A 72,089-nucleotide genomic window follows, 5' to 3' on the forward strand; every position below is an offset into this window, starting at 1 on the left:
TACATGATTGTCACTAGTAAATACAAAAACAACTGTCTGTAAATAACTTGACAGCCACTTAAAAGGGCAAAACCTTTTTTAAACAATGTCATAAGACATAAATAAGGAGGTAGGGAGAAATGCAAGTCATGATGTACAGTCATTACCAAAATAAATACAAAGTCTATTTATTTTATATTATATGTATGTCTCTTATTTATTTGAACCACCCTTATTAAAATATCAGTAACATTAGTAAAATTAGTAGATCACATATTTGATTATGCAGCAACTTCCATCTATTGTGCCTATGTACACTAATACTCTTTATAAAGGCACATGTGGCAAATAATAACAATAATAATAATAATAATAATAATAATAATAATATCAAAAAACTGTATATTTCAAGATTTACATTACAAGAAAATATAAAATAATAAAAACATTTGGACATTTGTATGCTGTTCATGTCCACCACTAGCTTATGGGGGGGGGGGAAATAAGTTATGCAATGTAAAGTACTAAATTATTTGAATAAATTCATGTATATAAAGAGTAAAAGAGGCATAAAGCTGTAACAAGCTACTGGCAGTAGTACAGTGAACACTTCTAAAAAAAAAAAAAAAAAAAAAAAAATAGTAGCAGCTAGTATCACATTCCAGATCACTTAATTATTTTTGTTAATTTCCTAATAATTGTGTGTTACTAAACATAAAACAAACTAAATGTTAGAACAAACCCTCTAATTCTAAACAGAACACCCTGAACACCCTAATTATAAACAGAACAACTTGCAAATATTACCAACTTCATTTTTGACAGGCAACCAATAATTAAGATATGAACATCAAACGTTAACAATATGAGATTAACAATATGAGTCACTACTGTAAAACACTGTAAGTGAGAATGATCAACTGAAACCGAACATTTTGTAATGCCAGGAAAAGAACTTCATTTTAAAATGATCCTTGAAAAAAGGATCCTTTAATGCCAAAAGTGTCTTTCCATGCTCAGTTGAGAGAGACAAAGTTGGCAGGAAAAATGCCGACCTGTCCTCTCAGCTCTCCCTCCCACCAGTCGTACTGAGAGTCCGTCTTTGTGGTGACAGTGATGCGATCACCGACAGCAAAGCTCAGATCACCGGGCTGCTGCCCACTGAACTCATGCATTGCCGTCACTACAAGCGCACCACCTGATGCTTCATCTGTGGAGGGGGGCGGGGGGTGGGAGAGAGATAGGCAGGTCAATGGGCATGAACATATGCATATTCATTTATCCGGTAAATATCACTTCAATTCAGTTTTATTTCTACATCACTTTTAAGAAAACAATGCTGATTTGTGGAAATCTAGATTCAGATCCAGATTTTTAGTAAGAAAATCAATTTTACTATGGAATCATTTTTGTCAATGTTAGAGACTTTTAGCACAAAATCATATCAACTTTAAAGTAATTATAAGGCATTTTTATTCTATTTTGAAATAACAGCATGAAAATCAATCCATCTAAATATAAAGTTCTTTTTGGCGAGCTGGGTTGAAAAAAACCATACGCTATTTTTTTTTATATAGTACAGTATATAATGTTTAAAAACATGTTTGTCAAACTGTTACAATTGCTTGGATTATATTTAGACACACTCCTGCATCAAAAGAGTTCTAGGTACAGTATGTCCTATAATTGTACGATTTAAGCCTACGCACACTAGAGGGCAGTGCAACATGACATTTTACAGTCCTTTTCAAATGTATATTAGAAGAGGTAATTATTTTACTGCTATATACTGAAGACATTTCTAATTTATTTTAGCTTTCTAAATATAAACAAGCCTGTGAATCTGATTATATTATTTGCTTTGCACAAAAGGTCAGTTTTTTTCATGCCTGATTGCCTCTTTTAATGCATCTGCTTAGACAACACACTGATGGATTTTGATCCAAAACGTATCAAAGTTTTGCAACTTGTGGAGTCCACGCCAGCCTAAATGCATAATTATTAAAAAAATATATCCAAGTAAATATTTCAGAAATTCTTATTTTTACTCAAATTGCTGTCCGTAGCATAAATTTTAATGAAAAAATGCATTAAATTAGAAAATAATGCAAAATAGAAGTATTTTTATCATTGTTTTCAGGCTTTTGAACTCCACTGTAGACATTGCACCCTTGGAACCCACACATTTCAAGTTTCAAAAACAAATGAAAAAAAATTAAAATGTTCTTGTCACTCAGGTGTACACTGTTATATTACCTGATTAGAGCATTAGAAGCTCTGAAAGTCTCTACTCGATTTCTCCCTGGTTTAACCTGTGAAGACTTTGCCACGATGAATAAAGAAAAATAAAGACCAAAGAGCTGTCTATGGGAAAAAGCAAGCCACTTTTTAAGCCAATAAATAAGGCCACCGTACAATCAAAGCCACTTGTACAAGCACTGGGCATAACCAATACCCAAATACTAATAATCACATATCAAACAGGCTGTCCAAGAAAAGCAGCAGTTAAAAAAAAAAAAAAAAAAAAAAAAACATTGTAAGAGCTGTGATAAACCCCAAACAAGTCAGAGACATCAACAACGTCCACAAGGCATGGATAAAGGCATCACTAACCACCATTGAAAAAAGACTTCCACAAGGAAATACTGAAGGAAAAGACCTGATCTGAAGATGAAGGTGGTGAGGTGAAGGTATGCTCTGGAAAGCAGAGGAATGGAGGTTAGCCGCAGTAAGATACAGTAAGTTAGCCTTTGCATTATATGTGTGTAAATGAGAGGAACCCAAGAGGATCGGTGAGGATACAGGGAGCAGAGGTAAAGAAGGTGCAGGACTTTAAGTACTTAGGGTCAACGGTCCAGACCAACGGAGAGTGTGGAAAGGAGGTGAAGAGGCAGGTACAGGCAGGTTGGAATGGGTGGAGATAAGTTTCAGGTGTGTTGTGCGATAAAAGAGTATCAACGAGAATGAAAGGAAAGGTGTACAGGACAGTGGTGAGACCAGCAATACTCTACGGCTTAGAGACAGTGGCACTAAAGAAAAGACAGGAGGTAGAGTTGGAGGTAGCAGAGCTGAAGATTTTGAGGTTCTCCTAGGGAGTGACAAGGATGAATAGGTCTACAGGAAGACCAAAGAGGAGATTTATGGATGCAGTGAGAGAGGACATAAAGTTAGTTGGTGTGAGAGAAGAGGATGCAGAGGATAGGGTTAGATGGAGGCAGATGATTCGCTGTGGCGACCCCTGAACGGGAACAGCCGAAAGACAAAGAAGAATCTAAAAATTTCTAGAATCTAGAGTTGTTTTTTTATGAAAATTATTCATAAGAGTTTGACCCTAAACAGGTAAGATTATACGGCAAGTTTATAAAAAGGTTAATATATAAGTTCAATAAGATTATACGGCAACTTGCTAAACGACAAGTTTCATTATAAAATGCTTCTAGATAAATGTTTGAATAAAACATCCATCTGAGTTCAAGCAAGGGGAACTATTTTCCCCTAAAAGAAGACATTTATCCAGACTCTATTTTGTTCTGGCACGTAGGTGGTGGAATGAACTTCCTCTAGATGTCTATCCAGCTGAGTCTTTGACAACCTTTAAATGACGACTCAAGAGGTATTTGTTTCTTCAGCACTTGAAGTACTTATCCTGCACTTTATCTTTTTAAACAATCGTGGCTGGTGTAAGACGAAAGAGGAGCATGAACGGGGGCTTCTGTGTAGGATGACTTACGACACAGCACGCAACCCAAACACACACACCCACCCACACACCCTCCTCTCTGACAGAGTCTCTGTCTGCAAACTTCTTTAACAAGGAACCTCTCTAATAACAATTGCTTTTGCCCCTTTTTGAAGATTAGGTGGAAAAATGCAATGACACTAAACAGAATCATCTGCCACTGTTACAGCCTTTTTAAAAAATTTTTCCTTCACGGGGGCAGTTGTTGCGGTACAGTTACTTAAAAACAGTTACTAAACTTGGACACAATAAAAAGAAGCTTTACCCACACAGTGTTCACAATGTTCTAGTAAACAGTACACGTGCTCAGGGATGTTGACTGTGTGATGCACGCGCTCTGAGACTGAGCATGGGAGACGATTACTCACAATCCCACAGCACGAGAGTGAGAAGAACCATTGGCTCATTTGTGATCTTGTGACAAAGCACACGCATACTACTTGTATGTCAAGACCTCACTCATTTATCATGTTAAAATGTCTAAAAACAAATTTAGTTTGACTTGCAAAACACTCACAGACCAAATTACTTACAATCCAAGGTTCCACTGTATTTCAAATGTGTGTGTGTGTGTGTGTGTGTGTGTGTGTGTGTGTGTGTGTGTGTGTGGAGTCAGAGCTAAATACAGTGCTGATTTAAAAAAATATATTATTATTATTTGAATATTTGTTACACTTGTATGATTATGGGCAAAAATGGCATCCATGGGAGAGTTCCAAGGTGAAAGCCACTGCTGACCAAAAAGAACACAAAGACTCATCACACATTTGCCCAAAAACATATTGATTATCGCCAAGAATTTTTGGCTAATATTCTGTTCACTAATGAGACAAAGGTTTAACTTTTTGGAAGGAATGGGCATCCTATTACATCTGCCGTATAACTAATGCAGCATTTCATAAAAAGAACATTATATCAACAGTCAAATATAAAGGTGGTTTTGTGATGGTCTCGGGCTGCTTCAGGACTAGGAGGACCATGAATTCCCTACCAGAAAATCCTAAAAGAGAATGTCTGGCAATCAATTTATGACCTCAACCTCAAGTACACTTGGGTTATGCAACAGGACAATGATATGAACACAACAGCAGGTCCACTTGTGAATGGCTTAATAAAAAAAAAAAAAAAAAAAGGTTTTGGAGTGGCCTAGTCAAAGTCCGGACTTGAATCTAATTAAGATTACCTTAAACAGGTGTTCATGATTGAAAACCCTCCAATGTGCCCAAAATAAAACAATTCTACACAGAAGAGTGAGTCAAGCGGTGCGAAAGACTCGCTGCCAGTTATCGCAAATGCTATATACTGCATACACTATATTGCCAAAAGTATTCACTAGCCTGCCTTCACATGCATATAAATTTGAGTAACATCCAATTCTTAATCCTTAGAGTTTAATATGATGTCGGCCCACCCTTTGCAGCCATAACAGCTTCAACTCTTCTGGGAAAGCTTTCCACAAGGTTTAGGAGTGTGTTTATGGAAACTTTAAAACATTTTCACAGAAGTGCATTTGTAAGGTCAGTTGCTGATGTTGGACGAAAAAGCCTGGTTCACAATTTTTACTCTAAATCATGAAGATGTTCTATCGAGTTGAGGTCGGAACTGTTCAAGGTTTTCCACATCAGACTTGCTCATCTATGTCTTTATGGACCTTGATTCATGCACTTGTGCAACAGTCATGCTGAAACATGGAGGGGCCATCCCCAAACTCTTCCCATAAAGTTGGAAGCATGAAATTGTCCAAAATATTTTGGTATGCTGAAGCCCTAGGACACTGGAACTGAGGGGACTAGCCCATCTCCTAAAAAAAAAACCCCACATCATAATCCCCCCTCATAATCCCCCCTCCACCAAACTTTACAACTGGCACAATGCAGTTCGACAAGTACAGTTCCACTGGCAACAGCCAAACCCAGACTCATTTATCAGACTGCCAGACAGAGAAGCGTGATGCGTCATTTCAGAGAACGTGTTTCCACTGCTATTTGTAGAAGCGATGTGCATGCCTAGCTGCTTGATTTCATACACCTGAACCATGAAAGTGATTGGAACACCAGAATTTAATGATTTGGATGGGTGAGTGAATACTTTTGGCAATATAGTGTGTGTGTGTGCGCAGTATGAATATACACATATATATTATACATTTACATCCTGTACATATACCTACATACATTAGAATGCAATACATATTGCCCAATATTTTGTAGGTTACTCTATATATAAACACCCCTGAATGCTGAAAAAATAATTGAGACGTTAATTTCTTTTTACCACGTTCACAAGACACAACAGGCCACAAAGTTTGACAGCAACATAATCCAAAGTTTTTTATATCTGTCAGGTTGGTGTGTTTTGGCAGAGCAATGATATTTGAGTTTTCTGCTTACACACGCAAAATCTTAAAAGTGACAGCTCATGAATAGGAGGGGTGTTATATCTTATGTCTACACCAATGAGTCTGATTGGAATTAACCAAAGCTAAGAGCAATCAGACAACAGTAGCACACGTCAATCACTCAGTGCATTCAGTGATACAGTACATGACAAGCATGGTTGCTAAAAAGCAGTATTGGGGCCACAAAAAACAATGATTATGAAAACTACAAGAAAACTAATAAAAAGTGTCCACACTCTAGCGAACTTTAACAACTGCCTTCTATTAAAATTTATAAAATATTTTGGTATTTATACCATAGATTCTTTCATCAGTTTTCCAGCATGAGTATGTCTTAATTGTATTTGTTACTGTTTTGAAGGCAATGAAAGAAAAGTTATCCAGACTGAAGAGTGAGTCTTAAGGTTCTCCTCATGTTCTCTCTTACAATCCTGACATAATTACAGCTTATGGTGTGATGACTTTAAACTTACTTAAGCAACACACAAAGCCCCATTTTTCAGTCATAAAATATATAATGCCCGGCCAAAAAAAGCTTCAAGATTTCCTTACCTCAAACCGTTTTTCTGATTAGTCTGACTAACAAGTGATTTATTATTTTTTTTTAATCCTGTGAGTTCTTGCCACATTGCACATGTAGCTCATACATTTACAATGAAACATAGCTGTGATTTCTACTGTCAGTTTTTTTTTTTTACCAGCCATCTTTACTACTTTAAGTGTTCAAGTGACCACTAGGGGTTAAAGGGCTCAGCACTTTCCTTCAAGGTTTAATAATCTGTTAGGCAATTTTTAACACAACAGTAATTTCGAATTTACTTAATTGTTTTTGGCGCTTGATGCAGGCCAATAAATTGACCCTTTTGAAGTGGTGACTTTTTTGGGGCTAGGCAATGTGTTGTAAATGTTACTTTTCACAGGATTTGGTCTCCAATTTCTACTTACTAATTGAAATGTTGTGTCTTAAACACTATTAGGATGCACTAAATAAAGTAGGTCCAACCACAACATCCATTTGCTGCATACCGAAAGATTGTCATAGCTGACCACTTTTTGAATTAAAATAATCAAAAAACATCACGACAAACAAATCACCTAATTCCAAACATCAATGCGCTTTCATACTCGAGTGTTTGGTCATTCCCACCAGGCCTGAGTCATAGTCCAGAAGTCATCAGCTGCTTTACGTAAAAGATATTGGGGCATTACGGTTTTGTGGCATGCTCTTCTCAATGAGCCTAACTAATGTGTCTGAATCAGAGATAAAAATAACCAAAATTAACTACAATGAGATTTAAACTAATTAAGAAAGTAAAGACAGAAAAATGAGTGAGACTAGTAAATTGTTCTTCTAATAATAAAATGATCAGGGCTCACGTTAGAACAAGAGCTTGCCAAAATGCACATAATGTAACTGCATAACCCAAAGAAGATGAATGACATACAAGATGTCTATCCATCTCGTGACTAACCCTAACACTTTATTTACTAAAATATAGCAATAAATGTCACAGCCCTCCATCTTGTCATTTTTTTGGGTAGGTACATGATCACCTCTATAAAAAAATAAATAAATAAAAAAAATAGGCAAAATTTGGTCCAACATTATAAGTTAATTTAGTTTTACTCATTAAAAAGATCTGCTGTTGCAAAAATAAAAAATAGAAATATTAGGAATAAAAATATAATAAGAAAATATCTGACAGGGAAAAAAATATTTTAAATGCTAACATCTATTACAAAATTCAGCCATGATTTTGCTGGCATCAACTTATATATTGTGCTGACTAACAATCTTAAAGATGGCTATAACTGCATGGTCTAAACCTATCCTTCAATTACACCTACTGTAAATACCTGTGTATAAAACAGATGTTCTTAAATAGTTCTAGCCCATCATGCTGAAAAGTTGTGCTAAGGTAAATCAGAACATGGCTGGAAAAAATATGTGGCAGAACAAACTGGGGTGTTCAGAAAAATACCTTAAACTAGGAAATAAAGTGAATTGTGAACTTCTGTAGCAAATGTACATCATGCTGAACATTCAGCAGGTAAGACTGGTGGTTTGCTTTTAAAATCACATGCATAGATTGGTGAAAAAAAGCAAAACAAAAAAACTGGATCTATAGCCAAAGAGAAGCACATGGGATGACCAAGAATATCTTAAAAATAACTGAGGAAAAGATCAGGAGATTTATCCAGGTCCACCCAAATGCGCCATTATTTATTCAGGCTGAGCTACTGTACCTCAAGAGGGTCCTAAACCATCGACTAGAACAATTAGGTGCTGTTTACTGGCAGAGTGCAAGCTCCCTAGCGACTGAGCAAAGAAGAAAACCCTTTCTGCAAAGTTTTAACCTTAATAAAAATATTTGATAGTTAGCTGCATTTTTTTTGGTATGGCCCATGTTGGGTTTAATGGTTACAGAAGACATGTTTTTGGTCTATGTTTTTTTAAAGTCATTCAAGCATCATTTATAAGTTGAATGATGCTTATGTTAGAACAGAACATGTCATTATGTTACATTTTACATGTTACATATACCTGACATGGTTTACAATTTAGAGTCACTAAACAAAGTATTATGCAAGGCAAAATAAAATAAAAAATAAAAAAAGGGAAACATTAGGATGCACCTTTTTTTTTTCAGGTTGCTCAGGTATTTTAGTCTCACAGAGGTCATCACAAGAGCTGAGGTACTTTACACCAGTCATTGTGAAGCACATCCTGCCACTGTTCAAGCGCTCAGGCATCTATACAGGATAATATAGCTGGGAACAGAAGTGCGGGTGGGGTTGTACCGGTACTAACGGGACTTAAATACCCAATATCATGAAGTAGTTTATCCTCTTGTTTACTGCTTACAAACATCAGCACACTTCAGTTACTTAATTCCATAAAAATTCTTTTTTTTTTAAAACCGTGTTTTAATTGAAGGAAACTTAAAGCCCACATAGAAGTAAAACATGCTGCCTAAATAGTTGCAGACCCATCAAGATAATGGATGCAGGAGTATACAGTACTCCATAAAGTATAGCTCATTTTTCCAGGCCGTGTCAGCAGTTAAATGTTGTGCCATTGGTGTTAATGTGGGAGCACACTGTCCCAGCCCTTTACTCAGAGACCTCCACCAGCTATTGGCCAGCAGTCTGTGTAATTTTCCCTTGTACTAATGATACTGTCATCCCTCTGTGGGAAAAAATGCAGACAACTACTGACATGACAAACAGAGAGGAGAAGAGATGGGAAAGCAGCCAGGGCCCCGCTCATCCCCTCTGCTTTATTCGTGAAGATTGTCGAGCAGAGTCTTTATGAAACGAGCGCAGACAGAGCTGCTTCACATCTGCATTCTTTTTTTAATCCTGTAATTAAACACAAGGCTCTTTCACATAGCGAAAACAAACGGATCTTTATCACACAAATCATTCACTGTGCTATGATAGGAATGCTTGGAGTCATGAAACTTTTAAATGATTTAAAATGCCTGCATTTCAGTAAAAAAAATATTAATCCTTATTAATAGTAAGAATTTTCTTATGGGTAATTAAGCAAAATCAACACAAGTAGCATTAAACCATCAAGCTACACCGCAAACAAACAGTGTATATGATCATGCAAGTGCTTATAGGGAATTAGCAGTTGAGGACTGTGATTCCTGCGATTGCAATCATAGATAAATATGCATTAATTACGTAGCAGTTTAGACCATTCCAACCACCAACTACCCTGTTATTTACAATATAAACAGATGTACATTATTGTTTCCCAATGAGGAAATATGGAAGTCTATATCTCAACAAATACCTTGTTAGGAATTATAGTCAGGTTTTAATCATTGGCATTATTTGTAAAGTAAAAATAGGAATTATTATTAAAAAAATAATAATAATTGAGGTCAATTTGCTTGATCTCACATATAAATCAAACATAAGAAAGCTTTTAAAGCAAGTTTAGTCGAGAATTATTTCGAAAGATACAGAACTTTCTTTGTCATGTGTGCATTTAGTACGTTGAGCAACCTCCTTTTGCAACATAACATTCTTTCCGAATGCTTCATGAGAACAGATCAGAGTTCTGAGACAATTCTTCAATACACAACCTGCTTCCATCATTCAGGATCCTAAGTCATGTCTTATGAACTCTTTTCTTCATCAGCGCACCCCACAGAAAACTGTTTGAATCTGAATCTGCTTTGGATCAACATCAACATTTTGACTCCTTCAGAGATTTTAGGACTCTACAACCCTAAAAAGACTAAAATCTTCAGAAACTCTCCCTGGAGAAATTTCTCCAGAGTTAAACACTTGGATTGGTTGAACTTAAAATGCATATTTTTATTTGCCTAAAATAAAATGTACATTAATCAATTGTTTGGGTAATTAACCATAATTGACACATATTTGAAACCTATACTTACCTAGATTGCCAATAATTCTGAGCCTCACCCATGTGTGATAATTTACCTGGACTATAACAGTTAAACACCTACTGTAGGATTTTATGTTCTCTGGTAATGATTAAAAAGTTTGGATTTCACCCACCTGAGTTTTGAGATCCCCATGTCTGAAGACTGGGATAGAGAGGTGGCCTTGCTTCTGCAAATGAAGCTGTGGATAAAGATTTTTTCCTATTAGGGGTTTACAAATAAAATGGTAAAACATTTTTTTACCAAAATATTGCTTACATCATCATGATTTATTAAAAAATCTAATAGCTTTTTTCTTTTCAAGATAAAAGGATAATACTGCCAAAAGAAGGAATAAAAGTTTTTTCCTAAATTAAGGCCCTTACCTTGAGCCCTTGGAGTGTAAGCTGATGATCTCTGGCTTGGAGGTGCAGGTCTGGTTGGGGCTATACTCTGTAAGAATAAAAACAGTTTCTCACTGTATCTCACATGTTCTATAGAAACTATACTTGACAATGTTCACTCCAACAATGCTAACAATAATCCACATCAGTAATATCATAAGTAAGCTACAACTGCTGCTGCATTTCAACACTGCCATCGGCAACAGTCCTGAAGTTTTATCTAATGAATAGTTAGGTTTAACAATTGCATACGCCATCCACACATACAGCACAAGAATCCTATTCAAAAAAAAGTTAACTAGAAGTTTTAATAGTTCTTTTGTTTATTCATCAGAGGGTTTTAGTGGATATAAAAAGCCTACGCCCGTACATTCTATTCTACCATTAATGTGATATTGCAACCAACAAATGTTGCATGGTATACCTGTACTTAAAGTACTGCAATATTAGTGTTTTAAAAACTGTATTTAGGGAAAATAACCTTCTATTATGAGAGTTGTGATCTGTAACATGGACTACAAATTTGCATACCGTAGTGCTCAAGTGAAGACATTCGGATGACTGGAATCAAATTTGTGATCAGGATGGGCTATTTTTCAGCTTGATTGCCTGATCAGCCACAGACATGTGATTGTGTTCCTATAATGCATGGGCTCCTGAGTGGTGTGAGCACTCGTCCTATAATGAAGTATGGTGGTGGTAACATTGCTACAGGGCCGCTTTTTCTCAGCTGAAACTGGGGCTATGACTAAGGACCATGGATGGCTCTAAATACCAATCTATTTTGGCAGATACAGTACACACAATCACACAGAGCACAGGTACTGCCTGGTTTATCTGTGAAGCTTTCTATGAATTAGCTTTTCTAGCTTTCTGTGGGTTTTTTTATTCAAAGATAAACGCTTGCAAATAGCATATCTTCTAATTCTTCAAAAGTTTTATGAGGTGAACACTTATTAGAGAATAAAAGTTGAGTCCCATTATAAAAAACAGCAGGCTAAAATTATCCTTTGTACAGTATATCGTCCCAGTTGCTCAATCAACATCAGGATGGTGCTACATGAGATCTAAATCAAGTCATTCTGCTATGCATGATCAGAGTAAGTGTGTGGGGTTTTTTGTTAGTGTTGTAAGTTATATTTTGTGTGTTTGATGGAGCAGCACTGTGATGCAATTCGGTGTCACTGACAATAAAAGTATTTCTCTTATCATTTTGTACAAATCACAGTCAACAAAAGAATGGCTTCAGTAGAATAGTAAGAATGATAATTCAAAATAATAGGAATGGTTCAGTTAAAGTCCAGATCCGTATCCCAAGGAAAACCTGAAAAATGAGTTTAGACATGGTGTGCAAAGGACAGCCCACTGCAAGCTGATGTGATGTGCCACATTTTGCAAAGAAAAGTGGAGTAAAATTTCCAAACTGCATGCTACTGTAAGTGTTAAAGTTTATTCAGGTCACAATTTGTGCTGCATTATAAGCAAAAGGTGATATATATATTTTAAAAATGTGTTAGTTCTCAACCAGGTTAAAGCAAAAAATGTTCACCTTTGTTTGATCATATACAAACTAAAAACCTACAATTGGTAGGTTGATGTGTGGATTATTTTAATTCACTGTGCCTTTTTTTGTTTGTTAATTTCCTTTTTAATAGAACTTTACACAACAATACATTATTTTAAATTGAATTACAATCCAGAATACATTTACTATCCCTTATGAAACAGATGTCTGATAAGGAACACTGACCTTCTTATTAGGATTCATGTACTTGCTCTGCCAATCAGTGGTGTACTTTTCAGTGTAGTCCTCCAAAATAGCATACAGGTCATAGGCTTCTGGAGGTGGTTCCACATCTCCATTGAGAATAGCAGATGCACGAATATCTTGGCCATAGAATCTTTCAGAAAACAAATGAAAAACATTGAGCAAAAAAGAAACGGGGTATAAAACATTGTAAAATAACTAATTATCCAAATGATAGTTAAAAGCTTAACATCATGTACTTTCTATTAGTGTCTTTACGTTCCATCAGGTAGGAGCCAACAAGAGAAACTCCAGCATAGAGGCCACGTGATTTGCAATAGGAGAAGACAGCCGCAGTGCTTCGGAATGCCACATCCGCCTCCAAATTCCTGTTAAAAACATTTAGATGGGTTTGTCTACGTACCTGCACTGCAGTATCCCTATTTAAAAACAACAACCTGGCAATCATAGGCAATTCTCACTTAATGATAAGCTGTGGCCACTACAGTGTTTATCAATTAAAAAAATCTACAGGAGAGTTTTAAATATTTAGATTCACATGGCAACACCATAAAACTAGAAAGCAATATAAATATACAGAGCATTGTTTTAATTAGGTCAATAAACAACAATAAAAAAAATTCCCATACACACATAGACCAAAAAAAAAAAAAAAAACAGATGGAACAAAGTATTTAATTAAACTACCAGTTCATAATGTGGTAAAGTGCTACCTGTCATTATATATAATTCTCACCAAAAAAAAAAAAAAAGCTTACATCCTGTGCTTGCTCATGCTTGCTAAAAGCATAAATCACTTTTCGTCAACAGGAACTGGTCTCATGAGGCGCCAAAATGAAATTCAACACAATGTAACCGACATCTGTATATTAATCTCTGTTACAGAAGGAAAGGAGCTCATGTGTTAAATATTGTTCATGAATGATATTAAATAAAAATAATATTGCATGTAAACAAAGTACATGCAGTATAAATATCGTCTTTCGGGAATTTTCAATGCAATGACTGCAAATATTGGTTAACATATATTTTACAGTACAGTCTATCTTTATGTGAAGAAGTAGTTATACCCTAATTGTTAAGACCAGAGCTGATTTGAAATATATCAACCCAATTTTGCAGATTTTAAGTGGGTGCATTTGCTGAAGTGAAACTTGGTGCATAATACAGTATGTCTGTTGCAGGAAAGTCCCCGGACTAGCCGGAGGTTTTAAATGTGGGCAAGATTCCTGGGTTGGAAATTGGATATTTTTTCCCTTCCTATTTGCTCATAAAATCATAGTAGTTATCATATAGAGTGCATTTACAGTAATAAATCACTAAATCCAAAACAACCACTAGATACCTTGGCTTATAGCCAGTGCTATATTCTTTAAAAATTCTTTAACATGGAATAAAACCCTTCATTATGTGGACTGTAGTTCAGACCTTAGAATTACTTACAACCCATAACAGTGATGTGACTCAATCATCTGCGATTCAGATACCACCACCTGATCATTGCCTCAAATATAAGTTACTGGTCGATATGGCATCTTTACAAAAGGGTAAAGTTATTGGCCTGTGTCAAACATTTAGGCATTTGGCAGATGCTCTTATCCATATCAAATTTAAAAAAGTGCTTGAGGTTACAGTCAGTCATTGGATAGATCCTTTCACTGACTTACTACTACACAAAGAAATCAATTAAGGAGACTGCTGAAATTACTGCAGTTGGGTTAAGAAATGTTTAAAACAAATTTTTATAATTTAGATTATTTGTTGTAATCAAAGTTTAAGGCAGTCGAATGAAATCTTCAAGTGTGTGATTTTTTTTTTATGGGTGCAGGATCCAGACAAAAACTATGGAAACATCAAATAATAAATATCAAAATATAGCCTCAGGAACTTAGAGAGTGTGCCAAAAACAACTGCAAAATGCCTGCGTCAACATCTCTAGTGCAAATAATAATAATCTGAATGAGACATCCAGAACAACAAGACATGTACTTACTTAGCACAAGTCCAAGTGTATATTCTGATATGTTCCAAGAACTGACTATACTCGAGTTCATAAAGCACTGCTAAAGCCTTAATCACAGATGCTGGCAAAATGCTACAAATGTTTGGCATGAAAATTAAAGGATTAGCTCCTACCTGCCAAGAGGGCCAACAGCCACAGTGCAGTTCCCTCCAAATGTAAGGTTTCCCCCTTTACTGAAAGCTTCCACAGCCCGCCGCTGATTTAAGATGATGACAAAGTCAGAAGCCTAAGGATGAAAAGCAGTTATAAGCACAAAAGAACTTTAAAAAGCCCTAACACCACAAACAAAAATGTTATACAGTCTATAATATAGGTTACTGGTTAATATGGCTTCTTTACAAAAGGGTCAAGTTATTGGCCTGTGTCAAACATTTAGGCATTTGGCAGACACTCTTATCCGTATCAAATTTTAAAAATTGCTTGAGGTTACCGTCATTGGATAGATCCTTACACTGACTTACTACTACACAAAGAAATCAACAGTACAAAACAGTACTAAATCCTGGAAGCATAGTGCTAGAAGACATGTGGTGCAAATATAAATAAATATAAAAATCATGAATGGGGCTGTTCAAAAGTTAGCACCCAATCTTTTAATTAGGTGGGTTTTTTTTATATATATATTTTTTGGTAAAAACATTAAAATTATCTGATCATAACAGGTCTCAGTATTAGGCAAATACAACCTCAGATGAACAACAATGGATAACTTTTTTCACCGTGCCACCAAAAACTGGAGGCAACACCAAGTACTTACCATGACCCATGAGCTTGTACATCCACCTTTAGCAGCAATAACTTATAGACGTATAAAAAAATTATTATGTCATCATTCACTCACATTATGATCGTGGGGAAATTTTGGAATATTCTTCCTCACAGTGCTGCAGTTAATTAAGGTTTACAGACTTTTGCTTGTGTATAGCTTTCTTAAGGTCTCACCACAGCATTTCAGTTGGGTTAAGTTCTGGACAACTTTCTCATCTGTCCATAGGAAATTGTTCCCGAAGTCTTGCGCTTTGTTCAGATGCAGTCTTGCCTTAATTACTGTAGGCTTTTGTTTTTTTTTTGTTTTGTTTTTTTGCCAAAAAGGCTTTCTCCTGGCAACCCTTCCACACAAACTGTACGGTTTCAGTCTTCTTCTAATTGTGCTGACATGGACTAACATTTAAATGCTTAGTAGGGTCTAAGATGTACTGTATCTCTTGAATAATTTTTTTTTATTTCTCTAAGCTTATGGTGTCACCTTGGAGTGAATGTTCTCACTATAGAACGCTAAACTCCTAATTGTTTGTAAATGGTTTTATAACCCTTTCCAGATTGATCGCTTCTCCAAGACAATTAACAAATGTCTTTCCCTCCTGGCATTTTGTGAACACACACTTGAATGCTCCAGACTAGCAAACTGCCAAAACTTTTGCTTTTAAAGAGGTCTGCACATCACCTGATAATGAATTTGTCACAGGCTGATCAATTCAGCATCTGGCTGCAACTTCTGTGAAAGCAGTAAAAGGGGTGGACTTAGTACTGTATTGCCCACATGTTTTTTTTTTCACTTAATTTTTTAAAATAATTAATTGCATGGTGGAAAATGTTATGAGGTGGTGTTCGTATGTTGTATTTGCTTGAGATTCGCTATGATCTGTAATTTCTATTATGTGTTCACACATCCTATCTTTTGACGTTAACTACAGTATATCCCTTTAAGGATAACCAAACTTCACCATCCTGCTTTCTCTTCAACACATGTATTAAGAAAACATAACTCTGGATGAAAAAAAAAATCCATGCCAAGTTTTGGCTCCTCCTACATTTCTTAATTCTTTATTTTTCCTGCTCTGCTCACTGGAGGTTGAGGCATGATACAGTCATTGCTTTGATACAGTCATTTATTATTATTATTTTTTAAAAGTGCTTTTCATTTGACCTTAAAGGATTACAAATACTTGTGTGCATTACTTCAAAAGGAAAAAGCAATACAGAAAATACATAGTGTTCCATGTATGCACTACACCTGCAACAATGTCATCAATCACAGGTCTTTAGTACACAATGAGTCATCCAATGGTAAAACCGTAGGCCATAAAACACAAAGCCCGACTTTCTTTTCCTGATGCTGACAAATGACCAAATGACCTTTGCAGGAGCACATGTACATGATTGCGTGGGCCAAAGATAGAAGGATCCAGTCACTGTGCTGAAAAATGATGAAGTCAGTTCATGAGCCTTAAATAGCTCTCTATTTAAAGGGCACCAGTGCCATTATGTATAAAGCTCATGTGAAATCCTCTCACAATCTTAGATGTCAACTGAACCCCCCTAACTCCCCCCCCCCCATAAAAACTTGTAAGCTAAAAGCTAAGCGTAATAGTTTAAAAAAACAATTTCAAAGAACAATACAATCTGCGATTAAATAGTTTTTTTTAATAAATCTGGATTTCTTATATGCAATTTGCTGTAAACAAGATTCCAAAATGAACCACTATCAGCCACACCCTATCAGCAAAGTACAATCCAATTTCAAGTAAACACACACATTTTTGTCCCATTTTGTTGTTGCCTTATTGTTGTTGGTCTTGCTGCACCCGGCAAGGGGTCATCACAGCGGACCATCCACTGTGCACAGAAACTTGGCATAGGTTTTACGCCGGAACCCCTTCCTGACGCAACCCTCCCATTTTTTATCCGGGCTTGGGACTGGCACTGGCACATTTTTATATGACTGCATCTTAGTCATATAAAAATGTTATACATTGTGATTTTTAAATTAAAGAATTACGATATGGAGTAATCTGTTTTTGCAACTTTTTAATAAAGATAACACAATGTACAGCTTATGGACTTGAAACTACATCTACAGTCTACAATATACCAGTGCTAAATGTACAAATACAAGGTCTGTCCACAAAGTATCCAGCCATGTAAAATGAACATTTTCCTGTATTTACAGTAATAGACGTCTGACCAACAGTAGCTGTGTATCAGAGAACAGGATTAACATATCCATGGATGACCGTAGGTTTATTATTCCATATCCGCGCACTCTACTAAAAAGCCTACAAATAGTCAACATTAATTATGATAAGTTTTTATTCCCCATTTTAATAGAAGTTGCTTTCTGATCTGAAGAGAAAGTACACTTCTATGAATGGTGAGATAAATCAAAAATTTAAGTAAAAACCTACCTCCAGCCCAATTTCAAAGCCTCCACCAAGACCAGCGATACCGATGGCTGTGGGAGCTGACCATCCTTAATTACACAACAAAAACAAAGTCATGTTTAGTAAGTTGCATGGAATTTTTCAATATATCATAATAATCTAAAAATTTTATTTACAAGCTCTGGAACATTATGTTCAACTGAAATAGTCACTGCCAGCCCAAAAAAAAAAAAAAACTGCACACAATTTTTTTTCAACTGCTTGTAGTTTTGATTATAGCGCACAAAATGTGGTGGCCAAATCATGTGTGAAAATTTTTTCTCATGCGCCAGAACCACTCCTTCACAATTTAAGTCCCAAAATCTGCCTGTGCCACCAAGGAAAAAAAAAAATGCATTGTTGGGATAACCTGGTCATAATTCAGTACATTCAGAGAATCAGCCGACCATCTTATTGCCAAATAATGACGCTAAGCCTAAACCTGACCAACCCCAGATCATACCACTGCCTCCAGTGGTTTGTACAGTAAGCACTATGCATGATAGGTGCATTGATTTATGTTTGACCCTTTTAAAACCATTACTTTTTTGGCCAGGCAGTGTATGATCATAAATGGTCATATGGTGGACAGCAAATACTGTAGTGCATGTTTCAAAATTTGCTACATAATGACTAAGATTTTTTTTTTTATCTCTGATTTGAACTTTAGCATTTAACAGAACCATATACGATGAGATAAAATCAATCACCAATTTGTTAAACAACAGTTAAAATGCAAGACACACTAGACCAATAACAAGCAAAAGATTTTTTTTTTCTTTAAATGGTAATGGTATTTAATATTTACATTTGCAATGCTATAGTATGGGTCAACTGTAAACAAACGGCTATACATTTACAATAAATAGATTGTAGCAATTATACAAGTAGCATTTAATGTCATTAACGCTATAGGAGGACAGGGAGCAGATTTTGGCACCTATTCCTATAAATTGGGAACATTATATTTGTAATGCAGTGTATCATAGGGATTTCAAAGACCCTTAATCATTTTTGTTGCTTATGCACCCATCCACTCAAAAAAAGCACTCTATAGACTGTGTTTTTAGTAGCCACTGTAAAACTATACTATAAAACTGTTTAATAGCATAAAACATATGAAAATATATATAGAGACACCATTTTATTGACCTTCTTTAGCTTTATTAGTATAATTTACATTGATGCAAAGAATTCTGTCAAGTCTTACATTTATATGTAAGGCCTTATAAATAAAGTATTTAAAAATAAAGTCAACTTACTTCCATCAGCAAGACGAGAAATCACTATCCCACTTCCCCCTCGAGCAGTGATCATGAATCCTGCTTTGATGACTGATAAGATTGCCAGTCCATAAGCTTTGGCGATCACATGGGCTTAATTAAACAGAAAGAAAAGGGAAGGTCAATTAATAAACAACTACTGTACAGCTCTTTAGAAATATTTCTTAATATGACACAGAGTCCTCTCAACCCAGCATAACCATAATTTTAAAATTAGGAGTCTACAAATTAATATCAGAATATAATTCTAATGTGATATTGTAGGTTCACAGGTAAAGTAAGAAAGACACATGAATGGACTATAATGAGATTTATGCACACTTTAATAAATGTAGCATATACCATGCACCTAAATCTCTATCAGTTAGCAAACCAATATATTAAAAAATAACTTTTAAGGTAAAGGGTGATCGTCAGGTCTTAAATTCTACCATAATGGAGACCTGCTGTCTGTTGCTTACTATGGGATGGAAAATGTGATACAGGATTAATACACCCTGACAAGACAGGAAATAATTATGTGACGTGATAAATACTTTTGCAATGTCATTATTATAATCTGTTTTAGGATCGGTTCATTGCAGATTATACTTAACAGGAGAGCAGCAAAAAAGCCCGAAATATGTTCTCAAATAAGCCGAAGGATAATCAAATTATGGCAGTTGTTGGTCATTTAGTGCAGATGACCAACTAGTGCTCCACCCCATTAAGTAAGCAGCTCCTTGCGTGCATTTTAAGACCTTGTAGAATAGCCCCAAAGTTGGGCTTGAGGAAAATGGCTCAGGTCTTATTTAATTAATCATTAATTTTGTATATGTAAATAATGGGTTTTTAGTGCAAACCAAGTAAAGCCTTTCTCTACCTCCTAAAATTGATGTGCCACTAACAGGATACCATTATAGGATAAGAGCATAACTAATACTCAGTTGTCACTGCCTCCCTCCATTTTTGAAGTTCTAATCTATTATAAGCATTTCACTACATTTCGCACTGTGTATGACTGTGTATGTGACAAATAAAATTTGAATTTGATTATCATCTTTTGGTCTTAAACCCAGATATCCCCAGCATGTCTGAAAACATGTTATGCCCAAGTCTTATTCATTATGAAAAGAAATGCTCTGTAATGTCAGACATATAGGATAGAATGTAAATCATCATATGCTACCCTATCTTATTATCAGACAAGGTTTAGAATAGAGTACTGATTGTCATTTAGATTTTAAAACCAACTTATTAAAGGGTAGTTACCTAATATTATTATCATATGTCATTTTTATTATTTAATACTCTAGAGACGGTAATGATTAAAAAAATTAATTAATTAATTAATAAAAAAAGATAATTAGGCACAGTATTTTGTAAAAGCAAGATGGGAGAATGACAAAAAAAAATCATTAAAAATAATGATAGTTATCACTCATTGACAAAAAAAAGGTGTACTTCTGTTCATGTTCTGTTGAAAAAAAAATTGAATAAATGATTTTTAAAAAATGTAATTAAATAAAGCAACTGATAAATGTTTACCTGGAATAAGCTTGTCGGGGCCTTGTCTGTTGGAAATCTCAGTGAATTCCCGCAGGATTTTAGCAGCCTTTTTAGCTTCAGACTTTAGGTTGGATGGAATTGGGTTGTTCACTGTGAATAAACAAATGAACATTATACTTGTCATATAAGTTAAGGTTGGATTACTTAAGATTTGTAGACCTGACTTCTGTCAAACAGAAACCAAAAAGCTCAAAAAAGCCCGAAAAACCTAGCACAGTTGGTTGAAAAAACTTCTAATTTACATTTAGGCATTTGGCAGACGCTCTTATCCAGAGCGACTTACATTTTTTATCTCATTATACATCTGAGCAGTTGAGGGTTAAGGGGCTTGCTCAAGGGCCCAACAGTGGCAAATTGGTGGTTGTGGGGTTCGAACCTGGGATCTTCAGAACCGTAGTCCAATGCCTTAACCACCAAGCTACCCCTTCTAATAGAACCTTAAAACCCTAATAATTAATGTAACATCTTATTTTCAAAAAAAATTTTAGAGATTATTTTTAGCTAAAAGAGTACACCTTGGGTCTACATTGGTGGTAAGCCAATATAGGAGAAAGTATAATTTTATGTAATTTTATAATTTTAACTTCATGACCTTAGCTGATCATTAATCATGCGAGCTAAAACTGACCTTAAATAGAGACTGGCTCCACTGGACATAAACATGCAGAAAAAGTTAGAATGTTAAAGTGATACTGTTGGTGTCACCGTAGCCATAACAAACAAATTAGTGTTTGACATAATTAAAAAACATAAACAAGCAAATAATTATAGGAGTGTCCCACTATAAATCGCTTCTGGTCAAATATCACTCCATGGGTGTCTATCCCCACCCTCTAATGTATGAGTAATAGCACAAGCTAAACAGGTATTTTATTGTAACATTTAAAACATATTGTACTGTATCTTTCAATCCTCATTTACCCAAGATATTTGCTTACATAAGCCTAAATTAAAATGCCCAAAAAACGAAAAAATAAAGCACTAAAACATAAAACTATCTAAATTAATTGTTCCATATTTATTAGAAATGTCAGACATGCACTATGCTCATAAATAGTACTGTATAATTAACTGCAAAAAATATAAATTGTGATATGGACTTGTGCAATTATTTAATAATAAAATATTCCTGCAGTTTTTTTTTTTTTAACAATAATATAAACATAGTCAGGGATTTATGTAGAGTTTATAATGAATATTGTTTGGAAGCAAAACTAGAGCAATTTGATAGTTAAATATCACCACTGAGTTTACATATCAATAATTAAAATAATCTGCATTGCATGAATGTATGCCACTTTGCCTTCTATTGTTTCCAATGATAAATGTGCAAAATTTGCTCTCATGCCCCCCTTGTTATACCTGAAGTTAAAACATCCAACTGGTTGAAATGAGTTATTTTTGGCAACTGGTGCCTAGTCATACTTTACACAGGGAGGTGCTTGGAAAATGTCACTTTCAAGTTCATTGTCAAGTTTTGGAATTCCTAAAAACAGCTTAGACAACAAATCAATTCTCCATTACATGTGGAAGACATCTGCTTTAATACAAACACAAACGCTGAACACGGCTGGCACCAATTAGGATGTTTTGAAAATGGGTGCCAATCTCTTGGTACCTATTCATTACAGTACATGGCCAAATCACAAGAGGATTAACTATGATCAGTAACAAAGAAAACACTGCACAACAATGCAAAAACTATTTTAACTACTTGTGGATAGAAGATAACTTGAATATGTCCCATTTTTAAATTGTGATATTAATGGTTCATCATACCACAGTGACAAATATCAATATATCATATGAGTCAGGCAGTAATGATAATTACTGAGCCAGAAAAGTTAATCGTTATTATTAGAGGCAGAAATAGAGGTAGTAGTTCCATCACTATTATTATTTTTTGTTTGTTTTTTTTTGACAAAAGATTAAAGTATGGCAACATGGGGGATTAGTGTTTAGCACTGTGGCCCCGCACCACTAGGTTCGAAATTAAAATATCGGGTCTGTATAAATGTTCTATCCATGCTTGTTCAGTTTCCTCCATACACTGTACACTGGTTTCCTCCCACAGTCAAAAGAGATGCAGATTATGATAATTAGCATTTCTGAATTGCTTGCAGTATGTGATTGGGTGTATGCTTGTGTACCCTGCTATGGATTAGCACCCCATGCAGGGTGTATTCTGGTCTAGTTTCCTAAGTCTCCTGAGCCTCCAGGCCTCCAATGTCCCTGAACAGGGCAGGCAGTATAGAGAATAAATGAGTTTAAAGTCATGACACCTTTATTATCTATTGTTACAACATGGTTCATTTGGGAAGCATTTATCAAATAAGGAATAAAGCATAACTAAAAAATAATCCACAGCAGGGTGGTGCGATTCAGCAATTTGCCAAAATAACAATACAGTGAAACCTTGGATTACGAGCATAATTCGTTCCGGAAGCAAGCTCGTATTCCAAAACACTTGTAAACCAAATTAAAGTTTCCCATAAGAAGTAATGCACACTCAAATTATACGTTCCACAGCTCAAATATATAAATACATAAAAAAATTATTAACACAAAATATAAAGTAAAAATAAAACAAATTGACCACCACAAAAAGTAGAAATGAATCCCGACAGATTAGTGTTTCCATTTATGCACGCAGAGCCCCTTCCCTCCTGAGAGAGTGTGTGAGAACCAGCACACTGTCAAATTACGCGCGCGCACATAAAAGAGGCAGAAAATGGATTTTTAACCTTCTAATGAGACTTTCTTTTGCTTTACACGCACACAGAACACGCATGCTGTACACACACGCTTACAAACACAATAAAATATGATCTACACACACGTGGTCACAGTGTTATAGTAGACAGTACACGCGCGCACAGGTGTTCATTATACCAGTAAGAGACGCACACTAAGTACCAGCAGGGGGGATAATTACCCACAATTCCGCAGCACAAGAGAGAGAAAAATCGTTAGCGCAGTTGTGATCAAGTAAAACAAGCACATGCGTGATACATGATACTCGGTACTCATAATCCAAGACTTGCTCGTTTATCAAGTCAAAATGGATTACAAATCTTTGTTCGTCTTGCGGAACACTCGTAAACCGCGTTACTCACAATCTGAGGTTTCACTGTATTTTAAAAAAATAATAATTATATCCAATTACAGTTACATTTAATGCTGTGGAACGATGACCTTTATTTGTATTCTCAGAGGTATTACAAACTTTACCTAATTAAGAACAAATGACCCAACAACTTCCACACATTTTTAAATATTACTTAATGGCCTGAATTAATGTCCGCATTTACGGTACATTTGCAAAAAGCTAGAAAGAATAAATTCCTAGTGTAAGCTCAGCTTTATATAAATCATCCACTCTGATCCTGTTCTCATTCTCTCCAAAAACCAAGGTTAGTTTATACAAAACTGATGAGGTTTCCTTTTATTTTATTACACAGACAAGTAAATGACTTACAGATAACCGTGTGTGTGTTTTTTTTTATAAAAAATAAATTAACTACACACTCAGATACAAGTATTAGATACAAGTTCTTGCTCTACAGTACCATATATTGGAAAATTATTAATATTTGTATCATGCTTAAATAAAAAGACAAAACCCTCCTACTGTATTTGTCTTTTAGATTTTCTGATCCTGATCTGGCATGTCTTCTGTTCCTACCTGCATTTGTAATCATTTAGAACACGTTATCCGTTCAATCAAAATAATTTGCATTAGGTTACATTTTTAATGTACTGCATCATGCTACAGTAGGGCACAGAATAATACCGGTATGATTCCATGCACAGCACACTAATTTAAGTGGAATTCATTTTATGCATACTCTTCGGCACTCCACACCTGACTCAGCCTGACATCTGGTCTATTATTTAAGTTAAATAACAGCTGACATGAATTCCACTCATACTTTAAGTAAGGGTATGACTCTGCAATTTAGTTTAGTGACACTTTTTGGTTTGTTTTTCACCATGTCCCTAATAAGACAATGTGATCTGCCTGTAGTGTTTTCTTTCCTTTAAATCTTTTAAGAAGATGCTGGCCAAAAAACAAAACATTGAAGAATTTTATTCAATTAAACCCATCTACCCATATTATGTTTAATGCACTCTACCAAGCTATTGCCACTTCAGGTTCTGTTTACCTCATGGTAGGGGGGGAAAAAAATCATAACCCATAGCAGGGTGCCCAAGGTTATGTATAACCTACTACATTTTTCAGCAAGTCACAGCAGTAGTAAGTCTCAATATCTATAAAAAAAACTGAAATCTCATAATACAACAACCATGCCATTGTTAAAGTCACCACGATAAATTTGTTCCATTTTGATGTTTAATAGGACCATTAACTGAAGCTCTTGATCTGTATCTGCAGTATTTTCACATTTGTGCTGTTGATTAAATAAATGTGCAGGCACGTGCAAGGCGACTGCAACTTGCAAACAGTCCTAGGATTTAAATTTATGAACGTTTAAACAACTCCTAACTTTTACTACTTAATGACTACTTTGAGATAATTGTAGCCAGTTTATAATGATACACAGTGCATTACAATTAGACCCATTTTGATGGGTATTACACTGTCAGTTGCCTTAGGAAACGTGTGTGATGTGTGAAGTCCTTGTCCAGTCATGTTTTGTCAGTTTTAATTGAAACAGTCCATTGGTTGTTATTTATTAAACCTAGTCTATATTTTACATTGAATCATTGACATACGCAACACCATTCAACCACCACGTACACACAAATACAGAGATAATGTACCAGTAAAGTGCATTTAGGTGGATGCTATAGCATGCCTGCAATTCAGAGTTAATATGGATAAAAGTTGGCTAAATGCAAAAATATATATATACAGTACTAAGCTGTACTTTATGCAGAAATGTTTTCAAAAGCATCTTTTGCTTATGCCATATTTTTGTATGTGCCCAAGACTTTTGCACAGTACTATAAATAAAATTGTTGTTACTGTAGGTTTTACTAAGCATTCTGGAGAATGAGTTCTTCTGATAACTTTGTCACACTCGCTCTTTTCTATGCAAATCCCAGAAGCGTACATTAGAATTATTGTTTTTCTATCTGAAAACTGGTCTGTTTTGTACTATATTTCTTTCTTTACAGCCATGCATATATTCTCCTATAATGTTTATTATTACTTTTTATATATGGAAATACTGAATAATTTTATACATAATTATGCAGACATGATGAAAATGTATAACAAAATTGGTTCAGCATAAAATATTGTGCCTAAGACTTTTGCACAGTACTATACACTGTATATTTCAATACAAATACTTAAATATGTTGATTTGATTTAAGGTGCACAAACTGTCCTTATGTAACCCTTGCATGGTCATAACGGCTCTTTTTCTTACCCTGGGATCAGCTGACATAAATCTTGTAAGCAATCAGCTTCTTTCATCTGTTTATTCATTTATCACAACAACCTCTTGTTTTCTGTGTCAAAAGGCTCAAATTCCTTTTAAAAATAGCACAACGCTTTCAAAAAGAAAAGAAAAAAACATTTAAAAGGAGAAGGGAGGACACACATGAATGGTTTCTTAGTACTGCTGATGTGTACAGTATAAGGTTTACAGTGCTCCTCAAAAGTATTGGAAATGCAAAGCCAATTATTTTGTTTGTTCTATATGCTGAATAGATCATAATTTCAGCTTTTATATGACCTCATATTTACATCACTGTATAGGTAGGTGATGAATAACTTGGAACAGGGCATTATTAATTGCAGACCATGCTTCTTTGTTTGTGCAAATTACTGGAATGGACAGACTTAAAGTAAAAATGTAATTGTTTCGTTTGTATATTCCTTGCTTGGAATAACAGCATTAAGCTGGCGACCCTTTGCCACCATCAAACAGTTGCATTCTTTTTTTGTAATGTTTTTTTCAGGCTTGTACTCTACTGTAATTTGTCTCAGTTATTGTTCATTTTGAGGAGTTTCTCCCTTCAGTCTCCTCTTCAAGAGGTAAAATGCATGCTCTCTTGGGTTAAGGTGTGTTGACTGCTTTGACCAATCCAAAACCTTCTAGTTGTTTTCATCTGAAGGTCTTCGTTGTGCATGTTTTGGTTCATTATGTTGCTACATATGAAGTTCCTCTAAAAAAGATTGAATGCATTGCTCTGTAAATTGCCGGACAATGTTTCTGTAAACTTCTGAATTTAATCTGTTATCATCATGAGTTACTTCATCAAAACAATGGTTTGCATCTTGTGGTATGACCTCTATATTTCACTTGAAAGAGGGTAGCCGCGAACAAAAGGTTCTCTGTTGTTTTAGGCTGATTTCACACCTCACACATGATTGATTCGTACCAGGCCTGGGAATGACTGCTCCCCACCCCACTCCTGCACTGGCCAGTGTTTACATTATTATTATTATGACCATTATAATTCTGCACTCAAGTACACTTGTGTATTTAAACTTGCCAATAAAAGTATGTGGCATTATGCAACTAGTTGATTTGTAAGCTGCCAATAAACACAAAGAAATGCAGAGAGCAAGAATGTCAATCTTCATGCTTTACTCCACTCCGGTTCAAAATGTTTGTTATGCTTATTGGATGTTCTCTGCTTGCTTGTTTTTTCTTTTTTTTAAACTTTGTGTAAACTCCAGATGTGTGTGAAATTTTCAGATTATCAGTTTTGAAATAGTCAAACCAGCACATCTGGTACCAACAACCTTACCATGATTAAAGGCACAGCGATCCTATTTTTTTTTAGCTTGATATAAACATTAACCAAAACTCTTGACATGTGTCTGAATATACATTGTGTGTGTGTGATTGGCACATGACTGGCTAGGCGGATAATTACATGAATGAGAAGGTGCACTAAAATATACCCTCTTCGTCCACTTTAATAAAAACATGTTAGCGTGGGCTTGTAAACATGTCTGAACAAAAAAAAAATGAACAAAAACATTAAGAAAGTACATTTATATAATTGTAAATTTTTCTTAAAAAGGCAATTTAAACTCAATTTCACTGATCATCATAACAATTACCTCCAGAGAGTCCCCTTTACCAAAAACGTTATATTACCCACAAAATAAAACTAAGGAGATACTTTTTGCCAGGGGTTGTAGTTATTACCCCCTGTGGAAAATTGCCAGACATGAGACAGACATGCTACATTTCAACATTTTGGCTTTAAGAAACAATTAAGACTGTATAATAAAAAAAAAAAAGAAAACTGTAGTCGATTGAAACTGTTTGCAGATCAAGAGTAATAGATGTCAGATGTAAGGAGAGGATTACAAAATTGCTTAAAGATGATGTTGCTCGTTCTCAGTCAGCTGTGTCTAAAATCTGAACCAAATACAAATCAAATAAAATGGTTGTAAAAGGGAAGCATACTGGTAGACAACACTGATCCAAGCATCAAGATTGAAGAACTTAAATCAATATGCCTTGAAAACAGAAAAATGCCCAACAACACGACTGGAGTCAATGTCTATGACCGAACTGCAAGATATCCCCTAAGGATTTACATACAGGAAGCCCAAGCAAAAAACATCATTAAGACCTTAACAGAAAATGTTTACAGTGGGCTAAAGAAATGCAATCATGATCTGTAGATGACTAGATGAAAGTGATATTCCAACCTGAAAGCTGATCTGGCAAACTGCAGTAAGAGAAAGTTGGAGCCGAATTAATAAATAATACTTTTTTTCATATTTTCCATTTCCTCAGGGAATTCAACCTGTTATAAAAGCCAGAAGTCAAAAGCCATTTTTTCCTCTGCTTGATCTGTTGCAATTTACTACAGTTTTCTTTCTTTTATTATTATTATTTTTTAAGATTTCTTAAAGCCAGAGGGTTGGAATGTTAAATGAAAATAGTTTTGTGGCATGTCTGTGATTAGTTTTTGTTCCCACACAATTAAACAATTAAATGAACATTTTCCAAGAGAGGTGATTCCATACTTTTTGCCAGGGGTTGCATGTAAAATTGGGTTAAGAACTGTAAAACGCAAAAAAATAATAATAAAATAAAATACATTTAGTTAGAAATCGCAATTCTTTTGTGTGTCGATTTACGCATCATAGAATTTTTTGTTATTTATTATATTCTGATCAGCCATGACCAATCACATTGGACATAATTGATTCTCTAAGTTCCCAAATGTTCAGAGTGGTACAAAAGAAATGGATTCTAATGGTGTTACATTATCAAAAAGATGTGCATGTTAAAAATTTGGATTTTGGAGAAATTAGATTTTTTCCAATTTAATTACAGATAAACATTTAAAGGTACATGTTAAGTTAGTTTGTATTGATTAAATGCTGTCCTTTTTTATGTGAGATTAATTAATATAAGGAATGGGAGATTTATGTAAGAAATGAAAAAATATTGCAATATAAATCAAATCAGCATCTGGGCATTATGATATCATTTCCATTCCTGCTGGTCAAACATCTTCAAAGACAAAATGTGGCTGAAAAAAACATGCACACGCACAATGTGAAGAATACAAGGGATTGCGACTAAACAGCTATGTAGCTGTAAGAAAACCACTAGTCAGTGGGACTAAGCAGAAAACTTTAATTTGCTAGGGAGTCAAGATTTCCTATAGTCCAGGGTGATGTGTAAAAAATGTGTAAAAAAAATTGATTCGCTGACTACCTGAATATACTGAATGGCCTTAATAAAGGATCTTGGAGAGAAATTAAAGCGAAAGTTAAAGCGGAAATTAATATTGCATCATTGCATAAGCTTAACGAAACAAGGGCACAGCAGTGATCAAAACAAAAGAAGGTCCAATTAATAGTTATTTATTTATTTGTCCAGGCAGTGTGTGTGTGTGTATATGTGTGTGTATGTATGTATGTGTGTCCATCTCCCTAAAAGTTATATGCTGTTCCATGCATCAGTTCATAACCCCTGTAATAACAGCATGAAAAAGCTTTGCCATCAGACAGACCTGCCCAATGGGGGTAGATGAACAAATGCGTGCATCATAAGGAATAACAATGAGAATACAATTTTTATGAATTGTATCAGTAATTGCTGCTTATGCAGATTTACATGACCTATTAGTCTGTAATGAGTAAATAAGCAACTCACGAAGCAAAACAAAAAAGGATGTAAAATGCAACAATGTAATTATTTCTTCATTTATATTAACCAGAGATAATGACACATTTCAAATGCAGGTTTCAACCAGTGAAAGAGAGCGCAAACATCTGCTGTAATCAGAGGCTATTTAAAATTTGACATGAGGCGGATTTGAGAAACAAATACAAATTTACTCGGTTCCTGGAGTTGAGTTCTTAAGATGAAATTTCATACTGTGAAACGCTTTTTACCATAAAAAAATTATATAAATGCAGATACACCAATTAAATCTGAACTTAAAGTTTACATCCAAACGGGAGGATCGATGTAGAAATGACAGCATTTTTTATATTCAATTCAATTTTATTTGTATAGCGCTTTTAGCAATTTTCATTGCCGCAAAGCAGCTTTACACAGTCAAAAGAATTATTTAAGTTTGTATAAAATGTGAATTTGTATGAATCAAGATGGTCAGTTTGTCCCTGGTGAGCAAGCCGAGGGTGACAGTGGCAAGGAAAAACTCCCTGAGATGGTAATAGGAAGAAACCTTGAGAGGAACCAGACTCAACAGGGAACCCATCCTCATTTGGGTGAAACAGAAAGCAGTAAATGATCTGCATTTATACAGTGTGTAGGGTGGGAGGCAGTTCAGCTATAATAGCTGATGTTAATTGATGTTAATATGGAGTTCAGGTAGTTATTGAAGACCCAGGTAGACTTGTAAGAAGTCCCAGTCCTGGACTATCGAACTGTCAAGTCCCCAGAGAAACAGTTGCCAACACCAGTCAAGGCCAGAACCATTTTCTAGGTAATGTAATCCATTCCAGCAATCCAAAACATATTACCAATTTCCAACACTATAGTCATATTTTTGCATATAAAAATAATCGAAACATTAAAACAATTAAAAAACATATAAATGAATTTAAAAAAATTAAATAAAGACATTAAACCTAAAAAAAAAACAAAAAAACATTTGCTTTAACCACATTTTGTTCAGTCCCTCATATGCCAAAAATGCCTTCGCATGCTTGCAAAATATCACTTCTTATGGCAAAAATATATGAGGCGGGTCATTCATATGCCGATGTGTCACAGTATTTATTATTATTATTATTATTATTATATATATAATTGAGCCAAACAGTACAGAGATTTTTTTTTTTTAGCCAGGAATACTGTACAAATCATTCTTATTAGGATTTAGCTGATGCGTAAACACTGATTGTTAATTGGTTATATAAACAAGCTAATCATGATCTGTTGTTGAATAACTGCCATTGGTAGAACTATTGCATAAAACAAATCACACTTAATGTCATGCTGTTGTACTGAATCTGAGCACGGCGGTATTTTGCAGTCGTGCTGATATGTATTACAACAGCACTCTTATACATGTGATATTCTTTAATTAGTACGTCATTGTGTTTTTCTTTCTGCATGATTCATGCACAATACAGATGTGAAAGTAGCAAGATAGCCATATAATGCTAGACATGTAAAAAAAAAATAATAATAATAAATAAAAAACAAAAGCACCACCAGAATAAGCACAGCTGTTTATAAAGCAGATTAGAGATATCTTGCCCGAAGCCAGTAAAAGAGGAAAAGCTTCACTGTTTTGATTTCTATGACCTGGTGTTAAATCAGATGAAAAGTTCAGAACAGGCCTTTGTCCATTTTTCTTTCAGGTACAATGACATATCTAAGTTTTAGAAAATGTCCCACTAATTTGAACCCAACAATTCTGACTGAATTACTGTAGGCAAGCCCATTTGGTCCAAGAGAAACTGCAGCAAACATGAAAATACCAAATGCTGGCTAGTAAGGTGTCAACACACACACTGCATCACATCTTCCTGTTTATGGACCTGTGAAGCAAGACCTGTCAGAGTGCTCACACTGAATTCTGTCCACCACTGAAAATATCTACAATGGGCATGTCCTGGCACCAGGATGCAGTATGGGAAGAAGATCTCAATTTGCTCAAGCACTTATTGGATGTGCTATACAAACACGAAAAAAAATAACCATTTTTGCACACACAAAAAAAACATTTATCTTTGTTTCCATAGATTTAGCTTAATACAGCCTTAAAGCATACTAAGCAGCGTTGATGTTAGGGGAAAAGTGATACAAATTTTGTCATAAGAGATAACCTTGATGGACTTTAGGCTGCTCCCATTGACAGGTCGCCACAGCATGCCTGATGCAACCTTCTCATTTTATCTTGGTAGAACTTGGGTTTGGGCACTGGGTAGGAATTAAACCTGGGCCTTCCACATGAGAAATAATGTAAATGCAGATTATCCATTCCAGCCACACAAAAAAATAGAATCGATATTTTTTAAAAAAAGGAAAAAAAAAAACACACGAAAAATCACATAGCTTTTAAACACATGCCGAAGACAAAATTATCATGGGTTGACACTTTTGAAACCACTTTCGCTGACTGAAATAACTGGGAAACACACTTTGCTTGACTTGAACTCTGTTCCGTAGATATGCAAAAAATTTGTTTGTTACATCATGATTAAAGCTGACTTAATTCTATTAGAATTGTATAATTTATCATTATACAATCAAAAAGGCCATTTAATATTAAACCATTCAGAAAATCTCGTCTTCACCATGTAACCAAATAATCGTGACGACACAAATATGCAAATAAGGCTATGACCTCTACTGGTGAATCTACTGTAGCAAGTTTTTGAGCGCGAGTTATCTATCAAATTACCACTGAAACAAGTTGACAGCTGCTTTTCCCCTGCACTCAGGATACTAGTCTTGGTAGTGAAGAAATCGCCCATACAGTACTTATTTTTAAAAAGAATGATAGGGCTTTTCTAGTCCTGTTTTAAAGTTTTACAGTAGATCATGTTAAAGTTTCGATCAATCCACCAAAAGGTAATCAAAATACGAGTTTGTATTTTAAGTAGCCATCCAATTATTATCAAAATAGTACGAGTGTGTTGAAATTATCTTGGAAACTTTCCAAACTGCTGCACTAATGGCGCTCCATAAACTTCAGCTCAGTCTGATGGGAGTAAACGCTTCCTAAACCAGGAACAGGCTAAGTTAGAAAGCGAGTGTACACTGTCTAAACTGCGTGTCGGAAGACAATGACGGCGAAGGAGAAAACTTTCTTTTGTACTTACTTTTTTTTTTTTTTTTACTGAAAGCGGACTTTGTTTTGCGAGGGTTGGAGACGCCGAATATCAGGATTTGGACTTCTCACACCTGGCGCAGGTGAAACTGCCTTCACTTCCGATACACCTGTCAAACCTGTTGCCCTGGTCTTAAAGGACCCCAAGTAACAATTGCACTAAAGAAATTATCTTCATATAAACTCTAAAACGTAAAGAAAGCCTTATTAAATTGACTTAGCATTTTTTTGCGGGAGAGAATAGATTATATTGTACTATGTTCATAGTTTTGGATCAGGCACAGTTTGGACAAAGCTGAAAAAAAAGACGTCGCCTAAATGAGGACCCAGAGCGCGTTGCCATGGAATCAGCACCTGCGCAGACGTAAGCCCTCGCTAATATAGTGCCAAACAAGCACACAGTAATGTAATGTCAAATAATATTAAATTTTATGTTATAAAATTGCGATAATATATGAAACCTACCAGATAATGTCTCTTAAAGAGTGAATATAATACGGTGTTATAATAATAATAATAATAATAATAATACAAAATCATAATTTTTAGATTTGTTTTACAAAGGATCTAATGGGAGCAAAGCACAACACAATTTATTATTAAGAAAAAAGTTATTAAATCACATTAATTTAGAATAATTAATTCTGACAAGGTGGGCTGGAAATGGAATAGTCTTGGTTTAAAAAAATATGTGAAATAAATAAATATGCTTCTTTCTTTTTTTTTGTCAGCTTTTTGATGGCAATAAGATTGGCCTAAAAATGTTTTAGTTTCTAATCCATAAGTTTGCATGTTAATTAAAAGGCAGTACTGTGGCCTTGCATCTCCAGGGTCAAGGGTTTGATTCCTCCCTTGAATCTTTATGCATGGAGTTTGCATGTTCTCCTTATGCTTGGTGGGTTTCCTCAATCTTGTCCGGTTTCCTCCCACTGACCAGATCAGGCTAATTGGTGTTTATAAATTGCCCACTGTGTGTGTGTGTGTGTGTGTGTGTGTGTGTTTGCCCTGTCCAGGGTGTACCTGCCTTGAGACCAAAGTCTCCTGGGATAGACTCTAGGCCCCCCGTGAACCTGTAACAGGATAAGCGTTATAGAAGATGAATGATTACAAAAATAATTTTTAATAACATAAATGTGTGAATAAACGAATTCAATAAATGCATTTTAAGCTAAAAATCTTTTGTAAACACATATATGACTTTAGAGTATTTTAAAACAATTCAGTGTTTGTTGCTTCTTCTGTACATCAGCACACAACACTTCTACATACTTAATACTACAATAACATTTATGATGGCACTGTGGCATAGTGGTTGCACTGTGGTCTTGCACCTCCATGGTTTAGGATTCAAATCCCACCTCAGGCCTGTGTGGTGCATGTGCTGAGTGTGCGCTTGGTGGGTTTCTTCTAGGTGATCCAGTTTCCTCCCACAGACCAAGACATGCAGATTAGTTGGCAATTTGTTTTTAATTTATATATGCTTGCATTTGAGGTGGCAAAATGTTGCCCTTCCTCTGTCATCCTACAGGGGGTGTGCTCTAAATTATTTACACACTGGCAGGTAGCATCATATGTTTTGTGGGAGCAAATTAATTGTGAAGTTTGTTTAGAATTGTATTGAAATACGAAACAGAATCTAATATAGAATCTGGATATTTATAAAATCATGATACTTAAATGGCAATACAAATCAAACCGGCACTTAAGTATTATGATTTTCATCCCTACAAGCTAAGTACCAGTTCTCAATACTGAAGAGAAAGACCCGGCAGAGCCTGCCTCAGCTGCCTCGACACTGCTGAGTGCCCAGACAGGTGTTGTTCTATTAGCTCTTTATTCTATTGTTTTATTGCTTTAAAACAAAATAAGGATTAAGTCTTTATTCATTCAGGGTTCTTGAAAAAATAAACAACTAATGAATAAAAAAACTGAAAATCAATATCTGTTAATTATGCCAAAGACAAACACTTTTAAACAAACAGGCACCTACATACCAAATGGATTCAGGATCAAAAGTATTAGTCTTATATTGTATTAAACACTTTAATAGCTTTAATACTTATTAAAAAGGGAAGCAGTGACAACCAACGTAATGCCAACTTAACAAATACTATATCACCGACAGTTAAAGGTCACGCTTTAATTAACACAGCCTTTTATAATAGTGTAGATTAGGTCAGCCCTGTTGATTAGTTTTTGCAGATACAGTATCATTCACATGGCTGTGTTTCATACATCAGTAGGGGGCAATATGTGATTCTAATACTGTATGTATTTAAGACGACTTCTTGACGCCAACTAAGAATCTCCTGGGGAAATTCAAACGTTGAATAAAAACATCAAAGTTTTTTTATTCCCCTTTTTGTCTAAGGTTACATTAATGTGTCTTGACAGGAATCCCTGTTTTTGGCATCTCAAGAAAAACCTGTCTTTTTTCCACTGCCCTGTGAACTAAGATCAGATTAGTCAATGGTAATATTATAGCACAAAATAATTTCAGTGTGTAAAAGCATGACGTACGTGAACACAGACTAAAATAAACTTGGTATGCGTCTGTCTTAGGTTTCAGCTCTTATGCATATAACCAACGTTTTACATTTCAGTGTTGGTTTCCTGGTTGTTAAATATGTATTTTTTTTAAATATACCTTTTAATTTACTTTTTTTAAAGTAAAAAGTGTTGTTTTTATTTTAGTGAACCACATTGCTGTTTTTTTCTTTCAGAATTTGTACACACTCACTCACTTACTCATCTTCTATACCACTTTATGCTGTATTCTGGGTCACAAAGGGCCTGGAACCTATCCCAGGAGGCTTAGGGCATGAGGCGGGGTACACCCTGGACAGGGTTCCAATCCATTGCAGGGCAAGAATTTGTAAAATCGAGGGCAAATTACATATTTATATGGTTTTGTCACATATTGAATAACTTGCCTTTGTTGCCAGGGTTCCACACAGCAGAGCAGACTTACTATAGCTACATTATACAAATTATCTTGTGTCACTCTTTTGGTATAGTAAGATCATAAAGATTGTATGTAAGACATAAATATTTTATTTGATCATGTATGACCTTTCAAGAAAGTAAACAATCACAGGCTCAGTCACAATATCTATAGGCCTATGGAAACATTCAGAAATTATTTATTCCATTCATCCATCTCTAATATCCACTTTTCTAGTATCACAGTGGATCTGGGACAAGGATCTGGGGAAGAAATGGGACAGCAGGCTGTTGCAGGCCACCATTCACAAAATGCCCAAAAATCCCGCCATGGTCTTATTAGTCAACAACATGGTTAGGCAAAATTTAGGTTAGCCTGGGTGATTTTTTTCCCCTTATGCAAGTCTTTTAGTCTAGCCACTCCATCCAGGAAAAGTGAAAAATATAAGAGCTTGGTGTCACATGCGGAGTCACTTACACAAAAATTTTTTTCATTTTCTTTAATGTTGCCAAAGTTGTTATCTTGTCAAGTTTTCATCTTGTGGTTTTGTCCATTTTAAAGGTACATCCTGTTCTCGGTAATGTCACTGTCATGCTCCATTTTTTTCCACTTGTCAATAGCAGTCAGCTGAAACCAAGACGATGTCAAAGAAACAAAAAGAAATAGATAGTCTTTGTTTAAGGTGAATCAAATCACTTCGCTGATGATCGGTTTAATCAGAATTAGTTTTGAATTTAATTTATTCTTAACACATTTATGTGCTGCGTTATAAAAGGGTGTGCAAATCTGATTATTCAACATGATTATTGTAAGCTTTCTTTTGCTTCTTACATTTGTACTGGTTTTATTTTATATTTGAATTTGCTGGTTGTTATATCACATTAACTGTGATTTGTGGTTTATGTTGTTTTCTTTTCTCTTTTCTTGTTGAATCTTGTTGAACAGACTTGCGTGGACCATACATACCCACTGTAGATACAGATCAAGACATTGCATTGCACCCCTAATCAAGAAACAGGTATGCAGCCATACTTCCCAATCCTGGCACCAAAGTGGTGGAATAAACTTTCCATAGCTGAAACGACTACTGAGTCATCACCTGTCTTCAGGCAAAGACTGATGATCCATCGGTATGGTATTTTCAAACTGTGACCTATTTATACTAGAATGAGGACATTTTTTTTTATTGAGATGGCAAAGAACGTCTGTACGTCACTCTGGATTAAAGCTAAATGCTGTACATGTAATTATGCTTCTAAGGAAAGCCTTAAATATTCTATATTTAGCATTTCAGAGTGTTTACTTTTTGGATAAAAAGATGTTACATTGAACCGTTTTTTTTTTTTTTATCATTGTTGTTTCCATGTTGTTGAGCATATCAGAAGACTGGTTCTTTTGTTTCTACGGCACTGGTGGATTTTACAGGGCCACGTATGATGATTAACCCTCCTGCTTTTTCATCCAGGCTTTGGGACTGACAGCGGTTGAGTGATTTTTATATGGGCTTAGGGAAAAGGGCCTTGCCAAGTGGTCCAACAATGGCAACCTGGTGTCAGGGCTTGAACCCCTCACTTTTTGATCAGCAACCCAGTGTCACAACCACCTGAGCCACCATTTCTTCTGGTATCGATTAACTTACCAACAATATTTTTATGATGTTTCTTTCTCCTTAAATCTTCCAATCCCTGTCTATCGTACTCTTAAACTGGCTTTTGTACATCGGCAATGACCTACAAATTCAGTAGTCTTTTGAGGGAGAACACTCAAACATGCACAGTAACGCAAGCACAGTCTCAAAACATGAATCATGCGTATGAGTCATCCAGTGAATTTGTGCAGACGTCAGGCTCCTATTTCCTGAAGGAGGCTCTAAAGCCTTGGCTCACAGAATGCGGTAGCAGCATTCCCTGCCCCAGTCTGGAAGCCAAAAGAACGACGCACTCACTGCTCCCATCTGGGCTTCATACTGTACTACTACCTCCGCAGATGTCAACCTTACACACCCAACTATGCAAGAAATGTAACAGGTGTCGCCTCCTCCCTCCCTACAACAGTGTTTTCAAGCACTGGAAAAGGCATCTGGCCAAAATGTAAACAAACCAAAGTGCTGTTTTTTTGTTGTTGTTTTGCATATTTGAACGTCTTAGACTGTACAATAAATCTTAAGAAACTTTTTACACGAAGACTTTTTTATTTATAATAAAAAAAAATTATAATAGTAATAATGTCGTTAATCTTTCGACTGCTCCTATCAAGGGGTCGCCACAGCAGACCACCGATCCACACACAACTTGACACAACCCTCCCATTTTATCTGGGCTCTGGACCAACACTGCAACCAGTGGCTGGGGTCTGGGCATTAAGAGGATATTGAACTCGGCCCGCCATATGGCAGGCAAGAAGCCCACCACTGAGCCGCCAGTGCCCAATAATATTAATAATAATAATAATATTAATAATAATAAATTTTATTTATATAGGTGCCTTTCTAGCCACTAAAGGTCACCTCCAAAATTCTCATAAATAAATTAACAACATATATTTTTAATAAATTAAAAATAATTTTCTTAAGAAGAAAACTTATTAACATATTTCACTTTAATTAACTTTAATTAAAAAAGTGTGTAGTACAGTTAAACATTTTTTTTTTATATTTAGTTTCCACTTATTTTGAAAAAAGAATGTAGGTAGTTCTTTAATATCTTGAATATTTAAGATAAAAAAAACCTACAATCTCTATTTCTAAGTGCTTATTAAAATGTATGCAAATTTGTTATAATTACCATGTTAGATTCACTAAACAAAAGTTCACTCCCCAATCAAAGCAAAAAGGTGATATGAAAAGACAAATGTGAAGAAACTGAAATTCAGCTGAATATTTCAGAGATTCTACTTTTTACTCAATTTGTCGTCAGTATTGCAATTTATAAGGAAAGTTTTTGTAGTAGATCTGAGAATAATGCAAAATACAAACATCATTGATCCTCTCAGACTTTTACATAACATAATAGATAATAACGTCATTTAAAGATGTCATTAAAATTTAATTATACCAAATACCAAATTACACAGTCATTCACACTGCCCTGTTATTATCAACTGTTCATAGTGCTTACATACTGTTGTAATGCTGCGGGCTTGTTTGTGTAGAACCTTAAAAATGCCGCCTTGGCATTAATCTAGCTTCATTTCGAGAGATATACAGTATATTTAAATGCTTTGTATATTTTAGCTGTGTTCAAATCTTGGTTCAGCTTCATTCCCCTATTTATTTTTATATTTCTGTTTATATTTTATAAGCTGCTTGTTATTAGCTCATAAATTCTGGCATTAAATGCATGGATTTGTTTTAATAAAAATGGTTCGAATGGTACATAATATTGAATAGTTTATTTTAATTCATAAACAAGTTATTGCCTCTGTAGGGCACGAAAGTCCATTTTCATGAGTTTCTACTCCTCCTCCGATTAGACACACCTGGATTGTTTAATTACTTTGGAGAGTAATTAATCTACTGCGTGGCAAAAACGACCTTTTGAGCACAGCCAGTAAGATTCAAAACTAGGTGGGGTTTCTTCTCAACACCTCTGTTGTAAGCTCCAAAGTTCACAATCCAGGGAAGTAAATGTAACTCTTTAGTAATCTGGTTAGGGGTTTGGAACAGGTGGCCAACGAGTTAACTAATCTTACCATATTACTAAAACTGCTGTACTGAAACTGATTGAAATAATGTTAGTAATCAAATTTTTTTTTCCCATCTACATCTGGATTTTACAGGCAGTAACTGCCATCTTTCTCAGAGCTCAGAGGACAGTTAATCCATCAATTCTGTTTTCTGCCATGGTTCTGTTTTTGTGATATTAGGTAATTTCCATAACCAATCAGCTAAGCACAAGTACTGTTTGTTCTTAATATCCCTGTTTTAAAGTCAATTTGAGCAGCAGATAGTGTTTTGGGTAAGTCAAGAGATTTTTACAGTCAGTATAGTAACCTGACAAATCTTGATTGGTTAACCATAGCCAATAAAAGGTGCTAATGTATGCACAAAACATTAATGCACATATACAGTGGATATAAAAAGTCTACACAACCCTGTTAAAATGCCAGGGTTTTTGTGATGTTTTATTATTTTATAACTTTTTCCACTTTGTAACCTCTAACATGTACAACTCAATTAAAAAACAAACTGTTGAACTGGGGAAACCATGGTCTACTTAGAGCTTCCAAAGCATCAGAGGGATTTCATTGTTAAAAGGTATCAGTCAGGAGAAGGCTACAAAAGAATTTCTAAGGCATTAGATTATTACCATGGAATAGAGTGAATAGACATCACCATTTGGAGAAAATAGGGAGGCAGACAAGAGAAATACAGCAACATTAAAAGAGCTGCGTGAAAAAAGGATGTTTTTGATGGCACATCACCAAAAGAAGACCATACCCACAGTAAAGCATGGTGGTGGCAGCATAATGCTTTTCGCGTTTTTTTTTTTTTTTTTTTCAGCTGGAACTGGGGCCTTCAAAACAGGAATTTACTGTAGGAACAGTTCTATATATCAGTCAATATTGGCATAGAAAAAACCTTCAGGCTTCTGCTACAAAGCTGAAGATGAAAAGGAACTTCATCTCTTAGCATGACAATAACCCAAGGCATGCAACCAAATCAACAAAAGAATGGGTTCACCAAAAGAAGGTTATAGGTTTGGAACGGCCCAGCCAAAGCCCAGACATGAATCCGATTGAAAATCTGTGGGGTGATCTGACAGAGTGTGTTCACAAAGAAGGGTGTATATACCACCTAGTGAAGATGTGCCATGATGATAGGCTACCTCCAAAAAGAATAAGTGCCGTTATAAAATCAACAAAGTATAGGTTTAAGGGTGTACATATTATGCAACCACATTTATTTTAGTTTTTATTTTAACATTAATTTTAAAAATCCAGGTCATAGGTCACATTAAAGTTGCAAAAAGATCTGAAATTATTTATTTTGGTAAAATTTTTGGTAAAAATCACCAAAACCTGGCATTTTAAAAGGGGTGTGGAGACTTTTTATGTCAACTGTAAACTATATAATCAACTACTCTGTATATGTGTTATGTGTACCACCCATAAAGCATTTAATATTTCAAGGAGGATTCAAACAGGAATTACCGCTTAACTACTATACAGTCCATCCGGAAAGTATTCACAGCGCATCACTTTTTCCACATTTTGTTATGTTACGGCCTTATTCTAAAATGGATTCAAAATAATTCATTTTCTTCTCAGAATTCTACACACAACACCCCATAATGACCAGTCACAGGTGGACTCCAATTAAGCTGCAGAAACATCTCAAGGATGATCAGGGGAAACAGGATGCGTCTGAGCTTAATTTTGCAAAGGCTGTGAATACTTATGTACATGTGCTTTCTCATTTTTTTTTTTCATAAATTTGCAAAAATCTCAAGTAAACTTTTTCATGTTGTCATTATGGGATGTTGTGTGTAGAATTCTGAAAGAAAAAAAATGAATGAATGTAATCTATTTTAGAATAAGGCTGTGACCGAACAAAATGTGAAAAAAAGTGATGCGCTGTAAATACTTTGCGGATGCACTGTACATCCCTGTCTTAAGATCATGATAGGAGTGTAGTCCAGGACACATAGAGAATTTTCTCCAACAAAATTGCATAGGGCAATTGCAATTTCACTCACAGACTCACTCATCGTCCATACCGCTTATTCTGTACAAAGGGTCACAGGGGCTGGAGCCTACACCAGGAGACTTAGAGCATGAGATGAGGTACACCTTGCATGGGGCCAATCCATTTCGCATACTCAGTAGCAAACTATGAGCAATTTGGGGACACCAATTACCCTTACCTGCACGTTTTTAGACTGTGGGAGGAAACCCACCAAGCACAGGGAGAACATGCAAACTCCATGAACACAGACATGAGGTGGAAATCGAACCCTCATTCCTGGAGGTTCAAAGCGACAGTGTTAACCACTAAGTCACCATTCATGCAATCATTTAATCATTTACTTTTAAATAATAGTCTTACAATTAATATATTAGTGTTTTAAATTCAGAATAAATTCTGCTATCAGGGCAAAAAAAATTATAAAGCTTTTAAAAATTCTCAGATCTGTTCTTAGTTGAAGTTTTTAGCTGAGATAATCAGCTTATGGAGTTCCTTAAATGCTTCGTGTCACTTTGAGAAGAATGTTTTCCACAATATGGTTAACTAGTGTGAGAAAAGGCAGCAGAGATGAAGCATACTTTAAGCTCAGAACAGCATTTTTGTGGAATGATTTGTGGAATCTAGATAAAGACAAATGTAAACATTGAGTGTTAAACGTTAACTTTTTTTTTGCAGGAGTTTTCTGGGTATTCTGAGCTCGCAGCACTTCAAAAGCAAGTTTATACCATGGTTTGTTAAACTCCTGACTAATTTGAAAATTAGTAAATACATAATGACATCAAAGTTTTTTTTTAACCACTTCTTATATTACAGTACATTATACCAGTAATTACAATAAGTCGCGGGGTGTACAGGGTTGCGGAGGGCCTGAAGCTTATCCCAGGAGACTTAAGGCACAAGGCGGAGTACACCCTTGGACGGGGTGCTATTGCAACACAGGGGACACACACTCACATGCTCATTTATGCACTACGGGCAATTTGGGAACACCAATCAGCCTAATCTGCATGTGGAAGGAAACTAGAGTACCCAGTGGAAACCCACCAAGCAGGGAGTGTAAATCCATGCACACAGACGCATGGTGGAAATCAAACCCAGAACCTGGAGGTGCAAGGCAACAGTGCTGACCATTAAGCCACTGTGCCGCCTAATCACAATTACTGAAGCTTTTAAAGATTCCAAAGAACATGACTAAGCATAAGGTTTACATCAAAGAAATCATGATCTATAAAACATAACGATGTCTAACGAAGTTTTAACCAACTTGTTAGAGAATTAAATGGTATTTGGATAAATGGTATAAAGTTACTCCAAAAAGAATTGCTCTTTTCAAGGCTGCAAAAAAAAAAAAAATCACTTTTCTGCATGACGTAGCTATGTACACTCTTTATTTACACTGCTTTGAAAATAATAGAATAAAAAGGAGGGGCTGTCAGTAGGAGGTATAAACAATTTAGGTGGCATTTCACCTTCGAGATAAATATATCCTTAGTCATTTTGTCAATAGTGACAAAACTGTAGTAACCATGTGTGCAAAGGGTAATTTCTTTCATTGCTTTTTAACTTATTAAACTTTAGTTTAACAAAAACAATAGTCATAGTGAAATCTTAAACAGTTTACAAAAGCTGCTGAAAACCTATGCAAGCTGCTTTTGCTCACTAGCACTACCGACTGGGCAAAACAACTATAAAGAGACCATTTCATTAAAATATATTACTAAATATGCAATAGCATGCATAAGTCAGTTTAGAGCAAAATATGCCAGCATTAAAAGTGCATTGGTTAAGAATCATTTTGAAGTGTGGAGTGGCTTAAAGTTTGTACTGTAAGTCCTGGCAAGACCAAAATAGAGGATATTGGGCCTTAGCCTATAGACTTTATTGTTGCGTAAATTGCATTTTCTCCTATCTGCTTCTTTTTAGCACCTGATAACTATGAACTCAATGTCTTCAAGCAGAAAGAAGTTTGGCAAAAGAATCATACTGTTCTTATATGAGGATTACACAAGGATATATAGACGGTGTAGGTGGGAAAATTATTCATATCCTCATATGACGACATTTAGGTCACAAGAGGTTAAAGAACAAAAATGAGCAAAATGGATTTTGTTTAATTACACCTTTATACACCACGTTTCAAATTATCATGCAAATTGGATGTAAGTGTCATAAACATTAAATGTTTGGTTTTTAAATTAAACTCATGGTTGGTCTTGTGTCTCAGAGCTCTTTGAATCACTGAAATAAATCTCAGACACCTGTGATAATTACTTTGGCAGATAAGCCCAATTAAAGGAAAAGTACTGAAAAAGGTTGTTCCACATTATTCAGCAGGCCACAGATTTCTAGCAATATGGGAAAGAAAAAGGATCTCTCTGCTGCCAAAAAGCTCAAATAGTGCAATACCTTGGACAAGGTATAAAAACATTAGATATTTCACAAAAACTTAAGCGTGATCATTATACTGTGAAGACATTTGTGGCTGATTCAGAGCATAGATGGGTTTGTGCAGATAAAGGCAGAATGAGGAAGGTTTCTGCCAGACAAATTCATTGGATTAAGAGAGCAGCTGCAAAAAAGACCATTACAAAGCAGCATACAAGTATTTGAAGCTGCTGGTGCCTCTGGAGTCCCGCGAACCTCAAGGTGTAGGATCCCTCAGAGACTTGCAGTTGTGCAGTAACCTACTATTCGGCCCAATTAGGAGGTTTGTTCAATAAAATTTAAATTATACCCTAATGCTTGATGACTTGAAAATTATACTTACTGTCATTTGCATTGATTAATTATGAAATACAGAGAAAGATATCATGTGTGTAATAATTTGGAACACAGTGTAATTAAGTTGTTCTTTAATGATGTGCAGTATTTTATTGACTTTTTAAGCTTAAACAGCTTGTCTCATTGACATTAGCCTGCTCTTACTGGCACAACTGAATTATGTTGAATTCTGGAAGTTTGGAATGTTGTGTCCACAAACTTTAAATTGGATCTTTCATTACTATTGAGCTAAACATATCTGTAAAATGGTACATCAGAAAATAAACTGTTGGGGAAAAACTGTCATGATAACTGATGGTTAACTGAACCAATAGCTTAAGACCATAAAATCTAAAAATAAATAAATAAATAAATAAATGAATATCTCACAGTGTGATACACCCAAACATAATTAAGTAGCTTAAATAACTGTTGTGTTGCTTTATTTATTTTTTTAAAGGTCATCTGTCAATCACTATGATATGCTAAATTCCTGTCATACACTTTGATAAACTATTGCCCCAATAAAGGAAGCACACCACTCTTTAATATGTATTTGTACTCAGTGGCTAAGTATACGATCTCCTTTCACAGGAATTGAGGGACCCAAATGCATTCCAACATGATAGCGTCCAAGTGATGTTCACAAATACATGGCTTGTCAAGGTTGATGTGGAAGAACTCAAGTGGCCTGCACAGAGCCCTGACCTCAACCCCACATTAATGCCTTTGGGATGAACTGGAACTTCTCAGGCCTTCTGACTCGACATCAGTACCTGACCTCACTAATTCTCTTGTAGCTGAATGCACAAATCCCCAGAGTCACACTTCAAACCTTGTGGATAACTTTACCAGAAGAGTTTTATGATGGTCGGAGGGGGGCATTAAATCTGTTATGGGATGTTTAAAAAGCACATATAGATATAATGATCAGATATTCACAAACACTTGGTCATATAATGTACATGATAAATATAGCACTCGCTGAGTAACCCTCGTGCTTTGATTTGGCTGCTCCCCAAGCCGATAGTCAGACCAGCTAAACCACAGTGTTGGCAGCTAAATATAGTGGGAGTTTCCCATGTGGAGGGAATGAGATTGCCTCCGTTGACAGATATTCCCCGCTAACACTTGCACTTATATACATACCTTAAAATCCCTAAATGGCACTGCAGACACAGTGACGAATTGTTCGACTAGTTTTTCAAACCGAGTGCACTTTTATGGAATTTTTGATTCACAGTGGAAGGAATTTCTTATGTGAAAACATGATCTGATGGGTCCCATACCACATCCACATTTACTTTGCCTACATTCCTAAATTAAACGTTAGCTGCATGTCTGCTTTTTTTTTTCTCCATAATTCATCACTGGCTACCTTCACACGCGATGATCCTTTGATATGCCTTTTCATAAGTATACACCTGTTAACAAATCTGCCTGGTAGACTGAGTCGATAATGTTCTTAATTGCATGTTTGTTTAGAGGCGTTTCTCTCGCGCTGACTTTTGATTGAAGAATTTCTGTAAACTTGTTAGTGTGAGTGCTAGTTTGGCATGCCTGGGCACATTGCATGCTATAAGTGTGTGGGTGCTGTGGGCTAGGGGCCCAATGTGTGCCAAAAAGCAAACTATCTATTCACATGTTAGAGAGGAGAAAGTTTTACACTAGGCTAGATGTAAAGGTAAAGACTCATATAAACAAACTGGAGTGTGAGGAATGTGTGCTTTTTGTTTTGTTTTTTTATACCACTGGCCGCTACATAAAGTACCTTGGACTGTTGTAGTGGCATCATGATGTACAGTATATCTCTAATTATGACATTTGCAGTCACCATAATTTGTATTGCTGACAACACTAGTCATAAATCATTATAGCCTAAAAATAAGCTTAAGTAGTTGAAATGGCAATCATTGTGCTGATAAAATTTTTTAATAAGGAATGCAAACATAAGCAAGGGCTAACAGAATGCCTGTGATCTGGGGGCAGTGGTACCGTAGCTCTGATTGGAAGGTCAGGGGTTCAAGCCCCAGCACCGTCAAGCTGCCACTGTTGAGCCCTTGATCAAGGCCCTTAACCCTATATCCTCCAGGGGTTCATATCCTGGCTGCCCTGTGCTTTGACCCCAGCTTCCCAACTGGAATATGTAAAAAACAAAACAAATAAAACTGTCATGTAAGGTACGTGTGGCAAATAATTGAGTCGTAATCTATCTTGATTTCTTTGCCATGTGATCATTTATCATACATGTTTGAAGTCAGATGTTGTATCATGACTGGCCAGTTAGACAGTGTTAAAGAAGATTGTCTTTGATTTCATGTTGGCCACTTGTCCTTAAACTTGCACCTAAATAGATTTTCATCAAGTAAAATTACAACATACCATTATATAACAAACTTTTTATTTGAACATAGGTTTTTAATATTTACAATATTTACATATTGCATTCTAGCTGGGACGCATATGTGTTCATCACCAGCAACTGACAATAACTTGAATATATAAATAAAGGATATATGACATTCATGTTCAGGGAAAATTCTGACTATATTTTCATAAACAGCAACTTTCATCCCTTTTCTCTATCGAAAGAAATGTCTTATAAATACAATTCATAACTCAATCACTGATTTACCAGGTTTTGATTTTTGAGTACTGAAGGTGGTCAAGAGTTTTGGACAAGAAGTTGTGTATGTTGAATAATATAGTGAATAGTAACACCATTTGCATAACCAATAAATGTATATGCACTATGCTGCACCGTCCACAGATTTTGCCAGTGGCTTTTTTAGCGTCTAAAAAAGCACCTTCACTTGCACCATTCGAGTTATCAGAAAGTCCAGTAATAACATGTATCAGTCAATAAGACTTCCATGTAGTGTATGTCAAACTCTATGAGGGAGTTGGATAAAAATGTGATGACAAATTATGCTTCATAATGACAAATGTTTCTGAGGTGTTTGCCTCCCTGTTCTTTTCCAAGGCACTTTTTTTTCTTGGTCCTCTTTATTCCTGCTCAAATCTGCAATGAGATATGACAATTTATATTTAATAAACTTGAATGATTGGGACAATTTTTATAACCTGTTCAGACACACACTTTAAGGAACTAAAAAAAAAATATTCATTATATATATATATATATATATATATATATATATATATATATATTACATTTTGTATTTCATTTTTACATTATATATTATAATATATACAGTATATATTTACATAAATTATGATTGGATTTAGTTTTGTCATTTGATGCTGGGTTGATCACTTTAACATTATTTATATAGATGTTCATGGGCCTAATGGGATACATTAACAGACCGCTTTGAGAATGCAGCAGTTCATACTGATAATCTGTGTGCCTGATAAGGCTGGTTAATATTACTGTGTTTAATATGTCTGTTTGCACTCTAAAAAAACATTTCTTAATGTGATACTACAAACGTTCCAGAAAAATTGAACAAGACTGTCTTTTTTACACCGAATGCATTAAGTTAAAAATTTACTTGCAAGGTCTATCCATCAGAACACCGCTGACTCTCCGCTAACCTTCTGAGTAACCGCGCACATCTTCTATAATCTACAATGTGTACAGATTAAACAGTATGAGCATGAATACATAGCACATAAGTCATGCTGAGCTATGTGATCTGAAACACTGAAACCTTACAAATCTATTAGAATATCATTTTCATAACATAAACATTATATGCGCATGCCAAAAGAAATTATGTTTTACATCAAACTATTGTTTAAAAATGTTAACAGTTTGAACATTGTACACGCTTTAAACTAAATTAGGATAAAAAAAAAACCTTCTTTAAAAAATATCAATATTTAAATAAAAACATATCTTAATAATGATCTTGTCAAGTTAATATTTATACAAAAATAAAATAAAGCAAGTTCAGTAAGAGTAACACAATAATACTGCAGGTGGATTTCTATACATAACTTGACAAATAAATGTCATGTAGGGTGATGGCACTTACAGGCTGGTATTGTGCAGTCCCTGGTGTTATGATATAATCTGTAAAAGTGTTTGCTGCATTTTGGGCTAAAATAGAGAGGCCCTGAAACAGAAAAACAACCAGAAACATGCTGAACTTATTCTGGCACTGAGACACCAATCAAAAGCATACCTGTACGATATAGACAGCAATACATATGTTTATGCTAAATGCTGCATTGTTGCTCACCTGTTAAATGTTTTATTAATTTTTCTTTCTGCCGCAGATCTCTGGGAAAGACATCTGTCCAAAATCAATAAAGAACTATTAGCTATGTTACTATCATTACTAATTACTAATTTAGCCATTAAAACAGTACTGCATTTTTATACATTTTGCAAGCTTTTTCAAGAATGTTACCAAATCATCCTTGTTACTTGATTATGTAAATAAATCAAAATAGTTATGAGAAGTATTGTAAGTAATTTTGCAAGCAAGTTATAAGTTGTGCACCAGTGTCCAAAGCACTACCTAAAGTCATTGCGATCAAAGTAAAAAAAAAAAAAAAAAGGAATTTGTGAAAAGTAGGCTGAAGGCCTGTACTTTTTATGACTTTATTATTACAGTCACTGTTCCTTTTTTATGTTATTATAATTTAGAGCAGGTGTGTGAAGGTTAACATATATTCACTGGTCATGTTGTAAGAAATACCTGTACATTTAACCATCATGCAATTATTCAACCAGCCCATTATGTGGGAGCATCTCAGAACACACAACACGTCAAACATTAAGGTGCATCAAAAACACATCAAGTTACTACACCTGTCAGCCAAGAACAGGCATCTCATGCTACAGTAAGTACAGGTTCACCAAAACTGTGCAGGTTGAACCAGATTGTGGTTATTTGAGTTATGATACCCTTCCTGCCAGCTCAAACCAGTTTGGTCATTCTCCTTTGATCTCTTTCATCGTCAAGGCATTTCCACCCACAGAACTGTCACTTGTTGTCCACCAACAACCATCGCTCGGTCTAAGTCACTAAGCTCATATTTTCTCCATTGTGATGTTTGAACATGAACATCCTATGAACAGTAATGGAACACAAGTGACGAGTTGAATTGTGTTCAGATGATATATACTATGGTCATAAAATCTTTTTTAGAATTTTAGGGCAGATTTTGAAAAACTCTTTGAACCTGTCAAACAATAGGGGGCAAAAGCAGGGGTTTTCAAAACTTGGCATCCTGAGACACCTTGGAATAAATTCTTCACACCTTCTTAAAATGTTTAAATATTAAGATAAATACCTATAAGTTATATACCTATATTGTGACTATTTGTTGTCACTATAGAGCACTTTCCACCCAAATTTACATTGTGTAGCTAGATGTTTTTTAAATTGAGATGGCGATCAAAAATACATTTACAAATCACCATTTATGATTAACAAATCGGATAATAATAAGACGTCTTAACAATAAAAATGCTACAGTAATATCTTTGATAGTTCTGAGTTGATTTCCAGCAGTTACGTAATGCCCTTTTGCACATTTTTTATAATTTTACATTTAAAACATTTATACATTTTACATTACACATTTTATATAATTTTAATAAAATTGTATAACCAAATATAAATTTTATATTTTACATTCTTTTTGTAGTGCATGTTTTCTCTCTTGTATTATTGCAGGAAAATATATCTATCTTCTATATATTTTAGCATTAAGCATTTCACTGCATATCTGTGTATGGCAAATCAAATTTAAATTTTAAATTTGATATGTACAAAATAAAATTACTTGTAATTAATTGCTGAAGTGAAAAGTACCCTACATGTGTCCTATAAAAGAAATGTATGCTCATTCGACTTTACCCAGGATCTGGTCGTGCTGATTGGATTTGTTGACTTCGTTCCCTTCCCTCGACTCTACGGAGTATTCCGTATTGCCTGGAGACGGAGAGTGTGCCTGATGCTCGGCCGCTTCTCTCCCGCTGTCCGTGAGCAGCTGCAGCAGGCTGGTGGAGCGCGCGGACGCAGAGCCGCTCTGTCGGCTGTATCCGCCGCTCATGATGAGCAGCGCGAGTGCAGTGATGACCGGCGCGCGCAGGACGCTCATACTGAAGCGCAGGTAACCTTGAGGGGTTTGAACTTCTGTCCTGAACGAAAAAGCCCACAAAGCACAAACGATAGATAGTGAATTGAAAAATAAAAAAACGTCTGCGTTCAGACACCTCGATTTTGGCAACTTCCACTCAAATGCGCAAAGCTTGAAGCGTCCCATTACTCTCGGGCGTATTTAGTATAAGCTACATCGCGCGCGCGCATCGGTATGACGACAGCTAATTCGAAAGTTTATTTTGCAATGACACGGTGCAATCTGAAGGAATGACTCGAAGGAATTTAGCTCAAGTTACGCCCCAGCCAATGGCTTTCCTTTCCAATGCTCCTACTTGGCATGAAGTGTTGACGTGCCAAAGACTTGGCTGGAAAACTACACAGCAGGAATGGTTAAGAATTTATCTCAAATAGGCTAAACGCCCGAACTCGTGTCCAACTTGTATCAACACGTGCATGTTGCTAAAGTAGTAATAAATAAGCACAAATACTTAAAACAAACGCTGACACATTTTACGCACAGCTTTATTATTACCTGTTTGGCTACTGTCACGGTATTTTGGTGTCCTCCTGGTGTGTTAGCGGATTAATAGAGTAATGTAGAGTTCCTGTCTGAAGGTAGTCTCCGGTTAGAGATCTAGTGCACCATGGCAAAGAGACACAGAACCCAGTCTCTGCGTTTATAGGCTGCGTTTCAAGGTGCCTGTGGTCATTCGTTTAGTTGCAAAGTGAGTGAGGAGTAAGAGAAAGCCGGTGACTTTTCCTTTTTTCTTCTTCCTCTTTTTTTTTCCTCCTTCTCCTCCGTCGCGTCTCTCGGGGATCTTTGTGTCACATTCATCCGACATGAGTTCCCTCGCTTTTTATCCTGTGCTGCAGACGTAAGGACTCGTCCCATGCGGATTGTCCCGGTATGTCGGAGCGCTCCACCAAAAACGCATTTTAGTGTTTTTATTATTATTATTATTATTATTATTATTATTCCGGTCACCGTGTCATAACTGCTGCACAGGTCCACTTGTGGTTCAGATGAAGTGGTTTTCCCCTGCACTTTCTAACAAGTTGTTCATTCACTTAAATCTCTCTATCCATTTTTAACCATGTACTCAGAATAGTCTTTTAATTGCGCGCTCTCTCTCTCTCTCTCTCTCTCTCTCTCTTTCTCTCTCACTCACTCTTATCTTCCAGTAGTAGATACCGCAATCAATCGATTTCTATTTCACTTCGTGCATTACGGGAAAGCCGCAAGAGAGAACGCAATTAGGCGCAATTTCACCCCAAACCCCCGTGTGCGCGTGTGGCGCACGGAGCCGCTCGTGTCGTGACAGATTCAGGAACAAGTTATAGAACAAGGACCGAGGAGAGAACAGCCAGCCAGCCCAGGGTGCATTATCTGCTATCGTTTACTCCATCCCAACATTACCACTCCCTTTAAGCATGTAAAAAAAAAATGTTCACTCGTATTTTACTCTCCTCCCTGTTTTAGCCTCCATTTAAACAGTCACGGGGAGGTATCACGTTTACATACCACCAGTTCCCTTAGGTAATCATAATCAGGATTATAAAGCTTTGCTACTATTATTACACCTAGGTGGAGTGCCGCAGATTTAACAAGGGACGACGCAGGGTATAATTATTGTAGGCTTATGCCCTATCATAAGACGAACAGTGGCTCAACAGTGCCACACAGTGAGTCTACGCAGGCGTCAATTTATTACCCGACAGTTCTTTTAGTAGGCTGTTATAAACACTAGTATAAACACTAGCAACAAGTCTAACAATCATGCAAACTGTTTTTTTTCTCAATTCTTGTGCTTCAATGTTGAAAACTTTATGATATTTCAGTTCAAAATCTATATTAAAAGCCGCCTTATACAGTACCAGGCCAAAGTTTGCATTTATTTTCTGCATTCTAAAACCATACTGATTTTTTTTTTTTCAAAACTTTGAAATAATACATATGACATTAGGTGATTAATAAAGTAACAACAACAACAACAACAGTCAGTTGTTATCTTAAGACATGAAGGTCAGCCAGGCACGTGCACACATAGAGATCAAAGGGGGCTTGAGCACCTGCCCTTTTTATTCCTGGAGAGAAAGTGCCCTTTTTTTCTGGGGTGCTTTTTTAAATTAATTTTTTTTAATTAATATATATTCCTGTTTGCGCACAGATTCCCTGTCAAACAAATATATTTATTGAAGAATAGTATATCTAAATATTAGGTCAGAAGTTCTGAAGCGAACAAAAATGTTTTAAAAACATGCACATTGTGGAATGGTTTCCTTTGCTGCTCTATAAACCTAGTGAATACTAAGGAGACCATGGTTTCTGTGTAAACTGATTATTATGTAGACATCTTTTAAAAATTAAACAATTGCATGAGTTTGAGGAAGATAAAATTAACATTTTTAATAATTTTTTTTTAAAAAGGAAGTCAGTGTTGCGTTAATATATATACTTTTTTGTTTAAAAAAAGAAAAAAATACGCCCTTTATTTCACTTGTGCCCCTGCCCCTCAAAATGTCTGTGCACGTCCCTGAGGTCAGCTGTTCTGGAACAGTATTATCAAGTACATTTGTAAAACTCATCAATCACCTTGATGAAACTGGCTTTCAGGAATACCATCCTAAAAAAAGCAAGATCAAATCTTACCTCTGCTGCAGAGAAGAAATTCATTTAGAGTTACCAGCCTCAAAAATCAATTTACAGCACCTCAGATTAGAGCTACAGTATTATAACAGGTTTAGGGTTAGGCTAAGGCTAATTATGAGGTTATTTAAAGGCTTTACAGAACACAAGTAGCCGACACATCTTAATATTAACTGTTCAAAGGAGATTATGGCATATTTTGGATGCTCAATGCATTGTTTTACCATGTAATAAGAAAAAAAAATTGGGGAAGACCATAAAATTATAAGTTTTGTCCACTCACTTTTAAGTTCATACCCCTCGCCAGTAATGATTTCGACTGCCTTTTTCCCGTCAGAACTGACCCAATTCCTTATGGCATATATAACTTGCCACAACCATTGCCACCTTTATTTTGATGCTTGGTTTGAGCTTGCATCTACATCCTTAAATGTGTTGACTTGCTGCCATGTGATTGCCTGATTAGACACTCTAACAAGCAGTTAAAAAAGTGTACTAATACAGTGGTACACTTTATTAGGTACATAATTCCACATACTCCCACAACTGGTGTCAGTATGTGCAAACTGTCTGTGAACATTCATGATTTACTGAAGTGTGCCACTAGATGGTGTGCCAAAGGTGTGGCAGTGAAAAGAATATGAATATTTTTTTAAAAAAATATGCATGCAGCCATGTGCATAATTAACACACTGGTAAAATTCCTTTTGGAATTTTCTGCATTAATTTGTCATTAAATGTCATATGATCTTCAGCTAACTTTTGACAAATATAATGTGCCTAAAATAATACTACAAAAATCATATAATCTTCATGTCTTTATTGAGAACAACCATAAAACTTCTTAGTGCTAAAACTTCATAGTGCTAAATTGACTAGGAGAATGGAGACACATTAGGACTGTGGCTACGCTACCAAAAACTGGACGCTCAGTCAAAATGACCCAAAGAGCACAATGAAGATTCATCAATAAGTTTGCAGTCATAAAGATGACGGTGAATTTCCAAGTGTATCAAAACAATTTTAGGATAATGTCTGTACATCAGCTAAAACTCTGTAGAAGTTGGGTGAGCAAGTCCACAAGAAAAGTTAGAGCCCGGACCTCAACCCAAAAGAAATGCTATGGAATGACTCATACACATGAGACGTCCAAAGAATATGACAGAGCTAAAGCAGTTCTGCCAGGAAAGATGGGTTAAAATTCCTCCTAAACGATGTGCAGGTCTGACCACAGCTACAGGAAGTGTCTTGCTGGAGTTAGTTAATTTCAAGGGTTCACTTTTTCCACTACCATTAAAGGTTGAATGAAAATGTTCAATCGTAATTTGTATTTGTACAAATACATAACATATTTGTAGTATAAAAGTATTAATAAAAACAAAGACCTTTGGAATACACAATGGCACAGCTCCTTTGCCCCAGGTTATGTCTGTATAGAGATTCACTTTGGAGATTCACAATAACACCTGTGTGACTAAATTTCCTCTTGGTGTTACAGTGTGTGCTACAGTAGATAGTGCTGTGGTTAGTAATGCATGTAGAAATAGAGGAATGTTCCATTTAGCAGTATAGTAATACTTAATTATTAAATAGTATTCATAGTAATATTTGTTTTTTGTACTTCCACTGTGTATTTGCAGAGTTAGTGTTTATTCTGAAATAAAGTCTTCCTGCCACCCCTATTTTTGCACCTGGGCTCTTATATGGGTGATGCTTTCTAAGCTGGCTTCTGCAATGTAACTATTCATTAAGCAGGCATAACAAACTACAAGAGCAGGAAGACATTAGATTATACAAGTAAAAACATGTAGTAAGTCACTTAACTGTGTACACTAAATTTTAACCTGTTTTGTATTACCCAATACATTTGTGTCTTGTGCAAGATGGGTGGAACGATACAGAAAATTGCATAATAACACAAAAAAATTCAATATGGCAGTGGAAAAAGTAAGTGAACCCTTGGAATTAATAACTGGCTGACCAACTGGTAGAAATACCCTCAACCAGGCACTTACTGTAGCTGTGGATCAGACCTGCACATCAAATAAAGAAATTTTAGCCCATTCTTTATGGCAGAACTGCGTTATCTTTATTATATTCTTTGTACATCTCCTGTGTATGACTCTCTTCAAGTCATTCCATGGCATCTCTATTGGGTTGAGGTCCGGGCTGAGGTCTGTGTTCTTGACTGGGTCAAAGTGTCTCCATTTGTAGACAGTTTTATGTAAATGTTGCAGTTTTATGTAAATTTACATTTGAAAAAAATTATGTACCAGGGGTAGCTCAGTGGTTAAGGCATTGGACTATGATTCGGAAGATCCCAGGTTCAAACCCCACAACCACTAAGTTGCCACTGTTGGGCCGTTGAGCAAGGCCCTTAACCCTCAACTGCTCAGATGTGTAATGAGATAAAAAAAATGTAAGTCACTTTGGATAAGAGCATCTGCCAAATGCCTAAATGTAAATCAACAATTCTTGATCATAGATCCTCTGAATAGCAAGCTCTTTTTGGCGAGGCATGGTTCACATAAGCATATTTTTCTTGTGTGGCGCAAACTTAAAAAGGTTGAGTGGTTTTTATTAGTCAAAGTAGCTCTAGTCCACACCTCCAAACTCATTTAGCTTAGCTTTTTTCCAATTAGCTTTTTTTTTTAAGTCAAGGATTTAAAAAACTTTTTCCACTAGCACTATGAGGTTTTTATGATTGTTCTTAATGAAGACATGAAAGGTTTTTTTTGTGTTATTATTTTAGGCACATATTATATATTTGTCAATACGCTTGGCTTAGATGAAGATCAGATCAGATTTTATGCCAAATTAATGCAAAAAAAAACCATGAAATACCATGAAACATGAAATTTCTTGCTAATGTATTGTACATTCATTTAAACTTAATTTCTGGGTTTGCATGATTTATTCAGACTCTTAGCCACAAAATGAAACAAAAGTTGTGCATTAGACTAGAAATAAATGGCTAAGCTTTCACTGGTGTGACATGTCGGAAGGATAGAGCATTTTACATTCTCCTCTTACAGTAGATAATTATACTGTCATATAGTATAAGTCATGCATCTCTCTGTAATCCTGAATTTCCACAACCAAATATGAACTTCCCAGTTGGGCAAAACAGTGTGCTTCGCACTAGCAGAGGAAACTGTGAATTTGAATACATAACATTTTTTTTGTGTTTTTGTTCACTCAACATTTTTATAAAATTTTTTTAGCATTTATAAACTATAGCAAAAATGTAGTGTGCTGTCCGAGCCAGAGCTTTCAGGTTCCAAAATTCACTCATTTTTAGTCATCAACTCGTTACCTCTACACTGTTTCAATTCCCTGTCCACAGCTTCAATCTGTGTTAAATTACTTTCTGACACTGATATCATACATAGACTTCACAGCAGTTTTTCTTTAATCTTATCAAACGTTCATGGATAATCATCAGCTTGTCAGTTGACATCACAACTTGCCAAGCCAGTTGGCCTTACATGGCCATACATGTACAGTAGATTTATTATTTCCCAGAACTTTTTAGCAAATTTATGCTGAAACATTTCCTTATAACCTAATTATATAATGCAGGATAGATGAACTCAAATAGCATGTTTGTATGATGGTGTTTCTTTCATGTGTCTGCAATCTTATGGTAGTTCTAGACTATAGAATTCACTTAGATCTACACTCATCAACCACTTCATTAGGTACACCTAGCTAGTGCTCGATTGGACCCAGGGCTGGACTGGGACAAAAAATCGGCCCGGGCATTTTGACCAGAGACCGGCCCACTAGGTACTATTGGCAAAGCCATAAAGCCTTTGAATGAAAACAAACGCTGTTTTGCCAGAGATGTACACTGTCCTGTTGGTATATATGTATCAATCTAATAAACTTAAACCCACACCATCCTCCCTATTCTGGTATTCTAAACAGTACTTAGCGGAAAACAAAAGACTGCTTGGTCGAGTTAACCTCCTGAACTATCTACAACACATGGTGGAAACCTGAAATTAAGACAGAGAAGACTAGAGGTAAGACATGATCATTAATGAGTATTAAAATTAATAAATTCCAGATTTAGTGATATTTTCATAAACATTTTCAAAATTTATTTACCACATCAACAAACAGCATGGCAGCACAAAATATTTTTTTAAACATGGCAACCTTTAAAAAGTGAAAGGAGACAGAGAAAGAAAGTTGAGAAAGAATAACACTTAATTGAATTTTTAATGCCATTTTACACACAGTACATGGCACAAGAACTGACAACACAACAAAACACAGAGATCACGATCGCTGGAGTGTCATCCAGAGACCTGGGCTGCCACAACCAGCTAAATCGTAACACAAATGCACAGAAATCAATTATTTTTGTACAATAACTAAATAGATTCAACATCTTTCTTCGACATAATTTCAGACTGCACAGATGGTAAGATTACTGGGCTTACAGAGACTTAATATTTTTAGACTTAATATTTACTATAAACGATAATGGATTTCTATACATTTAACATCAAATGACCACTTTGGTTGTAAGATTCAGATAATTATTTAAAAGCTAGACATTTAAAATGAGAATAAGAAAGAAAAGTATTTCTTTGTGCCCCCCTTTCCTTGTTAATGCCCTACCTGGCCCCCTGGCAAAACTTTGCTAGACCCGCCCCTGCACAGTTACCAGCTGTCAGCTATGTAGAAAAGGATCCTGGTGTTATTTGTCTCTCAGAAACAGTTCATAACTGTCCTTCAACTCATTCATGTCACCTAAAAGATAAACCTGTTTCTCCATCACCTGTTCAACTCTGATGATTCAATAAGGACATCTCCTGGTTTCACCTTTATGTTTCTCTCTCACATATCCGAACCGATCATGACTAGCAGCTTTTATGGCTGTGGCTCCAGCAAACAGCTGATAAACCGATCAGCTGATCAACAGGAGAAGGAGGGGGAGAGAATGAGAGAAGCCGAGGCAGCTGCGCAGCGTAAAGACACAGGATAACTCCAGCTTTGTGGGTTTTTTTTTTTTTGTTTGTTTGTTTTTTCATTCTAGCTAAAATACAGGACAAATCGCGTTCCTTTTCACCTCAATACGTACCGCGTAATATTTTCTCTGAATACGGGACGATTACGTTTTTTACGTTTGGCAACCCATACTAACTGACCTTATCAATAATTCACTCTCAGTAACATCATAGCACCAGCATAGAAACTTTGTCATTATGCTAACTAGTACACAGTAGGAGTTATTGTAACTGACTGTGAAAAGTTAGCAAGCACAACGAAAATAAGCTACACCTACTTGGTTTATAAGTTTTTTTATGGTTTTACTCCTCGGGTCTCTCCTCCTCCTGCCTCCCCTTTCACTCTTCAACCTGCGGCTGCTGGCCTCCATCACTTGCTAGTTTTACTGAAGTGGAAGCTCCACTATAGCCACCAAACAACTGTGATATTTTAGCACATTTGGCAGCATCTGTCTGAAGGGCTAGTTTCTTTTTGGCCCTAATTTTTTCGGCTCCTCCTGCTCCTTTGCGTTTTTTGTTCTCCATTTTTGTTCAGCAATGATATGTGATTGCTGAGGCGTTGCAAGGGGGAGGGTGCATCTGACCTCCTCGGCTGTAATTGGTCCAGCCCAGAGTCGATCATGACTAATTGGCCAATCCGCCACTTTTAATGGTTTATAACGTTACAAAAAAAAAAAAAAAAAAAACATCGGCGGCCGGCCCACAAAAGACGAAAATCACCATCGGCCCACCGGGCAAATGCCCGGTATGCCCTATGGCCAGTCCAGCCATGATTGGACCCCTGATCCCCTCATAACTAAATTTTAAATGGCATAGGTCAAATAAGATGCTAGAAACATTCTTTAGATATTTTGGTCCATATTGACATGATAACATCATGTTGCTTCAGATTTGTCAGCTGAACACCCATGATGTGAATCTCCCGTTCCACCACATTGCTAAGGTGCTTCATTGGAATAAGAGCTGGTGACTGTGGAGGTCATTTAATTACAATTTACTCATTGTCATATTAAAAAAAAAACAGTTTGAGATGATTTTAAGCTTATGACACGGTCGGCAACAATACTCAGATAGGCTGTGTCATTTAAACGATGCTCAATTGGTACTAAGGGGCTCAAACTATGTCAAGAAAACATCCCACACACCATTACACCACTATCACCAGACTGGACTGTTTATAAAGTAGGATAGATCTATGCTTTTTTGTTATTTATGCCACATTCTGACCCTGCTTTCGAATGTTACAGTAGAAATTGTGACTTATCAGATCAGAAACTTATCAGAAACATTTTTTCATTATTCTCTTGTCCAATTTTGGTTAACTCATACAAATTCTAGCCTCCATTTCCTATTCTTAGTTGACAGTAGTGGCACCTGGTGTGATCTTTTGCAGAATTAAGTCTTTAGCTTTAAAGGTTGACATGTTATGCATTCAGATATGCTTTTTGGCATACAGTACATCAGTTGTATGGAAATGTTATTTGATCTAATAGCTCTAACCAGTCTGACTATTCTACTCTCACCTTTGGCATCAACAAGGCATTTTCACCCAGAGAGCTGCTCCTTACTGGATATTATCTTTTTTAACACCCTTCACTGTAACCCCCAAACATGGCTTTGTGTGAAAATCCCAGTAGATCAGCAGTTTCAGAAATATTCGGACCAGCCTGTCTTGTACCAACAACCATACTATGTTCAAAATCACTTAAAACGTCTTTCTTCTCCATTATGATGCTCAGTTAGAACTTCAGCAGCTTGTCCCGACCATGTCTACTGTACATGGTGCATCTAATTAAGTTGCCAGTAAGTACCTATATATGTCATTATCAGCTCCACAATTTAAGGATAAAGACTGAACAGAAATTTAAATTTTATTAGCATTAACAGTAGCAGTATCACTGGCATGGATAACTTAGTAACAGGACGAACATTCTTAAAGCTAGAGACATTACAGGACATGACTGGGACTTAACCAGGCCTGATGAGTTTTAGACTGTGTAGTATATGATTTAGGGTGAGGAGGACATGATACATCCAAAGCATGGCATGATTCAGGAAGAGTGCCACAGGAACTTTGAATGTGGTTGTGAGACCACATGGTTGACCGCTGAATACAAGTAGGGGTTTGAGCAGTGTTAAGCTGCTAGGCTTTCATTGGCATGAGGTGGGGGAGCCTTCCTTTCATGCAATTAGAAGCATGAACTATGGACTAGGAATTCTGCTGGAAGAGTTAGATTTTGGACTATCTTAAAAACAAATAGAGACGAAATGCTCGTATCCATAATAAACCTAAAAGAAGAATGAAAACCAGACAAAGGACAAATTTAAACATGGTCTGTAAAAATATTGAATAATATAAACATTGGATTAATCAAACAGGTGAAACAGACATGGTGAAAACCTGGGAATATACAGGAAATGTGAAAACAGACACCCACTAAACATAAGTAAAAATAAGAGTCAACGGGAAAAAAAAAAACAGAAAACCCTAACAGAAAAACCTCAGAGAAAACCAAGGCAGGGACATTGTGTCTTCTCAGTGTAAGCTGTTGCAATGCAAGGAAAAACAATATGTGTTTTAGTGCAGACTATACATTGCAAATATAAAGAAACCCACTCTAATCCATCATCATCTACCTGAGTCTCTCTAGTTTGATCATCTTAGATAAAGGTCACCTATGGCAGTTAAGCTGTTTACTGTTTGTGCTTCCAAAGGTGGGGAAATAATTAGCTAACGGACAATTCCTGGGGAAATAGTAAAGTGGAGCTTTTTTGTGCAAAATCCTGAAAATGCCTAATTTTTGGACTTTTACAATACAAAGATACTGTATGTGTCTGTATACTACGCGTGATGCCAGGCAGTGTTTCCCTTAGATTAAAGCCACCTATGGCAATAATAAGCAATATTTACAGTAGTACACATTGAGGGTACCCCTACTAAAGATATTTGCGCTGGCCTTATAATTCTGTTCACAGGGAAATTGCAAAAGAGGTTATGGGCCTGAACGTGCAATAGAAATTTAATTTGATGAATGTTCAAAATAGAATATATTTGGCAGGTTGTAAGTAATGGAAGCTTAAAATCCTCTGATAAACTGACCATGAGATAAACAAACAAAAAAAAAAAACATACTTTGCACAACAATGAATGATGTGCAGATTGTAATAAATTGGTAGCATAACCTGTTCATCCACTTGAAATGACCTATGATTAAAAACAGTGCCAAGAAAGATATGTTCTCAACTCATTTTTCATACAAAAAAATACCAGGAAATCTTGCCAATGTCTTGGTGCTGTGAGAACATGACGTAACTTTTTACGGAACAGTGCTTTCCTTTACACCTAACAACACACGTTTAGCTTGTAAAAGCTGACTATATCAACAAGACTGACTATATACCTTTTGTTTACTGTGCAGGGTTTATTTTTTATTTTAAAAAGAAATTAAATTATAAACCTTGCAGTATTTAAACAAACATAGGTTCTTCATGGTGCATGACAGCATTCTCAATTGTATAGTCTACAAAACTAGTGAGAAACAAAGTCATTTGAAGGAGAAGATATGTCTTGTTGAATTTTGCCAAAGGATTGCCAAACACAGAAAATATTTTTATCCACCAAAAAATATACATATGAATCCACATTTTAGTGAAGAAGCACATGCTTCTATCTCATTTGAATGGTTAAAGAAAAAATAGTAATGTACAGTAATAGATACAATTTCTGCATAAATCGTGATGTTGAAGTTAAATTGCACACTGCTTTTTACTGGGCCACACACTAAAATTGACTCCTCTTATGTAGACGGCACAATTTGTAACAGTGGCAAGTAGAACCTTAGCCTCATTACGAACTCAACCCAAGATCTGTGGCAGGTGCCCCCGTGCCCGCGTTCTTCACCACTGTAGGAATAAGGGGCATTTTATTATTTAAAAAAGGCACATAGCGACGTGCCTCTCACATGCACCCTCTCGAGCTTTTAACGTCCTCTGCTCGACTTTGGGGGGGGCGGGACGTTACGATCCCTTAGTGATGATTAACTGCCAGGAAGTGGCCATTATTTTGGCCCCGCCCAAGTGCAGACGGGAGGCCTCCTACCTAGTGAGCTACTGTACAAAGTGAGCGAGGAGAGATAGACGGTTGACGAGCACACAACAAGTTACAAAGATATGAGTCTGTATACTGTCTGTGAATTCAAGGACTGTGTTTGAGGCTGCAGCTGCTCCTCCCACTGCACATGAATCTCACAGGCACAGAGAATGTATCCAGCATAATATTTCATGTGTTTATTTTAAAAACATGAGAGAAATGTAGGTGGTACAGTGACTTAGTGTTTAGCATTGTCGCCTTCATCTCCAGGGTCTGGGTTCGGTTCATGCCTGTGCTTGGTGGGTTTTCTCCAAGTACTCAGAGTTTCCTCCTACATTCCAAAAACATGCAGATTAGGCACCCTCTACGGTACTTAGGAACTTTTGCTCCTGTACCATAGAGAGCATCCTGATTGCAACCTGGGTCGGGAAACAGCACCACGCAACACAGATGAGCTCTGACAGGACAGTGCGATCAGCTTAGCGCATCATCCGTACCAAGCTCCCTGACCTGCACTTTTCTACAGCAAGCAGTGCTGGACCAAGGACAGAAAGATAGTGAAGGACCTCAGCAACCCAAACAATGGACTGTTGTTTGGATGTTTGCACATTGCACAGAACTGCAATACACAGAACATATACTGTATGTTGCACATTTTTACTGTACTTTAAAGATGGACAATACTGTATCATTCCATATATTTTACACAGTGTATTTATACATACAGTACTTTTAAATGTATATTTCATACTTTTTACATTTTTATTGTATTTCATATTTCAATGGAACTCATTTTTCTGACCAAAAATGGTTGTGTTACGGCCATGGGAAAATTTGTACTATTCATTTTACAAACATTTGAATGTTGGAAAAACCATTAATTCCTTAGAAAAGTAATAGCATAATTCACACTGTGAATAGTAAGACACCCCTACTAATTAGGATAAAGAAATTTTTTTAAGTGAAAGATATAACAAAAGGCGCATCAGAATATTTCTGGCATTTGAACTAAGTGTAATACATCTTGAATATTCTAAAATTATATTAAAGTCTTAAATAGAGATACTGGAAAATGTACTTTATACAGTATGTAATTTGCACTCAGATAAATAGCTGTCCACAAACTGACACAGATGCAAACACATCATCTATTCAAAAAATTCTCTTTCTGAAGTCTGTGAAGTGTAACCATGATGACAGAAGTGGTGGTTTTGCAAAAGTTCTCTGCCGCATTTTACAAGTCTGACTAGGAAAAAGTGCGCTTTAGCTTACTTAACTTTGTTTTGATAGCAGTTTATGGTCTTCAGATATTGCAAATGTTTTCATGACACATTTGATCTGTTGTCGACAGCTTAATTATGGTTCAGTCTGTGTCTTTTTTTACTGCTTACACAATTGCTTAATATCTCCATGGTAACTTCTTTTTAATGTACAGTATAGGTGGGAGAAATAAGCTGAATTTCACAGTAAACTAACTGCACAATAAATTACATTTTTGGGCTTTATCAATAGATGTGACTTAAGACAAGTTAGCATTTCTAGCACATTAGCACAATGTATAATCAGGTCATAATCAGTTTGCACATAAGATGAAGACTATCTTGCACTTTAGGCTATGGACAATCACACTGCTGCTGAAACACATCTTAAATATTTCATACTCATTGTTTTAAATTATACTGCTGCGGTCACACCACCCCTTTTGATAAAGTACCTCATGTTATACTTTCATTTTGTAAATTCTGGTCCAGTGTAATTTAAATTCCTATTTTAATTCTATTTGATTTTGTTTACTGTTAATTTTAAGTTGAACTTTTTATTTTATCGCAAATTTTTAATCTTCAGTTTAATTGTGTCTTTTTTATTTTACATGACGGTTATATAAGCATTTCACTGCATATCATATGTATGGTTGTGTATGTGACAAAAAATAGAATTGAAATTTAAATTCTAATTATTTCATTATACATTTAATAAATCTAGAACTAATGAAAAATTTTGTTATAATTTAAACACCCACAAATCACAATTTCCTTAGACCACGATTCTCAGAACCTTCATTAGAAACAAGAATCTTGATTTGTTAAGCAGTTCAAAAGTGTTTATGCTAATTATATGGCCATCTAGAAGTGAATTTAGTTAAATAATTTGGATGACCCTTAGAATGAGGTACTTCAGTTATCTACAATGTTTTGACAAAATACATGACCCAGCTGATGAGATTTTCCCTCACATCTATATGCATAGCATTCATGTCATGTGACATAGCACATTGTGATTCATATAATGTCACATGACCTGAGTATTCAAAAATGAAATCGTTACAAAACAGAAGAACACAAGAAGTATTTCTACAGTGGTTAAAGGTGGAACACTGGTTATCTAATATATATAACCATATCTTTTTACAGGGCTACTGTAAAGATAAGAGACATGGTTGCTGAGCACTTTCTAATTGTGTGTCCATGTAGTTTACCTTAGATACTGTATGAGTGACTATGCATGTTTAATAGTTTTTAGTTTAGCATAAAAATATTTCATATTCGCTTAAACAATCTGTGCAACAATCTTAGAAACACTTTTTATCTAGTCTTCCAATGCTGCAGGCCAGATTGGGAGATGATTGGACAAAATGTTTAGGAAAAGAAGCAAAGGTAAAATAATATTTTTTTAATTCACTATAAACTACAGGTTTATAATATTGATGTAATGTTGACTGAATCAAATGTTGGGAGAAATATGTTACAAACTTGTTAATGCGCCACCTAGTTACCTGCTTGGAGACCATTTGTGTGAGGTCCCTAATACTGTACATCACCATTGCTAAGCTTTGGCTTTGCTTTGTATTTAAATGCTTTGGCATCAGTGGAGATCTGGTAAGATCAGCCTTAGGTCATTATTAAATAATGGCCATTATGGACTCACCATTATGATGAGGCTGTCCTTCTTTGAAAGGCCTCACAGCACATTTACAGAGCGCTTGTCCTTTAGTTTAGCATGGTTGGAATCCCAAAACCAACCAAGGTCTACCTTTTTTGCGTACAGTATATTGTGTCAAAAAGGGTAAGGCGTTGGGGACTTCCAATTAACACCTGATGTAACCTGATGGCCTGGTGGACAGGTTTAACCAAACACTGAAAGGATGCTAGGTAAGTGGTAGACTAAGGGGGGAGGAAATTAGGACATCCTCCTGCCAAATGTCCTGTTTGCCTCAGGGAGAGTCTTATTTATTCATGCGCTTCACCCCCTTCAAGCTCGATTTTGGAAGGCAGCCTATAGACTTTCTGGACATAGCCAAAGAAGAAGAAAAGGAGCAGCATCCACTATACACTCCATGGGTAAGCAACAATGAATGTACAATAAGCCTGCCATTATACATGGTGTCAGCCTTGCCTGCTTTCAGCATTTCCAAAGACCACTGGCAGTTCCTGTTCCTCTGTTATCCCTTATTGGCTTTAATGACTTTCCAATGGTCCATGGATGTTATCATTCAGCTTAGCCTATATGAACGGTAGTCATTCGTTTTAACGCCTGGGCCAACTACTTACTGTATACCATCTTAAAAACATTTTAGGGATGCCTGTAAATCTGGACCCATTTACAACTGTGAATGCCATCTTGGAGCTCACTAAGTTCCGCAGCACATCACCCACGACAAAGATCGTCGTATCTGGACCACTTCCGACATTTCAGAGAGGAATCGAGAGGTTCAGTAGATTATTTGCCTTCAATGAATGGTTACAATCTTGGTGTCAACAACAGAGATTACCCTTTGTTGATAACTGGAATGTTTTCTGGGAGCGTCCTAGGCTCTACCGCACAGATGGCCTGCACCCTAGCAGAGCTGGAGCAGCGGTCCTCTCTGACAACATCTCCAGGACATTACGAACCATCTGACTTGCGGTAAGTCATACCTCAGATTCTTTAAATATCAGCCACAATACAACCCACCATACTAATAGACGCACACACATAGCTTGTACTATAGAAACTGTGTCTATTCCCCGATTAGTGAGAAAAAAGAATAAATTCGTTAAATCCAGCCGAAACAATCTGGTAACCATTAAACCAGAAAAAGCCCAAATAAGTAATCGAAGTCTACCTCTAAAGTTTGGACTTCTCAACATTAGATCCCTTACGCTAAACCAACCGTCTGCTAGCTGCATAGAGTCGTCACTCAGGGTTCACTCTATTGAGACTGTGTCTGTTCCCCGAGCTAAAAACAAATTTAGAAAGACTCAGAAAGTCTGTTTTAGTAATTTAATTAGCATAAAGACCACAAACTTGGATCAGACTGAATGCGCAGCCGGCACCTCTGATCTGAAGCTAGGACTGTTAAATATTAGATCTCTCGCATCTAAAGCAGTTATAGTTAATGAAATTATCACAGATCAGGAGTTTGATATACTCTGTTTAACAGAAACCTGGATTAAACAGGACGAGTATGTAGCTCTAAATGAAGCTAGTCCTCCTGGATACAGCTACATACACCAGCCTCGGTTAACTGGTAGAGGAGGAGGCGTCGCAGTTATTCACAATGATAATTTGACTATTGTACAAAAACACGGACACAAATTTAATTCATTTGAAATTCTTTATAGTAACATAAGTGTATTTAACTATATTAAGTCAGCTCAGTCGACCCCGCTAATTGTCATTTACAGACCTCCAGGGCCGTACTCGGAATTTCTTAGTGAATTTGCAGATTTCCTCTCAAACCTAGTCATTTCTGTAGACAAAGTGTTAATTGCTGGAGATTTTAATATTCATTTTGAAAACCCAGAAGACCCTCTGAGAACTGCATTTATGTCTATACTGGACTCGGTAGGAGTAAATCAGTGTGTAGTAGGACCCACTCATAAAGCAGGTCACACTTTAGATTTAATAATATTATTTGGATTAAGTATAAGAAATTTATTCACAATACCACTATCTGAAGTTATCTCAGATCACTATCTTGTCTCATTGCAAGTGTGTCACAATAATAATGTACACACAGCGCCGCGCTACCGTATGAAACGTACATTCACATCAACTACCAAACAGAGTTTTATCAGTAATCTCCCAGAGTTCCCAACTTCGATTAGATCACCGTCTGACCCCACAGAACTCGATCAGGCGACTGAATATTTAGAGTCGACATTTCGCTATACCCTAGATAATGTAGCTCCAGTCAAAAGAAAAATTATTAGAGATAAAAAACTTGCTCCCTGGTATAACGATCACACGCGCACTTTAAAACAGACCGCTCGGAAATTAGAACGTAAATGGCGTCAAACTAAATTACTAGTATTTCAAATAGCATGGAAGGAGAGCATCCTGAACTATAGAAAAGCTCTTAGTGTAGCTAGATCAACATATCTCTCCACTCTTATAGAAAATAACAAAAATAATCCTAGATTCTTATTTAATGCTGTAGCCAAATTAACCAGAAATAAGACCACTGCAGAAATCTCCACAACAACATCATGCAATAGTGAGGACTTCATGAACTTTTTTAATAATAAAATTGTAAATATTAGGCATAAAATTGAGGTTTTGAAACCGAACAATGTAATTGATGCAGATGTTAATCTAGCCATGTCAGACCAGAACCTAGAATACTTTACTCCCCTTGAAGAGAATGAACTAATTTCACTCATCTCTTCTTCAAATTCATCAACCTGTATATTAGATCCTGTACCGACACATTTTCTTAAACAGATAGTACCAGCAATAATAGAACCCCTGTTGAGAATAATTAATTCTTCACTCAGCATTGGATATGTTCCAAAATCTTTTAAATTAGCAGTTATCAAACCAATAATTAAGAAACCTGACCTCGACCCCTGTCAGCTGTCCAGTTACAGACCAATATCAAACCTCCCCTTTATCTCTAAGATCCTGGAAAAGATAGTAGCGGAGCAGCTATGCTCATATATACATAGGAATGGCATACATGAACTGTATCAGTCAGGATTTAGGCCTCATCACAGTACAGAGACGGCGCTCGTTAAAGTAGTAAATGACATTCTATTGGCCTCTGATCAGGGTTGTGTAACTATGCTTGTATTACTTGACCTCAGTGCAGCTTTTGACACTGTTGATCACGCTATTCTTCTTCACAGATTAGAAAATGTAGTGGGAATTAAGGGTACAGCCCTCTCCTGGCTCAGATCCTATCTGACCCATCGTTATCAGTATGCAGACTTAAATGGTGATTATTCTGCATGTTCTCTAGTGGAGTTTGGCGTTCCGCAGGGTTCAGTTTTAGGTCCACTGCTTTTTTCCCTTTACATGCTTCCTCTGGGCAACATAATCCGTAAGCATGGTATTAGTTTTCATTGTTATGCTGATGATACACAGTTATATGTCTCAGCAAAACCTGATGAGAAAAAACAGCTTACTAAAATTGAGCAATGTGTGCAGGACATAAGAAATTGGATGCTAACTAACTTCCTTCTGCTAAATCCGGATAAGACAGAAGTTCTAGTCATAGGACCGCATACAGCTAGGAGTAAAATTTTAGATCATACCGTAACTTTAGATGGCCTTTCTGTTCCATCAAATGCAACAGTGAAAGACCTTGGTGTGATTATTGATTCCAGCCTTTCATTTGAAGCACATGTAGATAATATTACCAGGATAGCATTCTTTCACCTCAGAAATATTGCCAGAATAAGAAATTTATTGTCGCTAAACGACGCAGAAAAACTAGTTCATGCTTTTATCACCTCTAGGTTGGACTATTGTAATGCCTTACTGTCTGGTTGTTCAGCTAGATGCATAAATAAGCTTCAGCTAGTCCAAAATGCAGCAGCGAGAGTCCTCACCAGAACCAGAAGATATGAGCACATCACCCCTATCTTATCTTCACTCCATTGGCTCCCTGTGAAATTTCGCATTGATTTTAAAATACTACTCTTGACATATAAAGCATTAAATGGTCTCGCGCCGCAGTACCTGAGCGAACTGCTAGTGTATTACGATCCGCCACGCCTACTTCGATCAAAGGATGCAGGCTGCTTGTCAGTACCGCGTATTATGAAAAATACAGCCGGGGGCAGAGCTTTTTCTTACAAAGCCCCAAAGTTATGGAATAGTCTTCCAAATAGTGTTCGGGACTCAGACACAGTCTCAGTGTTTAAGTCCAGGCTAAAAACCTATTTATTTAGCCGAGCATTTTTATAAATAGATTTGCCATAGGTAAAGGAGCAGATCTGGGGGACTCATGGACGTAGAGTATTATGGTGAACTGGTATGTTTGGATGCTGTCTTCCTCACTCTCATTGATCACTCAGGTCTGCTGACGGTGAGGTGATTGGTTGCTTTACATGTCAGGAAGCCCTCATGTTTGTGTTTCCTTCTGGCTCTCCCTTTTAGTTATGCTGTCATAGTTAGTCCTGCCGGAGTCTCTGCTTGCACGCTACAGTTAATATACATTCACATTATACATTGTGTGACTGTGACCATACCTAACTGCCATCTCTCCTCTTCTTCTCTTTCCCCCCCTCTTTCTTTTTCCTCTCTCCTCCTGTCCCCCCCTTTCACTCTTTCTCTCTCTCTGTCGAGCTACACATGTCGTTCCTGAGCTGCCAGTGATCCAGACTCCCTCTGCCCTCCGGACCTGTCTGACCCATCCTGGTGCCCCGCTTCTGGCTGAAGATCTCGTCACATGGATGCCCCGTGTGTCTCTCTGGGATGCGTCTGGTGTCTGGGAATGATTCTCTCTACCTAGAAAATGGTTCTGGCCTTGACTGGTGTTGGCAACTGTTTCTCTGGGGACTTGACAGTTCGATAGTTCATGACTGGAACTTCTTACAAGTCTACCTGGGTCTTCAATAACTACCTGGACTCCATATTAACATCAATTAACATCAGCTATTATAGCTGAACTGCCTCCCACCCTACACACTGTATAAATGCAGATCATTTACTGCTTTTTGTTTCACCCAAATGAGGATGGGTTCCCTGTTGAGTCTGGTTCCTCTCAAGGTTTCTTCCTCTTACCATCTCAGGGAGTTTTTCCTTGCCACTGTCGCCCTCGGCTTGCTCACCAGGGACAAACTGACCATTTTGATTCATACAAATTCACATTTCATACAAACCTAAATAATTCTTTTGACTATGTAAAGCTGCTTTGCGGCAATGAAAATTGCTAAAAGCGCTATACAAATAAAATTGAATTGAATTGAATTGAACTAAGTCTCAATGCATGTTGTACAGAACTGACCACTTTTTGTTTCAGGTCAAACATTGAGCAGGAGCCCAACTTACAGTTCAGTAGCAACATGTATGAACTTTCATGGAGGTAGGCTGTGTGGGCTCTACCAGGAGTAGGCTTGAGGCTAGGGAATTGCAGGCCTTCATTCCAGGCACACAATCCTCTTAATGCACCCCACACACCTGCTGTCTTGCTGCTGAAAAGACAGTACCGATCCATCACCACATTTAATGGACGACTAAAGTGCACCACACCGCAGGGCTGGCCGAAGAAATGCTGCATGGCTGGCAAGTGATAATTATCATGGCTTCTTAACATCTTGGAGAGGAGAAGGAAGTATTAAATGTAAGAGTGACAACATCCAGACAAGTAACTGCATAGCCAATAATGCTGCGGTGGAACCTTTTGTCTTGCTCTTACACAGACACTACAGATGACAACCACTCCGCCCAAAAACCAACCACAGCTCTGAGCCCCCTGAAAATAATTGCCCCTGCTCCCACAACTACCACAACAGTTTACACCACTTCTTTCTTTCCTTACAACCACCCTCAGTGAAAAAATATAGAATAATCAACAGTTTTTAATAAGGACCATAACTGTGTCTCTGTGGTGCTCCCTGAGTCATACAAGGTGTAAAACAGATTGACATTTACAGAACACTTCAGGCACAGTAGCATGCACCACAGCAAAACATCTGAATGGTGCAAACGTTTTAAAGAAAGACACCCATTTTTGAATGACAATCCAGGCCTGATAGTTGCTGTAAAATATGCGTGGTGTACTGATGCTTTGGGTTTTATGGCTTCCTGTAAAGACTGGTGGCATTATGGAATATTTGAACGCAAAACATGCTTGCCTCTGCCAGGAGAATACCTCCAGCCTCACTCTGAAGACGAAAAATTGGACAATTGCACAGTTTGGTGGTCAACACTATGCGTAAAGTATAACATGGTACTGTAAATAGCTTTGTGGGGAAGTGGCAATAAACATACAGTTCTTTCATACATCCATATGCAATTAAGAATACAGAGCCAAAGTCAGTGACTGCATCTATTTGTGGAACATCATTTTAGAGAACTTAAATTACGTAATTCTCAAGCTTGGATAAAAGTGTTATCACAGCTCCTCCCATGTTTTACACACAAATAATCCACTGAGCCAATGTGCAACAAGCCCTGATGTGTCAGTAAATTCCCAATGCTTTTTGAAGTATCTAAACAGCATGATGTTGATTAGGAATGATATGTGCCTGCTCCAGTGTCATTCAGTTGCATGCTGGAACTCCATCTCATTGTGTTGTTTAGGTCTGAATAGTTTTAAGGAATGTTTTGTTGATATGGTGTGCATCCGAATGGATTGTATCCGAATGGATTGTTACCATGGTGAGATTATGTTTTTGCTACATAGTAACCTAACATAAACAATGGTGTTATGTAAGGATGTCAGGTATTTATATTATGGGCGTAAATATAGCCCCGCCATTTTTTATAGCCTAGCTGACTAAGTATTTTTATCTTAAAAACATTTTTTTAAATAATTTTTGTGAATTTAATCAGGATGTAATATCCGTAATAGGACAGTTGTGTCAGAAATGAAATCCTGATATCAATAGCTTTATCTACACAGACAATTTTTAT

At 36.3% G+C, this 72,089-nt stretch overlaps 2 protein-coding genes across 3 annotated transcripts; both read right to left on the reverse strand.

Annotated features, from left to right (window-relative positions):
• Positions 1 to 856: 856 nt before the first annotated feature.
• On the reverse strand, positions 857 to 33,256 carry sh3yl1 (SH3 and SYLF domain containing 1). Its single transcript, XM_053509295.1, has 10 exons — positions 33,008 to 33,256; positions 20,728 to 20,838; positions 19,180 to 19,293; positions 17,903 to 17,967; positions 14,831 to 14,943; positions 12,934 to 13,062; positions 12,677 to 12,827; positions 10,909 to 10,975; positions 10,659 to 10,724; positions 857 to 1,189 (listed from the first exon to the last, which is right to left on the reverse strand). Coding segments are annotated over exons 1-10 (1,011 nt in total). The 5' UTR covers positions 33,009 to 33,256; the 3' UTR covers positions 857 to 995.
• Positions 33,257 to 46,887: 13,631 nt separating this feature from the next.
• alkal2b (ALK and LTK ligand 2b) lies at positions 46,888 to 50,718 on the reverse strand. Of its 2 annotated transcripts, XM_053510237.1 has the most exons (5): positions 50,243 to 50,718; positions 48,614 to 48,667; positions 48,407 to 48,487; positions 47,921 to 47,994; positions 46,888 to 47,427 (listed from the first exon to the last, which is right to left on the reverse strand). In XM_053510237.1, exons 1-4 carry the CDS (start codon positions 50,649 to 50,651, stop codon positions 47,930 to 47,932), a joined length of 609 nt encoding a protein of 202 aa, XP_053366212.1. In that variant the 5' UTR covers positions 50,652 to 50,718; the 3' UTR covers positions 46,888 to 47,427; positions 47,921 to 47,929. The 2 variants fall into 2 exon arrangements, with proteins under 2 accessions (XP_053366212.1, XP_053366211.1); XM_053510236.1 differs by lacking the exon at positions 47,921 to 47,994.
• Between the last annotated feature and the right edge of the window lie 21,371 nt (positions 50,719 to 72,089).

This window comes from Clarias gariepinus, chromosome 13, assembly GCF_024256425.1.
Source record: "Clarias gariepinus isolate MV-2021 ecotype Netherlands chromosome 13, CGAR_prim_01v2, whole genome shotgun sequence".
In the NCBI taxonomy this organism is placed as follows: Eukaryota; Metazoa; Chordata; class Actinopteri; order Siluriformes; family Clariidae; genus Clarias; species Clarias gariepinus.

What these genes read in the sequence shown, in the direction of transcription:
- sh3yl1 (XM_053509295.1), bottom strand. An exon ending in CGTAAAGACACTAATAGAAA is followed by an intron (nt 12,828 to 12,933) that starts GTACATGATGTT and finishes GTTTTCTGAAAG; the next exon opens with ATTCTATGGCCAAGATATTC. An exon ending in ACATGAATCCTAATAAGAAG is followed by an intron (nt 10,976 to 12,676) that starts GTCAGTGTTCCT and finishes TTATTCTTACAG; the next exon opens with AGTATAGCCCCAACCAGACC.
- alkal2b (XM_053510236.1), bottom strand. Translation starts at nt 50,651, where the DNA reads ATGGGACGCTTCAAGCTTTGCGCATTTGAGTGGAAGTTGCCAAAATCG. An exon ending in TCAGCACGACCAGATCCTGG is followed by an intron (nt 48,668 to 50,242) that starts GTAAAGTCGAAT and finishes GATTTTGGACAG; the next exon opens with ATGTCTTTCCCAGAGATCTG. An exon ending in ATTAATAAAACATTTAACAG is followed by an intron (nt 48,488 to 48,613) that starts GTGAGCAACAAT and finishes TTTCTGTTTCAG; the next exon opens with GGCCTCTCTATTTTAGCCCA.